The sequence below is a fragment of the Lathyrus oleraceus genome, chromosome 4 (assembly GCF_024323335.1).
Source record: "Lathyrus oleraceus cultivar Zhongwan6 chromosome 4, CAAS_Psat_ZW6_1.0, whole genome shotgun sequence".
NCBI lineage: Eukaryota > Viridiplantae > Streptophyta > Magnoliopsida > Fabales > Fabaceae > Lathyrus > Lathyrus oleraceus.
The window spans coordinates 433,094,154-433,166,242 of record NC_066582.1 but is presented as its reverse complement, the minus strand read 5'-3'; the positions used below and the strand labels follow the sequence as shown (position 1 = coordinate 433,166,242).

General features: G+C 36.7%; 2 protein-coding genes across 2 annotated transcripts; one reads left to right on the top strand and one right to left on the bottom strand.

The window, feature by feature from the left end:
* Nucleotides 1–59,337: 59,337 nt before the first annotated feature.
* LOC127135631 (BON1-associated protein 2) lies at nt 59,338–60,266 on the bottom strand. Its single transcript, XM_051062293.1, has one exon. The coding sequence runs from the start codon at nt 60,058–60,060 to the stop codon at nt 59,509–59,511; it is 552 nt and encodes a 183-aa protein (XP_050918250.1). The 5' UTR covers nt 60,061–60,266; the 3' UTR covers nt 59,338–59,508.
* Nucleotides 60,267–60,889: 623 nt separating this feature from the next.
* Nucleotides 60,890–61,728, top strand: LOC127075880 (BON1-associated protein 2). The gene has a single exon (XM_051017383.1). It carries the CDS (start codon nt 61,070–61,072, stop codon nt 61,604–61,606), a length of 537 nt encoding a protein of 178 aa, XP_050873340.1. The 5' UTR covers nt 60,890–61,069; the 3' UTR covers nt 61,607–61,728.
* The last annotated feature ends 10,361 nt before the right edge of the window (nt 61,729–72,089 follow it).

Sequence of the window (72,089 nt, the reverse complement as noted above, 5' to 3'; positions counted from 1 at the left end):
GCCTCGTAATCTTCCCTCGCTTCTTTCTTCATGGCATTAGACCTCTCGACAGTATTTTCAAGGTCCTTGATGATTCGGGATGCTCGATCCAACTCCTCGTTGCGGAAATCTAGCTCAGAATTAGCTCCTTGTAAAGCTCCACCAACCCAAACTCTTTGTCCCTCGGCTAATCGGAGCCTTTTCTTGCTATCTTCAAATTTTTCACAGACTTGCTTACCCTTATCCTCCAAGACATGGTTACGTTCCTTGGCGCGATTGAGTTCGACTCGTAGTTGAGTGTTTTCCAACTCGAGCTCTTTGTTTTGGCTGGTAAGTTTGTCCATGTCCTCTTGTAGGATAGGCTCGGGCTCAGGCATCAACGGGAATGAAGAAGGATCAAACAGAAACGACATCTTAACCACCCTAGCCCTATCTTTTACCCACACATAGTAGGGTTCCTTGGCTAGGATATTTTTCTTACCCCATTCATGGCTAATACGGACTATGCTTGTCCAAGCTTTTCTCACTCTTTTCACGTTCGAATCAAGCGGATCCACGATATTGATGACAAATGGAATGAAATCTCTTTCCTCGGGGGGACTTGTCATGGCATACCCTAGTTGTCTCTTGAGTATAGCAGGGTTGTAGTTGATGCAACCTTGTGTTCCTATCAAGGGTACGTTAGAGAACTCTCCACATCTTGCGATGACATCCTTTATATCCCATTCCCTCTTGTACCATAGGATTGAGTTGGCAGAGAGAGATGTGAACCTTTGCGGCCATGTCAGTTTGTTTTCGGCGAAGGGTCCACTTTGAGGCATGCAGGCCCTCATCCAAAGATGTAGCATAGGAGCGCAACAAAGGAAGGTGCCTCTTTTCTTCTCATGTCTTGTATGTAAGGCATGGTAGAAATCGGCAAGTAAAAAAGGCACCGGATTTTTTGTTAAAAAGACTTCAACTGCTAATTGATCCACGAACTTGTCCAGATTTGGGAAGATGGCAATTCCATGAATCAAAAGTGCCAAAGTTGCACTGCAAAAGTCGGGTCTTCCTTCTTTAATCATTTACCAAGCATGGGCTTCTAGGAACTTTTGAGTTAAACCTTTGAGGGATCCTTTAACGCCCCAATTGTCCACTAACTTGTTGGTGTTGATACCCAAGATGTGTGAGAGCTCGGTTAAACAAAATCCTTCTTCTAATTTCGGGAAGGGGTTGTATTCCTTGATTGGTCGATTGAGGAATCTCTCGAGGTCTTCCAAGGTTGGAGAGATTTGGAAGTCGGGGAAAGTGAAGCATCTTAAAGGGACGTCATAGTATTGGGACATTGTAGTGATACCACAATAGTCAACCTTCTCGGTTAGAAGATCTATGATGTTCCCAAAATTGGCTCTAAACTTGTTGTCTTTGAGAGCTACGACCTTTGAACAGAGGACCTTTAATGACCTGATGTCGGGACTCTTGAAGCGGAAAGAAGAAGTGCTTTTCTTTGTTGTAGTATCCATGATTGTGTCGTAAAATAGTCTTGTAATTCTGCGTTTGAACAAACGAAAGATTTTAAGAGCTTTGCTTATTATTTTGATGATGAATGAATGTATGAATGAATGCTTGGTTTATTATTTCCACAGGTTCTTAGGCATGGGTTCATGGTTTTGGACCATCGTGACGAAGAGGGAATGGGATATAAAGGATGTCATCGCAAGATGTGGAGAGTTCTCTAACGTACCCTTGATAGGAACACAAGGTTGTATCAACTACAACTCTGCTATACTCAAGAGACAACTAGGGTACGCCATGACAAGTCCCCCCGAGGAAATATATTTCATTCCATTTGTCATCAATACCGTGGATCCGCTTGATTCGAACGTGAAAAGAGTGAGAAAAGCTTGGACAAGCATAGTCCGTATTAGCCATGAATGGGGTAAGAAAAATATCCTAGCCAAGGAACCCTACTATGTGTGGGTAAAAGATAGGGCTAGGGTGGTTAAGATGCCGTTTCTGTTTGATCCTTCTTCATTCCCGTTGATGCCTGAGCCCGGGCCTATCCTACAAGAGGACATGGACAAAGTTACTAGCCAAATCAAAGAGCTTGAGTTGGAAAACACTCAACTACGAGTCGAACTCAATCGCGCCAAGGAACGTAACCATGTCTTGGAGGATAAGGGTAAGCAAGTCTGTGAAAAATTTGAAGATAGCAAGAAAAGGCTCCGATTAGCCGAGGGACAAAGAGTTTGGGTTGGTGGAGCTTTACAAGGAGCTAATTCTGAGCTAGATTTCCGCAACGAGGAGTTGGATCGAGCATCCCGAATCATCAAGGACCTTGAAAATACTGTCGAGAGGTCTAATGCCATGAAGAAAGAAGCGAGGGAAGATTACGAGGCCCAGATTCTCGAACTAAGGACCACTCTAAAAGAGTATAAGGATTTGCTAGCCAAGGAGCAACTAGAGAAAGAAAAGATTCATCGAAGCTTCATGCGTGAGCAGTTCAACCTTGGACGAGCTTGCGAGCAAATCAAGAACTTGAAGAGGGGAATCTATGACCAAGCCTATGTAGAATTGCAAAACAACTGCAGACATTGGGAGGAGCGTTGTTATGAATTCGAAGCTGCCATTGTTCAAAGGGACGAAATCATCCATAATCTCCAAGTCCTTTACGAAGAATGGAGGGACAAGTACACCAACATGACAGTATTAACCAACTACGCCCTTCAAGACTTTCCCGACAAGTTGAAGGAGGCAGATCTGATCATGTGCCCAGATAATACCCCCAAAGAGGTCTACCACTTCATCAAGTTCTGCAAAAGAACAATGGCCGAACTCATCACCGACATTGAGGCTCTCCGCAAGTCTCAAGGGGTCACTTTTAGGGTGGATATCTAGTTGGTTTATTTGCTTCCATTACTTGTATTTTGCAACTTTTGTGTATTGTTGTCTATTTTCCCTTCAAAGGATGAATGAAAGTTGTGATTTTTCTCTATTGTGTTTTCCTATTTCATGATTGTGAACGAGAATCGTCAAGTAGTTTTTTGCAATGAATAAACATGAATAACTAAAAAGAGCTTTGCTTTAACAAGAAAAATTCATGCATCATATGCATCTTTCAAAACACAGAAACATAAAAAACTCATCCATCCACCCTTTTTTCCTTCCAGAACCACTCTCCAAAGCTGACTTTTCGGTACGATACACGAGAACGTCGACAAGCTGTCATGGAGAAACTTCAAGAGAACCAAGTTGTCCTTCAGGAAGAAGTATCCCAAATGCGGTCCCAAATGCGGCAATTGATGGAGACTATTCAAGCAGTCGCAAGAAGCCAGGAGGTTATGGCAAAAATGCAAGAAGAAATGAATCAACGTGCTAGTACTACCAATCCTCCTACCCCTCAAACGGTCGAGAATCCGACTCCAGTTCCTCAAGCTGATCCTCCAATTAACATTAATGCATCCGGCGGTGTTCCAAACGACAATCCTCGTCCTCATGCTCCTGAGACAGACGACCAACTTGATGCATTTTTCAGCCCAAAGGACGCTTCTCAGAATGACGCCTTCGGTTCCGCAACCAACAAGGTGGAGAGGAAGGTAAAGGCTATCGAGGAAAAGCTCAAGGCAATGGGGAGCACTGACATTTTGGGCCTCGATGCGGCAGAAATGTGCTTAGTACCTGGGGTCATCATCCCGACCAAGTTCAAAGTTCCGGCAGAATCCTTCTTCTAATTTCGGGAAGGGGTTGTATTCCTTGATTGGTCGATTGAGGAGTCTCTCGAGGTCTTCCAAGGTTGGAGATATTTGGAAGTCGGGGAAAGTGAAGCATCTTAAAGGGACGTCATAGTATTGGGACATTGTAGTGATAGCACAATAGTCAACCTTCTCGGTTAGAAGATCTATGATGTTCCCAAAATTGGCTCTAAACTTGTTGTCTTTGAGAGCTACGACCTTTGAACAGAGGACCTTTAATGACCTGATGTCGGAACTCTTGAAGCGGAAAGAAGAAGTGCTTTTCTTTGTTGTAGTATCCATGATTGTGTCGGAAAATAGTCTTGTAATTCTGCGTTTGAACAAACGAAAGATTTTAAGAGCTTTGCTTATTATTTTGATGATGAATGAATGTATGAATGAATGCTTGGTTTATTATTTCCACAGGTTCTTAGGCATGGGTTCATGGTTTTGGACCATCGTGACGAAGCATGGAGTTAATAATGACGGCTTAGTAAACCAAGGTTCTCGCTTTGTGTGATCTAAGGCTTTTGGAAAATTGGGTGTAAGACACTGCCCCTAGAGTCATAGATTTCCTTGACTGTCAGCCGCTTATGTCAATTTACTTGCCAGGCGACTGCTCCATCAAAGTCATCTACTCTAAGTGAGATCTTCGTATTACGAGGAAGGCACCTCGGTGGCCTATACTACGTGACCATCGGTCTAGGCTAGCCATAGTTTTAAAGGTTCTAAAAGGGGTCTTAGGGTCATTGACTCTAGTAAAAGAAAAGATGCTTACGTCGAAAGCACGACGGTCATCAATCCCCTTAAGAGAATCTACCACTAAGTGAGGTTCTCATACGACCCTAACGAGGAAGGAACCTCGCGGATCAATACTACTCAACCTCTCCTATCTCAAGCAAACTCTCAGACTCGGGTGGAGAGTCTTTCACACAAGGGTTTTTTCTTTGCAATCATTATTGCTTCCAAAAAAAATCTTCGTCATAGAACCAAAGTTTCGGACCAATAGGCAAACAAAGAAAATATGTATAGGTTAGCAATAAAAGCAATATAGAAATAAAGGATAATAGATAAAATCTCCACATACGTAAAAGAGAAACAACCCCAAACTAGGCTAGACTTGCTTAGGGAATTTTGGAGTCCCCAGCAGAGTCGCCAGCTGTCGCTACCGGGATTTCACGATAACGAAACCGGGACTAAAGAGATGCCAAAGAGAGGCAAAGTCAGAAGAGTCGCCACCGAATTTTATTTAGTTTACCTCTATCGATGAGGAGAGGGGAAATAGTCGATAAAACCCTCAGAAAAGAGACGCGCACGAGAAGCGCTTAAAAGAGAATAAGGAATCGGTCTCGCAACTGAGATTTGGGTTCGGAAGTCAGTTACGTAAGGGGAAGGTGTTAGCACCCCTTACGTCCATGGTACTCCATGGGAACCATTTGGATTGTTTTACATACATGAGATTTATCTATTATTGTTTTATTTTCAAAAGAATGTGTGAAAAGAAGGGGGGTGTTTTTGTTCTTAGAGCGCTCGCCAAGGATTGTGGCCCTTGTGCCTACGTATCACTCATTCGGGGATGAGAAATCTGAGCTCCGTAGTTCGGAGTAGAAAATATTTGTGCGTTGGTTGATTTTACCTTTGAGAAAAGGGTTTTCGAGATGATGCCCTAAGGCACAAAAATGAGTTTGATGAGTTGTATTATTTTTACCTTGAATAAGGGTTTTATGAAAGAATGTTTGTGATTATATTGTACTAAAGTCTATGAGCGGAGGTGATTATTCTAGACAACAAGTCAAGCGTCTTGCGTCCAAAATAATCAGAGTAAGGGTAGGAATGCCCCATTCTCACTCATTCTCCACCACTTAAGGCTCGTGGCGCACGATAATAATCGTAATTATTAAGTGTTTTGAATTTGATTATGAAAATGCCACTTGAATTTGAATCAAGGGTTTGTTTTATTTTGATTATGAAATTTGGCTTATGCAACATGAATGCAAAGTAACCAACAAGAAATCAAAGAGTCTCATTGTAAGGTAGCCCAAGAGAAAGCCTTTTGTGTGCAAAAGTACCTAAGCTAAACAAAGGATAATGGTCTTACAAACATGTCCCCCTAAGGTGGTGCCATGATGCCATTCTTACAACATGAATGTAAGTTACAAATAAAATCCAACATTTACAAAGAATCACAAAGATAAGGGAAAAGCCTCCAAGCAAGGGTCCTAAAATGAAATCCTCTAAGTCCAAGTTGATTAAGAGTGGAATGAATATTTTGTCTTATCGTTTTATCATGTTTATGTTGTTTTTAATGTTTGATGATAGTAAAATAAATAACAAGTAAATAAACATGCATGATGAATTTGTACAATGATGATGATGATGAGTACTTTAATGTAAATTACAAGGTAATGACACAAAAGTAAATTACAAGAAAAAGAAACAATATCACAATAATAATGGTTAGTGAATATAAATGATATAAAACAAATATAAGTCAATAATACCAAAATCACAATAACAAAGGTTAATGGCAAACAAAATTAATGAAGTAAAATTAGTGGTTAGTAATATGTACAAAAATGAATATTTTTTAAGACTATTTTCTTAGGCCAAAAAGACTTAAAATATGACACATTAAGGGATAGCTTATCATTGATGCAAAGTATTGAAGATGATTAAAAAATCAACTAACAATAGATTTATAACAAAGAAAGTTATGCAACCTTAAGTTCATCTATTAGTATTAAAAAAAAGAAAGTGATTTGTTCTCTTTCTTTTATTTTTATTCCTCTTTTATTTAACAAGATAATAAGGTAGTAAATAAATTAGCATAATGTAAATGATATAGTTAGATAAACATAAACATAAAATACTTGAAATAAAGTGAACAATAAAATAAATTGCAAAAAAATAAAGTGCAATAACATAAATGTTAGGAGTTAGTAATTAGTAGTTAGTAACAATAAGCAAATGGATTAGCAAGTTAATGTAAAGACATGGTTTCATCTATGCATCAAATGACCCAAATATGGTTAAAATAGAGGCAATCTATCAATGCCTCAAAGTATCATGAATGATCTATTGATCAACCATAGATAGATTTGAAACATTGAAGATTTAATCAACTCTAAACAACCATGGTCAAGATCTAATAGACCTCATCAACCAAACAAACACAACAACAAGTCCATAATAAAAGAAAATGATAACACACACAAAGCAACCACAAAAAGGTGAAAAAAAAGATAGTAAGAGTAAAAAATCTTTTAAAAAAAAAAAGGTGAGTAAACCAAAGTCAATCTTTTTTTGCAAGCTTGAATCTAAACCATCTCAAAAGACCAACCAAGAACAAGCAATCATTTTTAATAAATAAAAAAAAGAAACAAAAACTTAAAAAGTTTAAGTTAAAATCATTACCCACAAAAATGTGAAAAAAGCTAGGTAGAAATGGTGTTGAGCTTGAATGTGAAATAAGGGGTTTGGGATGAAAATATTAGTGGTGAAAACTTAGTAAAAGGGTTGGGTTATGAGTGTTAGAGAGTGAGAAACTTTGAGGAAAAAAATGTGAAATAGAAAAAAGTTGGTAGTGGTGACTTTTGGGAGGGAAAGATTTTTTGGGTTTTGATTTAGGTTTGGAGAAGAGGGGTTGAATGATATTTTTTTCATAATTTTTGGGGGCTAGAAAGCATGAAAAATGAAGGGGAATAGTGCATCTATTTATAGGGAAAGTTAGTGGGAAAATGGGGGGAACCAAATACCCTTTGTGCAAAAAAGGCTATCTTTTTTTGGAGTGTGCAAGACAAATCCGGTTTCCCCCCGTTTCCTTTTTTTTTTTTTTTTTTTTTAATTTTTAAATTTTTAAATTTTTTTTAAATTTTTTTAAATTTTTTTTTTTTTAAATCATGCCTTGGTCCCATGCAATATGTATTTGGTTATGAAAGTAATATAATTATGATGAGGAGATAATGAAAGCATGCATGTGCAGTAGGGTCATGGATTAGATGAAAGTTGTATCAGAGTAGGGTGAATTTTGAGGTATGACAATTCCTTCTTTACTACTTAAGGTTCATGACATGTAGTTCTCATCCTAACTTTCAAGTCGTAAGAGGAGAATCTTCGTTGTTCTTATGTTGATGAAGACCTTATCAATCGTTCGATTTGAATTGTATTAAAGTCTATGAATAGAGGTGAATACAATGAGCGTTGGGTCATTTGTCCCATACCCAAAGATACTCAGAATTGGGATAGGAATTCTCCAGTCCCATTCCTTCTCCAATGCTTAAGGCTCGTGTCGTACAACTCGATTCATGATTGATAAGTTATTAATGTAATCCTTGCTTATTGTATGATACTTTATGAAGAGAGACTTGTCAATCGTATGATTCGAGTTGTGCTAAAGCCTATGAATAAGGGGGAATGCGATGAACACTAGGTCATTCTTCCCATACCCAAAGATATTCAGAATGGGGGTAGGAATTCTCCAGTCTCATTTCTTCTCTATTGCTTAAGGCTCGTGCCACACACTTTGAATTACGATCAACAAGTGTCGATACCTTTGTAGTGCTGGAGAAGTAGTCCACTTTGCTAGCTATGCTTGATTGAAGTTGACTTTGAAGTCTTGATCTTGCATTTGAACCTTGAGGTCTTGAGCTCTTGAGATTCAACATATCCATAATGGCTTGAGCGAATGAACTTGCCATATCAAGTGATCAAGGGTCTTTTGGTAACTTGAATAGGCTTGAGGCTTACAACACAATTACAAAGGATTTGGTTGACCAAAGTATCCTTTGGTCAACACTAATCAGTGGGATTGAAATAATAGTTGAACTATGTACAACAATAAATCCTATTGAATTAATCATCTAAATAAAATCAGACAATTCTGATTGAAAGCCCTAAACTAAAGGATTATGTATATTCATGAGAATGTCATATTAAAAGAGTCTAAAGTTATTAATCTAATTACTTGATCAAAGTATATTTGGTCAAATAATTAAATCAATCAAGGAAAATCAAGTCATAAATTAACAAAAGAATTAATTAAATATTTAATTAATTAATTACACGAACCAAAAGAAGATTTATCAATTAAACAAAAACAATTAACTAACACATTAATTTTATTTCTAGCATTTTTAACGATCACTAAAACTAATTAAAAGAGAAATTAATTCTAATATTTTCACTAAATTAATACTAATGTTTATCTTTCTAACTAGATAACTAGTGTTTGTTCTAAGTTAAGTAAACTAATGTCTAAATTTTTTAAGCTAAGGCCAATGTGTTAATTTTCTAAGCTAAAATTAATGTATTAATTACTAAACTAAAGCTAATGTATCAATTTTCTAAAAACTAAAGTATGTATATTTATGAAACCAAATAACTAATGTATATATTTATTAGACTAGATAACTAATAATTATATTTATTAAACTAGTTAATTAAGTGTTATGTTTATTAAAACTAATGTATCAGTAAGTATATCTAACCAAAACTAAAGTATATGCTTCTAAAACTAAAGTATATTATTCACTACTTTTTATCCTATACTAAAATTAATGTCTTATAAAAAGAAAAGCTAATGGAAAAAATAATGGGGCTTAAACCCGGTAAAAAAAACTTAACAGCATATGCAAAGAATTTTATATTAAAATAATGATAATCTTAACTTGAAATAATTACCAATTGAAGTATAAAACTAAAATGATTGTATTTTAAAAAAACGAAAAAGAGAAAAAATAAGAAAAAGAGAAAAACAACATAAAGCTGCATGTGTAAAACTAAAACTCATAAGACTATATTTAGAAAAAGAAATGTATAGCAGTAACATGGTGAAGACATAATAGGTAGTATTATTAGCATCATATGTATCAATATAAAAATAATAGGAATAACTGAAATAAAAAATTTGAACATGCAGTAAGAAATATGAAGTGGCAGTAATAAAATAGTAGTAACATGGAGAAAAATACCACTTTTGGACAATTTTTCGGTAATGGTTAACGGAACTGAATTTAACGAGTTCATAAATCGTTTGAATCATAATTTCACAAAGAAACCAAATATATATTACAAATTGCAAAAAAGTTACGAATTATACCGAAAAAAAGTAAAAAGTGGACAATTTTTTTTAATAAAGAATGAGTTGGTTTTGCTAAAATACGCATCGGAATAAAAAATTAGTTATATATTCACGATTAGCGCGAAAAATCGATTCAAATGGTATATTCACATGTTATTAATAGTTAAGAATTAAAAATCACTATTTTTCAAGTTCATGTATCTTATGCAAAAATAAGTGATTATCCAATAAGCAATTTCAAAACAGTAGCTTAATCTAAATCAACCAACAAATATCCAATAATTCATGGCAAGTGTGTGAAAGAGATAAATGATTACCGACGGAGCGGAGATTTACTCCGGTTAGCATTGAAAAATGTAGCGCCGAAAAGAAACTCGGAATACTTCAAGAATAAGCTCCATTAATTCAATTAACTTCCATATTTTGATAATTATTCTTGATGATGAATGAATGTAGAAGATGAATCATGAATGTAGAATATTGATGAATAAACTTGAATTGATGAATGTTGGATGATGATTGTTGATAACTCTTGATAAACTTTAGATGATGATTGTTGATGATTTGTTGAAATTAATATAGAAATTGTTGGTGGCTAAGTTCCACCATTTTAGAACTTCAATGTGAAGTTCTAAATGATGATGAAGATGAACTTTGGTGAGGGTGGGAGAGAAGATGAATATTGATAGAGAAATTGAGAGAGAATAGAAGAAAAATGATGAGAAAATAATGGTTAATTGTGAAATTTCTAAGTTAGGTTAGTGATAGTAGCTAAAGTTAAAAATATGAGAAATAACATGTTTATATAGACTTGGTAGGTGAATGATCACCCTTGGATTGTGGTTTTATCAATGGTTAGAAATTAATTTAATCCTTAGTTGTGGATCACTAATTTCACCCATAGGATTAATAGTTAAGAGTGGCTAGGATTGAGTGAAAAAAAATGGAAGTTGAGATTTGTGTTTGTTTGGAAGTTTTTTGTTAGTTTGGAAGTTATGGTAGTTAAGGGTAATTAGGTAAATTGATGGCTTGTGGAGAAATAGGTAGTTAAGGGTAGTTAAAGACCAATGGTGTTGAAGTTTAGCAAAAGTACCAAGTTAGGATGTAAGGCAAAGAGTCACTAGTAATTTAACTTGAATTTTCATGCATTTGCCTTGACTTTTCTACCACTTTTGCCTTGAATTTTGAGTGGCTTAACTCATGACTTTTAGTACTTTTGAGAAGTGATATTTTCCAATAAATGAATGAAATCTTCCTTTTATTTCAACTTTGTCATTTTCTTTGAATCCAAGCAAACCTCCGAAATAACCATGAATCTCAAATAAAGAGATAATCTCCACCACAAGTAATACGGAAAATAAACCCGAATAATTATCAAATAATATCTACCTCGAAAATCCACTTAAATTGATTAAATCTATTTTCATCGAATCTTTGACATAAATTTGTTACCATATGCAAATGTCGATGAATGCATGATCAAATGGAAAAAAAGTATGCAAATTAGCAAAATGATAAGCTAGACGAATTAAATAAAAAAAAGGAGGAAATTTTTTGGGGTATGACAATATTGACATTACTTTCTTTCTCCTCCTCTTGTCATCAATAAAAAGCTACAAAAGAGTAAAAAAATTGAAACTTTAACAAAAACAAAACAGAGGTAAATGGTAAAAAGAGGAAATGTTTCATTGATATTTTTAGATTCATCACAAAAGTTCTCAACTGGGACAAACAAAAACAACAAAATAAAGAAAAAATAAATAGGAATTACACAGACACTACAAACACTAATCATACAAGAAAAGTCATTCTAAAATTCCATGTGAAACTCAAAATCTGTGTCATTTAGCTCAGACAGATAATTATCCTTTTTTTTGTTTTCATTGGCGTTGGTTAGAGTTATTTTACTAAAAAAAAGAACACATGTTGGTTGAGTTGGAACATGTATTATGCATTGAGTAATAAAACGATGATGATGACAAAGATGATGATATATCAATAACTTAAAGAGGTGGGTATGCCTCGCATGTATCATCTTCCAACTTAAGGAGAATGTTAAGGGTGTTTGGATTGTTTGGTGATGTATTTGAAGTGTTCAATGTATTTGGTGGTGTGGGTGGTAAATGAGGAACTAAAGCTGAAGAAGTTGTCCAACTAGATAAAGACTAGATTTCTTGCTTAAATGAGGTAAGGTCAATAAGTTAGTGAACATGAAGACATGCGTTAAGAAGAGATATGAAGATTTTTAGAGAGAGTTGGAACACCCATAGAACAAATGATATTAAAAACTTAGATGCCATTTGTGTTTGAGAGAGATAAAGGTTAGGTTAAGGAATGTGAAGAGTGAAGAGTGGACTCTGGTACTACAATAATGCATACTTATAGAGAAAAAGATAGAAATGAAAGGACAAAAAATACTTTTATATTGGTAATGATGACAAAATATTTTGGAAAATATTTTAGAAAAAAAGATGTAGATGAAGGGAAATCGCGATATGAACGCAGCGTAAAAATAAAAATTTCCCTTGAGTTGATCCTTACAAATGATCATGATCAGTGATAGAAGTTGGTACTTCTTATGGCGGTTAAAACTTTTGATGAAGAATTGGATGAACGATCACAAGCATTGAACAAAGAACAACATATCTAATCAGTCCAATCGAACAAAGTGCCTTCAATCTAGGTGTTAGTTGCTACGAATGAAAACCTTTATCGAGAGAGAGAGAGATGGGCGAATAAAGAGAGAGAGAGAGAGAGAGAGAGAGAGAGGAGAGAGAGAGAGAGAGAGAGAGAGAGAGAGAGAGAGAGAGAGAGAATACGTTTGGGGTTCAAAATCGAATTTCATCATGTGTGAAAGCTTGTGCGCAAGAGTTTTATTTATAGAGCCACTTGTGTGGGCTGAAGCTAAAAATCCCACTTAAGTGCATTGTACTTTATGGTGTACCATTTTTCAATTAAGCGCATGGTACCTTACCATAAACTCTATTTCACTTATGCTCATTATACCTTATAGTGTTCTACAATTCACTTAAGTGCATCGTACCTTATAGTGTTATGTAATTCTCTTAAGTAAATAGTACCTTATAGTGTTCCTTATTTATTATATCTTTAATCAATCTATCCTTATGTGTATAAACGTATAGGTTCTCGTGATGTCGGAAATCATATTAAATCACACATTTAATATAATAAATAGTGAGTAGTATCTAGAAAGACATCATTGTTACCCAAGTCACAAAAATTTCATGTGATATGACAAAACCTTTATGTGATAATGCTTGTGTATACAATTATCCTTTTTCCCTCATGTATATATTGAGCACATGACATAGACTGTGTCACCCTTGTTCTATTCATTATTGAACCCTTAGACATTTATCGTGTTACGCATGATGGACAAATTCTATCTATCTCCCTCAGCATGATTTGTGGAGTACCCATCAGTTATCTTTATGGTCATCTAGTTATGGATAACTTTTGATCAGCAATAAAGTATTTGACTTCACATCTAGGGTCCATAGTGTTTTTAAGTCGAAGGGTGGTATACACCATTATCACCATGAGAATAACTTAGGAAACTTTTCATAACATTATATGTAATATTCTCATAGTGGGCCAATCTAGTATAAATATTACTCTTAATATTCATACATATGTGAAGACTTGATAGCTCTTTATCCATTATCCATGAGATGTGATCACCAGTTTAACAATATAATAGTCTCAATGCTTTAATTTTATTCTACTTCACAATAAAGCTTCACTATAGATACTTTAAGAATAATGTCCTTATGTTTAATGAAATCTCAAGATTAAGTCCTCACTTAATATTTCATTAAACAAACTAGTTATTCTAAGAACTTTATTATTTTGGAAAAACAAACATAGTAAAGAAATGTATTTTCATTATTAATAAATAATTCAATACAAGTTTCAAGTTCTAATAAAACTATTGACCTCTACGGCTTACACCAACAATCTCCCACTAGCACTAAAGCCAATTAGGCATATACCTAATACCCATAGATCTAGTATGGTCATCATGCTTTTATTGTGCATGAGGCTTTGTCAGTGGTCGGGGACATTGTTAAGTGTTGGTACTCTACATGTCTTCACATATTCTTTATCTATTATCTCTAGAATGAGATAATATCGTTTAAGTATGTGTTTAGATTGTTGGTGAGATCTAGGCTCCTTATCTTTGCGAACGTACAACTGTTATCACAATAGAGATCAATGGGTTCCACAATGCTAGGGATTATGCCAACTTCACTAATGAACTTCTTGATCTAAACAACTTCCTTTGCTGCATTTGAGGCAAAAATATACCCGACCTTGGTTGTAGAATCATATTGAACACACGACATAGACTGTGTCACCCTTGTCTAGTTCAATATTGGACCCTTAGACATTTATCGTGTTACGCATGATGGGCAAATTCCATCTATCTCCCTCAGCATGATTTGTGGAGTACCCATCAGTTATCTTTATGGTCATCTAGTTATGGATAACTTTTGATCAACAATAAAGTATTTGACTTCACATCTAGGGTCCTTAGTGTTTTCAAGTCGAAGGGTGGTATACACCATTATCACCATGAGAATAACTTAGGAAACTTTTCATAACATTATATGTAATATTCTCATAGCGGGCTAATCTAGTATAAATATTACTCTTAATATTAATACATATGTGAAGACTTGATAGCTCTTTATCCATTATCCATGAGATGTGATCACCGGTCTAACAATATAATAGTCTTAATGCTTTAGTTTTATTCTACTTCACAATAAAGCTTCACTACAGATACTTTAAGAATAATGTCCTTATGTTTAATGAAATCTCAAGATTAAGTCTACACTTAATATCTCATTAAACAAACTAGTTATTCTAAGAATTTATTATTTTGGAAAAACAAAAATAGTAAAGAAATGTATTTTCATTATTAATAAATAATTCAATACAAGTTTCAAGTTCTAATAAAACTATTGACCTCTACGGCTTACACCAGCAATCTTCCACTAGCACTAAAACCAATTTGGCATACACCTAATACCCATAGATCTAGTATGGTCATCATGCTTTTATTGTGCAAGAGGCTTTGTCAGTGGTCGGGGACATTGTTAAGTGTTGGTACTCTACATGTCTTCGCATATTCTTTATCTATTATCTCTAGAATGAGATGATATCGTCTAAGTATGTGTTTAGATTGTTGGTGAGATCTAGGCTCCTTATCTTTGCGAACGTACAACTGTTATCACAATAGAGATCAATGGGTTCCACAATGCTAGGGATTATGCCAACTTCACTAATGAACTTCTTGATCTAAACAACTTCCTTTGCTGCATTTGAGGCAAAAATATACCCGACCTTGGTTGTAGAATCATATTGAACACACGACATAGACTGTGTCACCCTTGTCTAGTTCAATATTGGACCCTTAGACATTTATCGTGTTACGCATGATGGGCAAATTCCATCTATCTCCCTCAGCATGATTTGTGGAGTACCCATCAGTTATCTTTATGGTCATCTAGTTATGGATAACTTTTGATCAACAATAAAGTATTTGACTTCACATCTAGGGTCCTTAGTGTTTTCAAGTCGAAGGGTGGTATACACCATTATCACCATGAGAATAACTTAGGAAACTTTTCATAACATTATATGTAATATTCTCATAGCGGGCTAATCTAGTATAAATATTACTCTTAATATTAATACATATGTGAAGACTTGATAGCTCTTTATCCATTATCCATGAGATGTGATCACCGGTCTAACAATATAATAGTCTCAATGCTTTAGTTTTATTCTACTTCACAATAAAGCTTCACTACAGATACTTTAAGAATAATGTCCTTATGTTTAATGAAATCTCAAGATTAAGTCTACACTTAATATCTCATTAAACAAACTAGTTATTCTAAGAATTTATTATTTTGGAAAAACAAAAATAGTAAAGAAATGTATTTTCATTATTAATAAATAATTCAATACAAGTTTCAAGTTCTAATAAAACTATTGACCTCTACGGCTTACACCAGCAATCTTCCACTAGCACTAAAACCAATTTGGCATACACCTAATACCCATAGATCTAGTATGGTCATCATGCTTTTATTGTGCAAGAGGCTTTGTCAGTGGTCGGGGACATTGTTAAGTGTTGGTACTCTACATGTCTTCGCATATTCTTTATCTATTATCTCTAGAATGAGATGATATCGTCTAAGTATGTGTTTAGATTATTGGTGAGATTTAGGCTCCTTAGCTTTGCGATCGTACAACTGTTATCACAATAGAGATCAATGGGTTCCACAATGCTAGGGATTATGCCAACTTCACTAGTGAACTTCTTGATCTAAACAACTTCCTTTGCTGCATTTGAGGCAGAAATATACTCGACCTTGGTTGTAGAATCAACGATTGTATCCTGCTTTGAATTTTTCCAGCTCACAGGGTCACCATTTAACCAAAACACATAATCAGATTACGATCTAATGTCATCCTTATGTGTCTGGAAGCTAGAATCGTTGTATCCAATTATAGAGAGCTCTTTCTGGCCTCCATATATAAATAATAATTCCTTATCCATTCTCAAGTACTTAAGGATATTCTAGACAACAACCTAATAAGCATCATTGGGATTAGATTGGTACTTACTCATTGCACTTAAAGTATCGAGACATCTGGTCGAGTACATAATATGACATACATGATAGATCTTATCGCAAATGCATATTGAATCTTATTCATGTGATCCCTTTCTTCCTTAGTTGAAGAGGATTGAGTTTTTGATAGATATAAGCTACGTTGCATAGTTATGAATCCTTTCTTAGAATCATGTATATTTAAGCGTCTCAACACTTTATCTATGTATGTACTCTGACTTAGTCCAAGCAGTCTTTACGATCCATCTCTATAGATCTTGATTCCTATGTATAGGTTTTTTCATCCAGGTCTTTCATAGAAACGCATTTCCATAGCCAAGTTTTCAATTGCTACAAGGTAGGGGCATCGTTTCTATTGAGTAATATGTCATCTACATATAATATCAAGAAGATGATCATAATCCCATTAACCTTCTTATAGATACAAGGTTCATCTTTGTTTTTCATGAATCCATGTTTTTTACTGTTTCATCAAAATGAAGATTTCAACTTCTAGAAGCTTGCTTCAATCCATAGATTGATCAATGTAACTTGAATATCTTTGGCTTTTTTTGGTATGTCAAATCCTTCAGGTTGTGTCATGTAAATATCCTCAAGAACATTTCCATTCAAGAAAGACGTCTTGATGTCCATCTGCTATATTTCATAATTATGATATGCATCCATAACAAGTAAAATTTGAATAAAGGTTTCGTCATAGTCTACAACATGAATTTTCTTGTAGCCCTTAGCAACCAGTCTTGCGTTATAGGCATGTACTTTACCATCCATCTCAGTTTTATTTTTGAAGACCCAATTGCATCCTATAGGATTGACTCCTACAGAAGGCTCAACCAAGGTACAAACTTGATTTGTGTACATGGAATTCATTTCAGATTTCATGGCTTCTAGCCACTTCTCAGACTCAGAACTAGTGATGGCCTCTTGGTAGGTCATAGGATCATCTTAACCCATAAGAAATACATCACCTTGATTAGTTCTGAGATATCCATATCTCAAAAGTTTGTGACGTGTCATATTTAACCTATGTTGGTCTTGTTCTACTTTAGTAGGTTTCTCTTCCACAACTGCTTGCCAATGATTTGTGATTCTTGAATTTCTTCTAGCTTTACTTTCCTCCCATTGATTCCTTTGGAAATGAAGTCCTTTTCCAGGAATGTTCTAGTTCAAGCGACAAAAAAATTGTCCTCAGAAGGATTGTAGAAGTAATACCCTCTTGTTTCTTTAGGATACCCCACAAATAAGCATTTGTCATATTCGGGCTCATGCTTAGTTAAAATTTGTCATTTCACAAAAACTTCACAACCCCAAATATTCATGTAAGACATATGTGTAAAGACAAGCTTCCAACAAGTTTTGATGAAGACAATGATTTCAAGCTCAAGTATTATTATCAAAGAAGAAGATAAAAAATTGCTTATGATCAATCAAGGTATATGAAAATTCTTATCGTATGCAATCTTAAAGTGCTCAATTTAATTGATCATGCATTTGAAAAAAATCATTCCATACTTTTTAAAAATATTTGTAAATGTTTTAATAGCATTGGTTGAAAATAAATTTTGATGCATGCATGGAGTTTTGGACTTAGAAAAAAAGTTCAAAATAACTCAGCAAGTAATCGATTGAAGCCTTCTTGCAATCGATTGAATGGTATTATGAAAAACAATCTTTAAACCCTTGCAATCGATTACACCATTATTTCAATACATTGCAACAATGCATTTTTTCAAATTTTTAGCCCTTGCAATCGATTAACAGGCTTGTGCGATCGATTGCACCTAGACAAGTTTTTAAAAATGTTGAATCATGATCACTACTTAAGTCACTCCTTTTCATGGCATCTCTTGATTATATACTTGATTATATTAATTTTATTCATTTTTTTATTACTTTGATTTATTCAATATGATTTTATTATTTGATCTTTATGATATGATTTCCTCTCCTTTAATTACATAAGTATTTAAAATAGTTTTTAAAATTTTCTTTAGGTTCAATCAATTATTCACTTGTTAGAATTGATTGAAATGCTTTTAAATGTGTTTTCCACTAGGAATAGAATTGAATCCTTATTTTGTGCAATCAATTACACCATTATTTCAATCGATTACGCCTGATACAATATTTTTTTTTATTGAGATGCAATCGATTGCACCCCTTTTTCAATTGATTGCACTTGAAGCAAAATATGCATTTTAATTGAGCTGCAATCGATTACACACTTACTTCAATCGATTACAGCTGTATGTTTTTTATTTTAAAATCATTTAATTTTGGTATCACGTGAAACTTGGTCAAACAAGTAATTAACCCTAGTATACCCCATATGATTTTTCAGAATCGGTTCCCCTTCTCTCTTTCCAAACCTACGCCCTCTCACTCCTTTTTTGACCAAAATTTAAATTCACTCTTTACTACTACCTTTTATCAACTCATATTTCCAATACCAAATGCCACCAATTCTCACATCTACCTTTTTAACTTTTATTCATCAAAATATTACAAACCTATCACTACACTTTTCTTCGTCAAAAATCAAACTTTTCTCTAAAAACTTAAACCTTCATAAAAAATTCTCTAAGTTTCTCAACATTCATTCATGGCACCAAAACTCAAGATTGGCAAGTCTTCAAAGGGAAATAAGAAGGCAACATCCCCTAATGCACCAAAATCATCATCAACCTTTTTGACTCTAGATTGAAGAAGTTGTTTACATCAAGAGAGCAACAAAAGAGATACCTTGAATGCTTTCTCTCTAAACCTATTTTTGGACCTAGCTATGTAAAGGTGGATACTTTTCCATATCCTCGTTTTCAATTTGGAGAAGTGTTAGTAAGTCAGAAAATAGATAGATTGGTTAGTATGAATGATTTCATATTTCCTGACCTAGTGAGAGCCTTCTACACTAACATGATTTATAAGAATGATGTTATTAGTTCTACTATCAAAGAAACCTACTTTGAGTTTGATTATGAACTTTTAAGAACAATTTTGAATATTCCAGCGGAAGTCTTAGAGTTTATTATGCACAAAACTCTTCCTATTCAAAAATCAATTGCAAGAATTTTCTAAATTGTCTTTTCACTACAAATTATTTACATTTAGAAAAGGACATTTAAATAATTAGGTAATGTTTACCTTTTACATTCTCATCTCCTATAACACTATAACATCATGATATATGGCATTCATTTTCCAACTTTAATTCATTAAATCACAATTACATATTACATCCACTTATTCTCTCTTTTGATTAAAATTTCAAATTCTTCTATTTTAATTTGTTTTCTCTATTTATTTATTATCACTAAAACTACTAATAATCTATTTTTTAATTTTAATAAAACTAACAATTTATTTTATCTCACAAGTCACTATCAACACATATCTACTTTATTTTAATAAATTATTGTCTTAATTTTTGAGAGACAAAATCTTAATTTTAAATATTTTTTTTTCTTTCTCCATCTAAATTATATTTTTTCTGTTGTATGATTATTTAATACAATAAAAATTATATAATTATGGTTCATTTTAAATTTTGCATGTCTATCTAAATACATTTCAGATCGTATCAAATAATTATTTTATTTCACAAATCATTATCAGTACAATGTCTATTTTATTTTAGTCAACAATTTATCTTGATTTGAAAGATAAATTTTTTATTTCAAAATATCAAAATTTCCTTTTTTTTCTTTATTCTTCTCACGAATCTTTTTTTCTTCTTTTGAAATAATTATTTAATGGAATTGAGTTTATATAATTATTTTTCATTTTACGACAAAGTAACTCATTTTAAATTTATATATATTAATAAATATATTTTATATTATATCAAATAAACTTTCTATTTCACGGGTCACTATCAGCACAATATATATTTTATTTTAATCAATAATTATCTTAATTTAAAAGATAAAATCTTTATTTTCAAATATCAAATATTCATTTCATCTTACCTATCTCTTTTTTTCTTTTTGCATTTAATACAATTAAATTTATATAATTACTGTTTATTTTAAAATTAATAGTTAATTTTAAATTTAAATACATATTCAAATATATTTTATATCATATCAAATAAACGACCCGTATACCGCACAGATATCTGACTAATTTTTTTAAATATTTATCAAGTTAATTGGACTGAAACCTTGCAAAATAAAAATAGAAAATTAATAAACATTAATAGACGTTTAATTTGTTTAACCTATCTTGATTTGAAGGATACGGAGATTGTTGTTGAATAATACACGTTTAATAGTTGTCTTACTAGAAATCCTTAATTATGGAGTTGTTTCATTGATGATCATCAACAATCTTGTTACTCATCTTCATACTGTTCTAACCACCTTTGATGTAACCATATTTTTAAATGCTTGTTATTCTTTATGTCAATGTTAGTACTACGCTTCCTACTTGAAAAACGAAATTAAAGTGCCAAAATTAAAGCAATTTGCTTGCTTAATATTGCTGACTTTATCTACCATTTTGTCTCGTCCTCTAAACCATTTGTTGAATTTGACTTTCTCTTTTTTTATATATAGAAATTCTTGAGTACTTGAGCAGGCCTCATGATTTTAGATCGGACTAATATACTTCGGATATGTTTCTTATTTTGGATCGAACAAAGTAATTAATCTCTTCTCATTTCTTAAAACTAATTTAAAAATTAATTTAATTTTTTTAAATTTTTGAAAAAAATATCATGTCTCTCATCCCTCTCTTGTTTTTGAAGTCACTTAAGTAACATGAGAGGAAATTGGGAGTTAGAAATATGTGTTTGGCTAATTCGAATTATTTAGGTAAATAAAGATTATTGCATGGTGATGGCTTCTGGCTCAATATCCTTTCGTGTAGATATGGGGTCTTGTGTAGTCTTATCCTCTACTGGGGGTTTAAAGTGTTTAGATATACCTTGACGTGGTGGAAGAAGATCTCTATTCATGATTCTGATCTCCAAAAAAATATGATTCGTTCATGGAGTGTCTTTCGAGGAAGGTGGGTAATTGTCTTTCCACCTTATTTTGAGATAACCCTTGACTTATTCATATTCCCCGAGAGTTTGTTTCTCAGGGATATTCCTAATCTCGATCTAGCGTGGTGGAAAAGTTAGCGACTTGGGTGGCTATGTTGGCGGAGTTTGGTCATGGGGTCTTAGTTAAGGAGTGATTTTTTTGGTTTGGGAACTTGAATTGGTGAGTAATCTATTGGCTACCATTTAGGATTTTCGTGGGTCAATGAGTGAAAACAATTGGTTTTTGGTGCTTGATAAGAATGGTGAATTTTTTACTCAAATACCCTACATTTTCAAAAAAAAATCCAAAATAACCCAGTTTTCAAAAAAAAAATTCAATCTACACCAGTTTCAAAAAAAAATACCTAAGGCATATGTGTCAGACTAATTGGCGCTTACCCTTAATTTTTAAGTAGGGGCGCTAATTGGATTGGCTACTGCACATGGTGCTGCCAATCCAATTGGCGCCCATGTGTAATTTGGAAGAGGAGGCGCCAATTGGTCTGGCGCCTCAGTGTAATATGCAATTTTTTTTATAAATAGATGTGTTGTCACCGCTATGGAAACATGTTTGGTGTTCGTCACCGCTATGGAAAAGTAATTTATTCGAGAGACAAGCCTCTGATGTTGATGCTCTTCTAAAACATTTGTAGTTTCGATCAACTGAAGAGGGAGTTGGTTCGTTGGTTAGATGGAAAAATACCAGAAGGGATAAAAATTAGAACTATTGAGAGACTCGATAGTATATTTGGTTGGGTGCGAGTAAAAACTGATAAGGATGCTAGGGAAATGATGTTTGGACGAGATGACATCAGTTTGATTGTTGTAATCAGTTAGAAATGTTTTGTTTTAAGTTTGCTTATGTTGCAGTGATGTTTGTTGTTAACCTTGTTGTAACAAAAAGATAATGATATATAAAAATCCAAGGTTACAAAAATTGAAAGGAGGTACTAAATTATGATGTAGATGTTGCTCCTAGATTGGGACATTTATTCTTATTGTGTCCTGGTTGACGACATATACTACATACTTTTATCAGTCATATCCATTTCTGCTCTAATACGTGTGTTGTTTGGCCGTTCTTTTTTCTTTCTTCACATCTCATCGTTGTGCCAAACTATGTCACCTTCATATGGAGGGCAGTATTCCTCCATTGGTAACACTGAGAAGCTTTTGTTATACACATTCATGACGGAAGGCCTGGAACTTTCCACAGTTGCACCAACTTCTGTTTAGTTTGACATCATATGATAAATTTGGCTTCCTCTCATTATGGTCCATTGTTTCCTGTACACTGAAATTTTGCCTATGACGGTCAAAGACTGTAACCGCGTGTGTGCTAGTTTTGATACTTTCCTCTTTCATCACTTTCATACAACATTCACTGAATATTTGACCTGACATTAACACTGCACTCCATCTTTCCACTCTGGTTGCGAAGATAGATGCCAACCTAAAATAGGTTGTTATGACCAAAGCGATTATTGGTAGATTTCTAATGCCTTTGAATACGTCATTCATGCATTCCATAAGGTTTGTTGTCATGTGGCCCCATCGACAACCTCTGTCAAATGCCCTTGTCCACTACTCTACTGGTATGTTATCCACCCATCTTCCTGCATCTTCATTACACAATCTAATTTTATCACGGTAATGTTGAAATGACGGCTGAGTTAGAGCATACCCTACATTCATCACTTTTTTTGCGAAGGTTCTTGTCTTTGATTGCATGCATAAAGTTTTGTGCGATATGTCTAATGAAATAAACATGGGTAAAACGAGGATCATGCCACCCGTTATCATGGTTACTGTAAGCACTCTCAATGGCAGCATGTCTATCTGAAATCAAACAGAGATTGGCTTGTGGAACAACATGTATTCTGAGATGTCGAAGGAAGAAACCCCAACCACCAGCGGTTTCACCTTCAACCAGAGCAAAGGCAATGGGAAAGATATTATTGTTGCCGTCTTGTGCAACAATTATAAGCAAAGTACCCTTGTATTTATCGTATAACCATGTTCCGTCAATTTGAATAATAGGTTTGTAGAATGCAAAACCTTTGATGCACGGTTCAAATGCCCAATAGTGATCGTGTTAAATTGTAGTTCGGTATGCTTCAAAACTCTTCAAAGTAATAGAGAGAGAAAATAAAAAGAACACTTAATAGATTTAGATGTTTGGAAATCTAATCACAAAATGCAAAACATTTTTCTTCTCACTTTAAACAAGTGCATGAAATACTCATAGGCGTAGATTCTCACTCAACACAACTCCGGTGATTGAATGTGATGACGGTCTTGAATAGTGTTCCAGCAATGATAGTACCCTGGCAGCTTTTCTCCTTAGGTGGTCGTCCCCGTATACATTCATGCCAGTAAGATGGAATAGACGCAATCTAGCCATTGAGCCATAGGATTCAACCATTTCCTTTGAGACAAACACCTTCTCCAAGAGTCCAAGAACTTCTGCCTTAAGAGCATCACTTCCCCAGTTTAAAATTTTCAATATGGGTCTCATTGCATTCGATTCGTGCAAAACACGAGCTCCTCTCTGAGGAAATTCTTCTATAACCAATGTGGAAAGTGTCTGTATGGCTTCATAAGTGTGCTGCTAAGTTTGGTTACAAGAGGAGGTTCATGCAACTGCTTATGAAGCCATACAGACACTTTCCACATTGGTTATAGAAGACTTTTCTCAGAGAGGAGCTCGTGTTTTGCACGAATCGAATGCAATGAGACGCATATTGAAAATTTTAAACTAGGGAAGTGATTCTCTTAAGGATAAAGTTCTTGGACTCTTGGAGAAGGTGTTTGTCTCAAAGGAAATGGTTAAATCATATGGCTCAATGGCTAGATTGCGTCTATTCCATCTTACTGGCATGAATGTATATGGGGACGACCAACTAAGGAGAAAAGCTGCCAGGGTACTGTCATTGCTGGAACGCTATTCAAGATTGTCATCACATTTAATCACCGGAGTTGTGTTGAGTGAGAATCTACGCCTATGAGTAAGAAGTTAAAACATAGGAGTGTATTTCATGTACTTGTTTAAAGTGAGAAGAAAAATGTTTTACATTTTGTGATTAGATTTCCAAACCTCTAAATCTATTAAGTGATTAGATGTGACACATGTTCCTCGTAGTTTGAATTTATCACTCTCAAATTTGATATTGTATGTTGTCAAACTATGAATCTCTGCCAGTTTACAGGGCTATCTTAGTTAGGGATTCTTTTTATTTTCTCTCTCTTACTTTGAAGAGTCTTGAAGTGTATATAAAATAATTTGACCCACCAAATATCACATTATCATAATTATATTTTTAAAATTTTGATAATAGAAAAAGTGAAGGATAAAAGGGAACAAATACACAAATTCTGAAACAAGAGTACAAGAAACCTCAAATAAAATAAAACAGATACAAACAAATTAGAAAACAAAAAGAAAATAGAGAGAAGTCACATAATTAATTCCTTTTGGATCTATAATAACCCGATGCATCTCGTAAGCATTCTATCTTCAAGTAATTGCCAAGAAACAACAATAATTTAAGTTGATCAACTTTTTCGAATAAGAGGGAGAATCCAACCAATACCGGTAGAAGTAATATCATATTACAAAATATGTCGTAATAAGGAGGTATAAGCCATTTTAAGAGAATACAAACCATTTTTGAATTTTTTACCTAAATAATCCTATTTTTTATTTTTTTTTCAAAATAATCCATTTTTCAGATTATTTCCTAAAATATCCCATTTTGAAGAGGAGACGCCAGATGAATTGGCGTATGCTCTTAAACTTAGAGAGGAGGCGCCAATTGGATTGGCTAGTGCACCTAGTGCTGCCAATCCAATTGGCGCATGTGTGTTAAATTTTAAAGGAGGCGCCAATTGGTATGACACCTGTGTGTGTTTCGTAATTTTTTTTGAAAAAACATTATACATTTTAGATAAAGTCTAAATCGTACCAATTCATATTAATATTAATATGCGTTTACACAAAAAAAGACTAATGTCGATGACCGGGATCACCTAACCGACCTCCGATCCCACATCCCCTAGCTACCCGAACTCGTGGTCCTAACCCACGTTGATGATTCAGCCCAGATGTTTGAGTATCTGAGGGCCCAGGAACATCACCACCAACTGCAGAAGATTGCCTCAGATAGTCAGACAAATCAGTATAGTCTTGTGTATGTGTCGCGTTACGCGAAAAACCGGCGGGAGAACAAGAACAACAGAGCCGCCACCGTGCGTTATTTATCCCAAAAGAGGGAAAGGAAACGCTCAGAGTAAACCTGGAAAAGACGTGGTCTCGCGACCAAAGAGAAAGGGTAAGGGAGTCGGTTACGCAAGGGGAAGGTATTAGCACCCCTCACGTCCGTCGTACTCGACGGGATCCACGCTCTAAGAAAGAAAAGGTTGCTAAAACAAACACCACACACACACACTGGCTGAAAGAGACACAGGAAAACAAACAAGACTGAAACTGACTCGGCAGGATATCGCATCCTGGGCCTACTTAGTCTATCAGGCATAGACATCAGAGTCAAAGTAGTTCGAACTGGGGAAACGACACGTGCTCGCTAGGATGTCGCATCCTATGCATACGTATCTCCTTTGGACGAAGGAGAATCAGAGCATTCGTAGCTCGGCTGACACGCACACAAAAACAGGCAAAGGCAAACGTGGAGCCCGAATGCCAATCACTGGACTTACATCAGCATCCAAACCAACACACGCACACTGGAACCCAGATGCCACTCGATGGACTTATACCGGCTTCCAAGCACACAACAAGAACAAACAGACAACAAATTGCTAAGGAGTCAGGAACTCGAGCCTAGCAATCGTCAAACAACACACAAAAAGAAAAAAGGTGCCCGGAGAGACCTCGCACGGTCTCCTGCCTACATACCTCGTCTGGAACGAGGATCAGGGCGATGTAGTTCCCCTCAGAGGGGAGAAAGACTAGCCTAACCAGATAACAGAGGGAGACACAACTAGGGAGACTACGACTCGAGCCTAGATGTTATCATGCAAATCATCCCTAAGTTAAGGTTTCTAGCTAACTTGCACAGGAAGCAAGCCTATCCTAACCCTGACTTGCACAGGAAGCAAGCCAAACTAAACCTAACTTGCACAGGAAGCAAGCTAAACTAAACCTAACTTGCACAGGAAGCAAGTCAAACAAACACACAAGCACAAGTAGCACACACTATATGCAAACAATGGGCTCAATCAAGGTTAGGTTTTAGTCGAGGGGTCATATCAACCTCAACAAACAAACCACTAGAACTGGGTAATGTTAGCTCTTAACCTTGCCATTGAGGGGCTAAGGTGAAGCAGATGAAAGGTGAGTGAAGATAGGACTTCACAGCTCTTATCCCTGGCCTGGGAGAGCTTAAGACAAGAATGTGTGGGTTCAGAAAGTGGGAACCCTTCTACACATTTAAAACTGACTCAAATGTACAATTGTACAAGATCTTGGGTTTGTATCTGCAATGCATCAACACAGTGGTGTGAGCAAAACAGATGACACACAGAATAGCAGGGGATAGGTTGCATATCCCTTGGGTTCTGCCCATTGCCTCTTCACTTAGGAGGTCTTTGACTCTATACAAGGACAAATGTAAACAGTCACAAACATTGCCTCTTAAGGAGGACTTCAGACAGTTGCCTGGCCAAGTAACAGGCCAGGTATTCCAGACTACATGAAGATTTAGAAGTATACCTCAATGCAAATTGCTTATACAAGCAAAGCAAAGCAAAATTTCACAAGGAACTGAGCAACTAAAAGCACCTGAAATAGTCAAGCAGACATTAGTATACAACTTCAAAACAAAGCAAAAGGAAACAGACATCAACAGTTAATCATAAGCAAGTGAATGTGCAAGGCACAAGGCTCAAGGCATGTGAGCCAAGCAACCTACAAAAAATAACATGTTAGTCATGATAAACAAGCAAGTTTAATCAAAAAGAATTGGTCTCATTGGCCATTTGTTGGTCAACCTGAAAACATGAACTCAAATGTGAGTAACAGGACCACTAGGGCAAGCCTAGGGTCAAAAGTGAATGAGAAAGTTAAAACAGCAAAGGGCAAGTATCCAAAATCATGTTCAAACAATCAAGAAACAAAACCAATTGGGTTCACATTCATATCAATCATCATTATCATTTCATGAACAAATTAGGTCAAAACATGGCATTTAAAAGCTCATAGAAGTCAACAGCAAGACTTGAATCAAAAGCAATCTTAAACATTTCCAAAAATCATCAAATAAATCATGATCAATCACAATCCAAATCATGGTAAGCATGTCAAATTTCATCTCATTTGGACAAGTAGAAGATAGTCAATGAAAATCAGAAAGGCAAGGCAATTTTGAACATGCTCAAAGAAGTCAACCAAACATGCATCAACTTAGAAAAATCATAAATCAGGGATAACATATGAGAAATGAATGGGATCAACACCATGGCAAAGCTTAAGATGTCTAGTAATCACATACCAAATTTCATGTCCATCTAATAAAGTATGAGCATTTCATAAAACAAATGGGAACATGTATCACAAAAAGTCAACACAAGACCAAACAGGGGACAAAAATCTCAATCAATTGGAAAATGCCATAAACAAATCCACAAAAAATCACATGTAAACTAGACATACTCAAGTGAGTTCATGCAAAAAAATCAAAGCATTTTGAGGTCAAGAAGCATGTCTATGAAAATCATCAAGTTGCACATCAATGGTGTGACACAAATTGTCACACCCTAATTCAAAAATTCATAACTCAAAAACCAGACATGATAAATTCACAAACTCTATACCAAAATCACCATGAATGTGTCTAGTTTAAGCACAAAAACTTTCAAGTCCATTGGATAAATCATCATCATTTCACAAATGTTTTGGTAAAAGGTACAAAATATTGTCACATGTCATAAACCCTAATACCAATTAAAATTCAATCATCCAAAAAATCAGGAAAAATCATGATTAAATACTAGAGATCCAGATGAACAAAAATGCAAAAATTCTCATGAATTTTGGATAATTATTGAAGGCGCTATGATTTTTGGAAGGTGAGTACAAAATTGAAATGAATATTGAAGAAATAAATGAAATAAAACATGGTTTAATGGTTAAATTGGGCACGCTGGCAATTTTGTAATAACTTGGACAACTTAACAAAACGCTGCGTACAGCTTATAGGCGTGGCAAGCAGTAAGAGGCTTCATGGCTATGTAACAGTAACATCCATGCAAAAAAAAAACAAACAACAACAGCCAATCGCGTTCAAGACAGATCAAAACATCTCCTGGGTTCAATTTTTAGGGTTTATGGCAACAGTGTTCATCATCCATCCAACCAAAATCGTGAAAATAGATTTCGCCCAGAAATTAGAAGTAAGCATACCATCCAACTCAGCAAACGACAAACATTACAAATCCAAACATCATTTTCTATGAATCAAGTTATCCAGCACGAATCGAGCAGAAACAATAATGAACAACAAAATTCATTTCAGCATAACTTCTTAATTACTCAACCATTTTTGATGATGTAAAGCTCATTGTAACCATGGCAAAGAGATCTATCATAATCATATCATGTTTTAGCAAAAAGTCATGGTCGAGTTCTTACTTGATTTTGAAGAAAATGATGAAGCAGTGATGATTTGGTGATTTTGGCTTGAAACAGATGCACACAAAGCTTCCAAATGATGGATGAGTGAAGAAGTTTAGCTCAAGAGTGCTTGGTTTTGCTTCAATCCCAATCTGCCATTGATGAGTGCTTGATGTAGCAGAGCTTGTAATGGCTTTACAGTTGAGTTTTGTTGCTTGCAAAGGCTCCACCGAGGTTGGTGGATGAAGGCAAAACAAACCAAATTCGATTTCCTCAAGGGTTCTTAGCAGTCAGTTCAAATGAATGAAAAATGAGAATTTGAGAGAGAGTGATTTTCTGTTTTGGAATGTGGGCTGCTAGGGCTTCAATGAGCAGAAAAAGAACCTTATATACTTCTGTTTAGGATTGGTTAAGCAAGGTTAATGGAAGTTTAATCATGATTTGCTAAAAATGACAACTTTGCTAATTGGCCAATTTTGCTTAGGTGGTGAGGTGCAAGAGGCTGCAGCTCGAATTGGGCCTTCCAACATGTCTTAAATATCATTTCAGAACTTATCCAATTGGCAAAATGTGTTAGAAGTGGTTAATTTGAAGATTCACTTTTTCACCTTACTTGAAATTAATTTATGCAAGTTCAAAAATGCCATTTTGATTGGTGAAGTTTTGGTGCATGAGGGTTACATTTTTGGAAAGAGGAGGTCAAATGTGACTTGTTGCAAAAAACCCCACCCAATTTGGCCAAATGGTTTGAGAGATATGGCCTTTTGAAGTTCAAGAATCTTTGAAAATGAATTGATCATATCTTGCCAACCATACATGGGAATTGAGAGTTCTTGGACTTTTTGGAAATGGGAGAACAAGATCTTCAACTTTCATGTTGGGCAAAAATTCATTTGAAGCTTGTATCATGATGTAAGTTTGAGGATCAAGACTTTCCATTTTTGGCAAATTCCAATTACAAGTCAACTTTCTATTTTTGGAAATTTCTTGTCTGGCTTCAAATTCTTCAATGATGATGTTTGCCATGATATATGAGGCCTATTTGGACATGAATAAGCTCTCTCAAACCAAATCCCATCATCAAAACCATAAAATCAATCACAGTTGACCAAGTTTGACTCTTTAGGGTTTCTGATTGACTGTGCATTGAATGATGACCTCTGAACATCCAATCTTTGACCTAAACACTTCAAATGGATCCCCAAGTCATGTGAACATGTTGGACCAACCCTAGGGCCTTGGCTCAATGAAAATTGCCCTTGTTTGCTTGATTGACTGATCTCCTGACCAGTTTGACCTAATTCCTCTGATGATCTTGCACTTGGGCCAAAAGGGACAATGCAATGCTATGCAGTGGACTATATTATGTTAATGAACTAATGATGAAAATGTATGTACAAAATGTAGGTGCAAAATTTGAGGTGCTACAGCTGCCCCTATTCAATCAGCTGGGAACCCGAGTGGATGAGAGCCACGGCTGTCAGACTTTCAGGGTACACAGGGATTGAATACCAAAGAACCGTAGAAATTTGCACTCTGCTGGGAAAATAATTAACAACACCTGTCATAATCGGCAAAGGAACAGTCTTGAAACAAGAATCCGTCTGGAACGGAAAAAGTCGGCCTGATCACCGAAATAGTAACGTCGACCTGGATACCAAAATAAATGGTAACGCAGGGATAACCATGGCCTGAACACCACACGTCCGCTGGGGATTATTATCTCTCCTTTTCATGCTTTTCTTGAACCCCGAGATTTTTCTTTTGCGCAAATGATCCCCGATCGCTGCAGTTGAACCCCAACATCTTGTTTTGCCAAAATAATGAACCCCATTCTCCAATTTGAACCCCAGTCGCCTGACGATAACTCGCGATCGCCATTGTGAACCCCGTTCTCCAGAAAATGCCGCAACATCTCCCTTTCTCCATTTGAACCCCGCTCTCCAGAAAATGCCTCAACATTTCCTTTTCTCCGTTTGAACCCCGCTCTCCAGAAAATGCCTCAACATTTCCTTTTCTCCGTTTGAACCCCGCTCTCCAATTTCTCGTGATAATTCCGCTGGCAACGTCGGAAATAACACCAACACCACTCTGAGGGCGACATATCAGAGGGTATACCTTCACAAAAGGAAGGTAACATGTGCGTCTCTTCCCCGGAAGACACCTATAACGACCTCCATAGGCCTCAGCCAAAGTCTAAGGTGACACATGAACAAAAAATAATCCTGAGGACCTCATCCCGGATATAATCTTTAACTCCAATCTCCATTTGAACCCTAGAAAATGCCTCAACATCTCCTTTTCTCCAGTTGAGCCTCGATCTCCAAAAAAATGTCTCAACATTTCCTTTTCTCCAGTTAAACCCCGTAATCGCGCTGATCGCGTAACGTCCTTTGATTCCATTTCCTTCTCCGCTTGACAGAAAAATTTCCTCCAATATCGCACTACTGGGGAACATTGTTGATCTGACGTCATGATGCTAGACTCCTCAGAGTAACATCTTCCAATCGCTGTCTCGCACGACAGAAAACTCCTCCAGTATCGCACTACTGAGGAACACCTCTGATTCAAAATCAAGATACTAAACTCCGCGGAGCAACACCTTCACTTCTGATAAAAACCACCTCTCAAACGGTAACCACGGCTTGAGCCTAGCTTATGCGTGCAATATGATGCATGATTGACTTTTCTGCGTAATGCTCAATAATTATGGAAATGCTACGCGATTTATCATGCAATATGCTATGCTTATTCTTCATGATGAATGCATAAAAAATGTCCCCCTCAAGGGACTCTCCTGGGGAACTCGAGACACTCTGCTGAGGAACTCGTTAATACTCCGATTCCACCTTGCTGGGGAATGACGTTGCTATTGGGAAAAGGTAACCCTTGCTGGGGAAAGCTTCCTTTGCACCCAATCCGCTTGGGGAATTGCTGGGGGATAGGAACCACCAACACTCAGAGGGGATACCTCGATCTTTGACTTGCGGGGGATATCAATCCCGACTCTGCTTGGAGAACCCTCACAGATACCTGACGACTTCACTGGGGAAATGCTCACAGATACTCCGCTAGGAAACAGCAACCTCCAGGCCTGGCAACTGGGGAAGCATTGATCTAAAACCTGCTGGGGATAACCATCCTGACCCTGCCAGGGGAAACGAATGCTACTCCGCTGGGGACAACCCATGCAATCCACAGGTAGAATCAACTCAGCTGGGGATGCAGATATCAGTCTGCTACGGAAACTCGTCCAATCCACTAGTAGGATGAGCACCGCTGGAGATATATTTCATTGCAACCCGCTCCACTCGGGGATAGCAACCTTCGGGCCTGCTGCTGAGGAAACATCGTTTTAAACCTGCCTGGGATAACCATCCTGACTCGACTAGGGGATCCACAGACCTTGGATCTGCCGGGGAGTTAGCCCTCACAACTCTGCTTGGAGACTTAGCTGGGAAATGAGAAAAGTTGGTACAGAACACCCATCGACTCGTCGAACCACGGTATCCGCCTCCCAATCTCGTATCAGCTTTCCACTTTTGAGAACTCCCAGACTCGTCTGGACCTTTTCTGCTCCATCATCTTGTATTCCCAACCGCTCCGCGCTCGACGAAGATCGAACTCCTGGGATTTATACAGAAATTTCAATTTTCCGACTTTGAAGAGTCTTCTTGATTAATTTCAAGGGTCCTCGGACGTCTTTCGCCGTCTCTTCACCGTTCCTCCAACTCGCCTGTCCCTGATTGGACTCTGCGGGGAGTTTCCACAGACTTTCCAGTCCTCCGACTTTGAAGAGTCTTTTTGATTATCATTCAAGGATCGTCGCACGTCTCAACGTCACTTCGTCATTCCTTCATATTCATTCGTCCCTGACCGGACTCCACGGGGATTTGTCTTGTCAAAAGCTTCCACATCACAACCTGCAAGTGAGCGAAAATATCTAACAGCACCTGCAAAAGGAGATCGTCAGATAAAACCGTGCCCCAGGCGTGTCAAGATTTCAACACTTGGGTCCCTCAACCTTCCGAATAAGGTTTCAAGCTCTCAATCTTATAAACATGCATTGGAAGGGACCTGTATGTCTCAAAATGCAAGATTCTTTATCAAAAATAATTGGATGTTTTTGCAATCAAAGCGGTAATGAAAAACAAAAACAAAATTATTTGACTGAATATGCATTTTATTGATTGAAAAAAGTGTGGCTCAAATGAGCAATACAAAGGAAGCAATTCCTGAAAAGAGGTAATTGCGCACAAAAGGAAAAATCTATCCTAATGGCAATGTGAAACCCGTGATCTCATCGAGTTCCAACTCAGTTACACCCCATATATCCTCAGACTCTCCATGCTTTCTGCCTTCTGAACAAGACGTTTCTGATTGATCCCCACCGGGTATTATCCATGATGCCTTAACCAAAACGCAAACGATCATGCTGGACGCAGTTGTTCGTTTCAATCCCTCTTTTGCCTGGACCGCCCTTTCGGGTTTTCAGTCCACCGGGATACCCTTTTTTTTCCCAAGCCGCCTTTCCAGGTTTTCGACTTGCCGGGTGTACAATTTTTCATTTTATCCCTAATTTTTGCCCGAACCTTTCTTTCTGTTTTTGGTTCGCCGGGATGCCCATTTTTGCCTGAACTGTTTTATTCTTTTCGTCCAGCGGGTCTCTTTACACGAAGTATTTTTTAACTGCGTCCGCATTCACAGGGGATGGAAAATCCTTGCCATCCATGGTCGTTAGCAACAAGGCTCCGCCAGAGAAGACCTTCTTGACCACGAATGGACCTTCATAATTCGGTGTCCATTTGCCCCTTCGATCGTTTTGAGGAGGAAGGATCCTTTTCAGCACCATATCACCTACGTGATATACCCGAGGTCGCACCTTTTTGTCAAAAGCACGCTTCATCCTTTGCTGGTATAACTGCCCATGACAGATGGCCGCCAGCCTCTTTTCCTCAATTAGGCTCAACTCCTCGTATCGGGTTCTTACCCATTCAGCCTCTTGCAATTTCACGTCCATCAGGACTCTCAAAGAGGGAATCTGAACCTCAATAGGTAATACAGCCTCCATCCCATACACCAATGAGAAAGGAGTTGCCCCAGTAGATGTACGCACCGACGTTTGATACCCGTGCAATGCAAACGGCAACATCTCATGCCAGTCTTTATAGGTTACCACCATTTTCTGCACAATCTTCTTGATATTCTTGTTGGCTGCCTCAACCGCCCCATTCATCTTCGGACGATAAGGAGAAGAATTATGATGCTCGATCTTGAATTCCCGGCACAGTTCTGCCATCATCTTATTGTTCAAATTAGAACCATTATCAGTAATGATTCTCTCGGGAACCCCATATCTGCAAATGATGTCTCTCTTGAGAAACCTGGCCACAACCTGCTTCGTCACGTTCGTATAAGAGGCTGCTTCAACCCACTTGGTGAAGTAATCAATAGCCACTAATATGAACCGATGCCCATTCGAAGCTGTAGGCTCAATCTTTCCGATCATATCAATGCCCCACATAGCAAACGGCCATGGAGACGACATTAAGCTCAAAGGATTTGGAGGCACGTGCACCTTATCAGCATAAATCTGGCATTTATGACACTTCCGCACGAAATTAAAACATTGGGCCTCCATTGTCATCCAATAATAACCTGCCCTCAGCAGCTTCCTTACCATTGCATTCCCACTGGCATGGGTACCGAACGATCCTTCATGAACCTCTTTCATTAATTGGCTTGCTTCTTTATCATCAACACATCTTAGCAAGACCCAATCAAAGTTCCTCTTATACAAAACCCCGTCCTTATTCAGGTAGAACACCATGGCCAACCTCCGCAGAGTCTTTCGGTCCTTTTTAGATGCTCCCTCGGGATACTCTTGAGTCTCCAGATAGCGCTTGATATCGTAATACCACGGCTTCTCATCATCAGGCGCTGTATCAACAGCAAACACATAAGCCGGCCTATCCAAACGTCCAACCTCAACACTGGGGAACTGATTCCACCACTGCACCTTAATCAAGGCGGCTAGAGTAGCCAAAGCATCTGCCAAAGGATTCTCCTCTCTAGGCACATGATGCATCTTCACCTTGGTGAAAAACGTCAACAATCTCCTCGTATAATCTCGGTACGGCACTAAATGAGATTGATGCGTATACCACTTCCCGTTAACCTGATTTATCACCAGAGCTGAATCTCCATATATGACAAGGTTCTTGATCCTCAAATCAATCGCCTCCTCAATTCCCAATATACAAGCTTCATATTCAGCCACGTTGTTGGTGCACTCAAATGTTAGCCGGGCAGCAAAAGGAATGTGGGATCCTTTCGGCGTAACCAAAACAGCACCAACACCGCTTCCATTCACGTTAACGGCCCCATCAAACATCAAAATCCATTCGGATTCAGGGTCAGGCCCCTCCTCCGGGATTGGTTCCTCGCAATCTTTCGATTTGAGAAACATGATGTCCTCATCAGGGAATTCAAACTTCATCGGTTGATAATCATCAATGGGTTGCTGAGCGAGGTAATCAGACAATACACTCCCCTTGATAGCCTTCTGAGAGGTATACTGTATATCATATTCAGTCAAAATCATTTGCCATCTCGCAACCCGTCCGGTCAATGCTGGCTTTTCGAAAATGTACTTGATTGGATCCATCTTGGAAATCAATAAAGTGGTATGAACCAGCATGTACTGCCTTAGTCGGCGAGCAGCCCAGACCAAAGCACAGCAAGTTTTCTCGAGCAGTGAATATCTTGTTTCACAGTCGGTAAACTTTTTGCTAAGGTAGTATATGGCATGCTCTTTTCGACCAGACTCGTCATGCTGCCCCAATACACACCCCATAGACCCCTCAAGGACCGTCAAGTACAGAATTAACGGTCTTCCCTCCACAGGAGGCATCAGAATCGGAGGCTCCTGCAAATATTCTTTTATTTTTTCAAATGCCGCTTGGCAATCATCATTCCACCTGACCGTTTGATCTTTTTTCAACAACTTGAATATCGGTTCGCACGTGGCTGTTAGATGAGATATGAACCGTGAAATGTAGTTCAATCTACCTAAGAAACCACGAACCTCCTTCTCCGTTCTCGGTTCAGGCATTTCTCTTATTGCTTTTACTTTTGCAGGATCAACCTCGATTCCTTTCTCACTTACAATAAACCCCAGCAATTTACCGGACCGCACTCCGAACGTGCACTTGTTCGGATTCAACCTCAGTCTAAACTGTCTCAGTCGGTCGAACAACTTGGCCAAATCTACCAAATGCCCCTCTTCTGTCTGGGACTTTGCTATCATGTCATCAACATAGCATTCGATTTCATGATGAATCATATCATGAAACAAAGTCACCATGGCCCTCTGATAAGTAGCACCGGCGTTCTTGAGACCGAATGGCATCACCTTGTAACAAAAGGTACCCCACGGTGTGATGAACGTTGTTTTCTCCATATCATCTGGCGACATTTTAATTTGATTATAGCCAGAAAAGCCATCCATGAAGGAAAACACCGAGAATTGAGCTGTATTATCTACCAACACATCGATGTGAGGTAGCGGAAAATCATCTTTCGGACTAGCTCTGTTCAGATCTCGGTAGTCCACACACATTCTCACCTTCCCATCCTTCTTCGGAACTGGCACGATATTTGCAACCCACGGCGGATAATTAGTGACAGCAAGGAAACCAGCATCCCACTGCTTCTGCACTTCTTCTTTGATTTTCATCGCCATGTCAGGTCGAGTTCTGCGCAATTTCTGCTTCACTGGAGGACAATCTGCTCTCAACGGTAGCTTGTGCACAACAATATCGGTATCCAACCCTGGCATATCTTGATAAGACCAGGCAAAGATGTCGACATACTCTTTCAACAGTGCTACCATTCTGCTCTTGACACTTTCCTCCAAAGCAGCCCCGATTTTCACTTCTTTTTTGACCTCGTCGGTACCCAAGTTCACAACCTCAATCTGCTCTTCATGCGGCTGAATCACCTTCTCCTCTTGTTTCAACAACCTGGCTAATTCCCCTGGCAGTTCACAATCTTCTTCGCCTTCTTCTTCAGCATGATAGATTGGATTGTCGAAGTCATACGAGGGTGTAACAGGATTGTTATCAATGAGATCCGGAGAAGAATCACATCTGCATGAATGTTGATTCATGCATTGCTTTAGAACCAGTGTGTGACAAATGGAAAAAGAAAAATGAAAACATTGCCATTTTTATTTTATTTTTATTTTTAAACTGCAAAAATAAATGAAAAACAGGGAACACCGCTTTTAATTGAAAAACATCCTTTAATTAATGATGCGAACTTGCAAATTTAAACATGAGGTGGCCCTTACAATGGACCATTACGTGTCGGGCAACGCGTATGGCTTTCATGCACATAAAATCAAAACAAGAAAAATATTACTCTTCCAGCAGAGTGACCCGGATGATCTTTTCAGCCTTCCAGTTTTGGATTCCCATCCCTGGTGCGCACGGCTTTATCCACCGGTCAATGTCGCAGTCGCTATCAGCTTCCTCACTCATCATGCAGATGTGATCCGGATCCAGCATTCCGGCGCTTGTGAATGTTACTGACGTACGGTGTCCTCTGCCTTGTCCTGAGCCTCGGCCCGGCTGGTAACCCACTCCGAAGCGATCTTTCTTTGCGGAGATATCCATCATCCTGCCCCAACCAGGAGCCTCTCCATTCTTTACCACCTCGGCGGCCTGTCTGTACGAAGCAATGGACGGTTTCTCCTCCTCTTTGGCAAACAGAGCATTCTCCACCTTAACGGTTTCGAAAGCTTGACTTGGCGTCTCCCAGATTTCGCCATCCATCTCCACATATTTGAATGAGGACAGGTGGCTGACAAAGATATCCTCCTCTTCGTAGACAGTGACGACCTGTCCCTCCCAGATGTATTTCAACTTTTGGTGTAAAGTCGAGGTCACTGCGCCAGCAGCATGGATCCATGGTCGACCCAACAGGCAACTATATGCCGGCTGGATATCCATGACGTAAAAAGTCGACTTGAACACCTCTGGGCCTATCTTCACAGGAAGCTCAACCTCTCCAAACACGGCCCGCTTCGACCCATCGAATGCTCGCACTATTAAATCAGTCGGAGTCAGAATCAGCCCATCACAATTCAACTTTGCCAGAGCCTTCTTCGGCAACACATTCAAAGAGGAGCCGGTATCAACCAGCACATGCGAAAGCACGGCTCCTTTACATTCCATCGCTATGTGTAACGCCCGATTGTGATTTCTCCCATCCACAGTCAAGTCCATGTCTGTAAAACCCAACCCATGGCTGGCATGCATGTTAGACACGACCGTCTCCAACTGGTTAATGGTAATCTCTTGAGGAACATAGGCCTTCCTCAAAATCTTCAACAAAGCCTCCCTGTGACCCTCAGAGCTTAACAGCAAGGACAAAATGGATATTTTGGAAGGAGTCTGCTGCAGATGGTCAACCAATTTGTACTCAGACTTCTTGATGATTCTCAAGAATTCCTCTGCATCATCATCAAGTTTTTCTTCCGACCCAAGCGGCGCCGGTGTCACCACTGGAGTACTATCACTCACCACTGCTTTCCCTTTTGCCCTGGCTAAAGCCTCGGCCTTTTCTTTTTTCTCTTTTTCTCCTTCTTCTCTCCTTAAGGCATCCGGAGCAAACAGTCTGCCACTGCGAGTGAAACCGCTAGGACCGGCATTATCCACCTTCGAAACGGTGGTTTCATCCGCAGTCTGATCCTCTACCCTCTCACCATTGCAGTATACCTCTCCACCATAATGCCATGGTACGGCATCCTCTTTGTCATACGGAATGGGTCCAGGTACCGTGATGGTAACTGGAGCCGCCTCCGCCAGGGTAGACAAATCTACCGGGTCAAAATAAATTGTTATGGTGGAGACCTCTTCTTTTCCCATATCAACCTTCTCAATCAAAATACTCCCATCGTCCATCAAACTCTGGACAGTCTTCCTTAAGAGTTCACACCCATCAGGGGCACCAACGCACTCAGCACATTGCTCATCACAGCCTGGATAAACCCCATTCTTCAACAACTGCCTCTTGACCTCAGCCAGAGGAGTCTTCAACTGATTAACACTTGACAACCCAACTCTGCCCTCCTCAGAGATAGCATTCACCCCCCTTTGACCATGCGCGGGCATGGGATTAGCATTCACGTTGGGAGATGGTGCAAAGTTGATAGCTTTCGAATCCACCAAGTCTTGAACTGTGTGCTTAAAAGCTTTACAGTTCTCTATATTATGTCCAGGAGCACCCGAATGGAATTCACACTTTGCATTTTCATCATAGCTGGCTGGCCTTTGATCAGGTCTCAAAGGTGCCAGAGTCCTTGTTTGTACCAACCCCAGATCCATCAGCTTTTTGAACAGGAACGAATAAGTCACAGGCGGCCTGTCAAACTGCCTATCAACTGCTCTCCCCCACACCTGATAACCAGCCCTCTGAGGCCTTTGTTGAAATGGTTGTCTTTGCTGTTGAGGTTGTTGTTGTTGTTGCTGTACAGGCTGATGCTCAGCAGGAATGGTTACCGCAGCAGTATGCTGGAAGTAACGATCCCTACTGGGTCCTCTTTGTGCGTATACTGCACTGGTATCACCCTCCTTCTTCCTCTGTCCATTCCCAAAGGGCTTCTTTGACCCAGACGACGAAGCTACACCCTGAATCTTCCCGAGCTTCAACCAGCTCTCAATTCTCTCCCCAGCCACAACTATATCTGAAAAGTTGGTCACCGGACAACCAACCATCCTCTCAGCATACGCCCCCTGCAAAGTCCCCATAAAGAGATCAGACATCTCTCTGTCAACTAATGGAGGTTGCACTCTGGCAGCCAACTCCCTCCACCTCTGAGCGTATTCTTTAAACCCTTCGTTATTCTTTTGAGACATACCCTGCAGCTGGGTACGACTCGGGGCCATATCAGCATTGAACTGATACTGCTTAAAGAATGCGTCCCCCAGATCTTGCCAATTCTTGATATCTGAGGACTTGAGCTTGGTGTACCACTCCAGTGAGCCTCCGGACAGACTGTCCTGGAAGAAGTACATCCACAGCTTTTGGTCCATGGTGTAAGCTGAGATCTTGCGGACAAAAGCCTGCAGATGAGTCTCGGGGCAGGAACTCCCATTATAGCGATCAAACGCGGGCGCTTTAAACTTTTGCGGGATCACAATCCCCTCCACTAGCCCCATGTTTGACATGTTTACCACCCCAGGAGTGGCATAGCTCTCCAGAGCTCTGATCTTTTCAGCCAGCAGCTGAATCTCTTTGTTCTGCGGCGGAGCACTGTACTGACCAAAAGGTTCATTATGCATCGAGAACTGGTCTGCTTCCCTGTCTTCCTCTCTGTCATCCTCAACCCCGAAGAATGGAGGAAACAAACTATCCTTCAAATTAGGACCCATCGGACCAGGTTGACCCCCTGTAGCAGTGCCAAAACCACCAGCATTATCATTTACCATACCCACAGTTGCTCTTTTTCCACCGTCTCTAGAACCACCCAGCCCCTGGTTGGAGACACCATCCAAGTTTACACCACTGTTAGCCGCTGAAGCCCGCTCGAGCTTCTCAACTTTGTCAGCCAAAGCTTTCTGACCAACTGCAAAACCCTGCATGATGTTGATCAGCTCAGTCATCTTGTCCTTCAGCTCGAGGATGTCAGTATTTGGGAGATCCATCAGTCGAGGAGTGTTGCGCCTCGTGAAGTATCTGTGAGGTCGGGTTGAGCGCAAAGGTACAACTCTGCGAGCACGAGCAATGATTCCTGAAACAATCAAGCACGTTAGCAACAGATACCTGCAAAACAGCGAACAGGTTAATATGCATGAATGCAACGTCTGTCCATATGAGGAAGATTCTGTCCTTTGATTCTGGTTTCATCGAGACAGATAATATTTCACCAATAACATTTTGACATTCAGATGTCTCTCAACCAGATTCTCAATCAATAATACTCCTCATATGGCTAGACGTAGGTTTGATGCAGATGAATGCAAAGTGGGAATGATGCAGATGAATGAATGCAATGCATTGCCATCCTCCAAGCCATCTAATCATCTGTTACTCTGAATCACAACCCTGATCTCTGAACCAATCACAACCATCTGAAGTATGATTAACCATAAATCCGACTCAAGGGTTCCGAAATAAACGGAACTGACAGATACACCATCATCATCATCACCAACCAATCTCTGATCAGATACCCATAACCTCTGAATCGGCCCGGGGAATCCTGAAATAAACGGATCCCCACTGATAACTCGGACAGCACTCCGGCGTCTCGGCAATAAATGACCATAAATCCGACTTATAAATATGACTCTGATCCACGGAACAAAAAATCACCATCTGAGTCACCCTCTGAACATACCTCTGTAAGAATCACCCTCCCCTCACAGGTAAATTCTAATCAGGTCATCCTAAGGCGGATAATAGTCTCGACAATCGGGCAGAGATACTCAATGGGTTTGCCCTTTCGGGTGTGCCATTGTAGCTCTCCTGAGATCGTCTAAACAAAAGATCCGGGAAATGATCGGTCACCAGAGTCAATAGCCCAAAAGAGATAATCCAACCTAAGCGGAATAACTCCACCCGGCAAGACTCTCTCAAATGAATCTCGTCCGGCTGTGGTGACATGTCTCCGCATCATGTCGTACAACATGTGAAGAGACATGAGACCACGCTAATCCTAGGTGTGTACTCAGGCCTGGGTATTGGGCCTCACTCAGAACACCCACCCCAAACAGAGGAACCACCTGCACAGAGGACGGCAACATGATAGTATGATACATGCAAATATTTATGCAAATATATACACAGTCAGAATAATAAATGCAATAAATAAAGCAAACAAACAACCTAAACTAATCCTAGAACGCTAGGAAAGACTCGCTTAGGGAAGATGGACCAGCACAGGTCTACATCCGCATTTCCCCAGCAGAGTCGCCAGCTGTCGCGTTACGCGAAAAACCGGCGGGAGAACAAGAACAACAGAGCCGCCACCGTGCGTTATTTATCCCAAAAGAGGGAAAGGAAACGCTCAGAGTAAACCTGGAAAAGACGTGGTCTCGCGACCAAAGAGAAAGGGTAAGGGAGTCGGTTACGCGAGGGGAAGGTATTAGCACCCCTCACGTCCGTCGTACTCGACGGGATCCACGCTCTAAGAAAGAAAAGGTTGCTAAAACAAACACCACACACACACACTGGCTGAAAGAGACACAGGAAAACAAACAAGACTGAAACTGACTCGGCAGGATATCGCATCCTGGGCCTACTTAGTCTATCAGGCATAGACATCAGAGTCAAAGTAGTTCGAATTGGGGAAACGACACGTGCTCGCTAGGATGTCGCATCCTATGCATACGTATCTCCTTTGGACGAAGGAGAATCAGAGCATTCGTAGCTCGGCTGACACGCACACAAAAACAGGCAAAGGCAAACGTGGAGCCCGAATGCCAATCACTGGACTTACATCAGCATCCAAACCAACACACGCACACTGGAACCCAGATGCCACTCGATGGACTTATACCGGCTTCCAAGCACACAACAAGAACAAACAGACAACAAATTGCTAAGGAGTCAGGAACTCGAGCCTAGCAATCGTCAAACAACACACAAAAAGAAAAAAGGTGCCCGGAGAGACCTCGCACGGTCTCCTGCCTACATACCTCGTCTGGAACGAGGATCAGGGCGATGTAGTTCCCCTCAGAGGGGAGAAAGACTAGCCTAACCAGATAACAGAGGGAGACACAACTAGGGAGACTACGACTCGAGCCTAGATGTTATCATGCAAATCATCCCTAAGTTAAGGTTTCTAGCTAACTTGCACAGGAAGCAAGCCTATCCTAACCCTGACTTGCACAGGAAGCAAGCCAAACTAAACCTAACTTGCACAGGAAGCAAGCTAAACTAAACCTAACTTGCACAGGAAGCAAGTCAAACAAACACACAAGCACAAGTAGCACACACTATATGCAAACAATGGGCTCAATCAAGGTTAGGTTTTAGTCGAGGGGTCATATCAACCTCAACAAACAAACCACTGGAACTGGGTAATGTTAGCTCTTAACCTTGCCATTGAGGGGCTAAGGTGAAGCAGATGAAAGGTGAGTGAAGATAGGACTTCACAGCTCTTATCCCTGGCCTGGGAGAGCTTAAGACAAGAATGTGTGGGTTCAGAAAGTGGGAACCCTTCTACACATTTAAAACTGACTCAAATGTACAATTGTACAAGATCTTGGGTTTGTATCTGCAATGCATCAACACAGTGGTGTGAGCAAAACAGATGACACACAGAATAGCAGGGGATAGGTTGCATATCCCTTGGGTTCTGCCCATTGCCTATTCACTTAGGAGGTCTTTGACTCTATACAAGGACAAATGTAAACAGTCACAAACATTGCCTCTTAAGGAGGACTTCAGACAGTTGCCTGGCCAAGTAACAGGCCAGGTATTCCAGACTACATGAAGATTTAGAAGTATACCTCAATGCAAATTGCTTATACAAGCAAAGCAAAGCAAAAGTTCACAAGGAACTGAGCAACTAAAAGCACCTGAAATAGTCAAGCAGAAATTAGTATACAACTTCAAAACAAAGCAAAAGGAAACAGACATCAACAGTTAATCATAAGCAAGTGAATGTGCAAGGCACAAGGCTCAAGGCATGTGAGCCAAGTAACCTACAAAAAATAACATGTTAGTCATGATAAACAAGCAAGTTTAATCAAAAAGAATTGGTCTCATTGGCCATTTGTTGGTCAACCTGAAAACATGAACTCAAATGTGAGTAACAGGACCACTAGGGCAAGCCTAGGGTCAAAAGTGAATGAGAAAGTTAAAACAGCAAAGGGCAAGTATCCAAAATCATGTTCAAACAATCAAGAAACAAAACCAATTGGGTTCACATTCATATCAATCATCATTATCATTTCATGAACAAATTAGGTCAAAACATGGCATTTAGAAGCTCATAGAAGTCAACAGCAAGACTTGAATCAAAAGCAATCTTAAACATTTCCAAAAATCATCAAATAAATCATGATTAATCACAATCCAAAGCATGGTAATCATGTCAAATTTCATCTCATTTGGACAAGTAGAAGATAGTCAATGAAAATCAGAAAGGCAAGGCAATTTTGAACATGCTCAAAGAAGTCAACCAAACATGCATCAACTTAGAAAAATCATAAATCAGGGATAACATATGAGAAATGAATGGGATCAACACCATGGCAAAGCTTAAGATGTCTAGTAATCACATACCAAATTTCATGTCCATCTAATAAAGTATGAGCATTTCATAAAACAAATGGGAACATGTATCACAAAAAGTCAACACAAGACCAAACAGGGGACAAAAATCTCAATCAATTGGAAAATGCCATAAACAAATCCACAAAAAATCACATGTAAACTAGACATACTCAAGTGAGTTCATGCAAAAAATCAAAGCATTTTGAGGTCAAGAAGCATGTCTATGAAAATCATCAAGTTGCACATCAATGGTGTGACACAAATTGTCACACCCTAATTCAAAAATTCATAACTCAAAAACCAGACATGATAAATTCACAAACTCTATACCAAAATCACCATGAATGTGTCTAGTTTAAGCACAAAATCTTTCAAGTCCATTGGATAAATCATCATCATTTCACAAATGTTTTGGTAAAAGGTACAAAATATTGTCACATGTCATAAACCCTAATACCAATTAAAATTCAATCATCCAAAAAATCAGGAAAAATCATGATTAAATACTAGAGATCCAGATGAACAAAAATGCAAAAATTCTCATGAATTTTGGATAATTATTGAAGGCGCTATGATTTTTGGAAGGTGAGTACAAAATTGAAATGAATATTGAAGAAATAAATGAAATAAAACATGGTTTAATGGTTAAATTGGGCACGGTGGCAATTTTGTAATAACTTGGACAACTTAACAAAACGCTGCGTACAGCTTATAGGCGTGGCAAGCAGTAAGAGGCTTCATGGCTATGTAACAGTAACATCCATGCAAAAAAAAACAAACAACAACAGCCAATCGCGTTCAAGACAGATCAAAACATCTCCTGGGTTCAATTTTTAGGGTTTATGGCAACAGTGTTCATCATCCATCCAACCAAAATCGTGAAAATAGATTTCGCCCAAAAATTAGAAGTAAGCATACCATCCAACTCAGCAAACGACAAACATTACAAATCCAAACATCATTTTCTATGAATCAAGTTATCCAGCACGAATCGAGCAGAAACAATAATGAACAACAAAATTCATTTCAGCATAACTTCTTAATTACTCAACCATTTTTGATGATGTAAAGCTCATTGTAACCATGGCAAAGAGATCTATCATAATCATATCATGTTTTAGCAAAAAGTCATGGTCGAGTTCTTACTTGATTTTGAAGAAAATGATGAAGCAGTGATGATTTGGTGATTTTGGCTTGAAACAGATGCACACAAAGCTTCCAAATGATGGATGAGTGAAGAAGTTTAGCTCAAGAGTGCTTGGTTTTGCTTCAATCCCAATCTGCCATTGATGAGTGCTTGATGTAGCAGAGCTTGTAATGGCTTTACAGTTGAGTTTTGTTGCTTGCAAAGGCTCCACCGAGGTTGGTGGATGAAGGCAAAACAAACCAAATTCGATTTCCTCAAGGGTTCTTAGCAGTCAGTTCAAATGAATGAAAAATGAGAATTTGAGAGAGAGTGATTTTCTGTTTTGGAATGTGGGCTGCTAGGGCTTCAATGAGCAGAAAAAGAACCTTATATACTTCTGTTTAGGATTGGTTAAGCAAGGTTAATGGAAGTTTAATCATGATTTGCTAAAAATGACAACTTTGCTAATTGGCCAATTTTGCTTAGGTGGTGAGGTGCAAGAGGCTGCAGCTCGAATTGGGCCTTCCAACATGTCTTAAATATCATTTCAGAACTTATCCAATTGGCAAAATGTGTTAGAAGTGGTTAATTTGAAGATTCACTTTTTCACCTTACTTGAAATTAATTTATGCAAGTTCAAAAATGCCATTTTGATTGGTGAAGTTTTGGTGCATGAGGGTTACATTTTTGGAAAGAGGAGGTCAAATGTGACTTGTTGCAAAAAACCCCACCCAATTTGGCCAAATGGTTTGAGAGATATGGCCTTTTGAAGTTCAAGAATTTTTGAAAATGAATTGATCATATCTTGCCAATCATACATGGGAATTGAGAGTTCTTGGACTTTTTGGAAATGGGAGAACAAGATCTTCAACTTTCATGTTGGGAAAAAATTCATTTGAAGCTTGTATCATGATGTAAGTTTGAGGATCAAGACTTTCCATTTTTGGCAAATTCCAATTACAAGTCAACTTTCTATTTTTGGAAATTTCTTGTCTGGCTTCAAATTCTTCAATGATGATGTTTGCCATGATATATGAGGCCTATTTGGACATGAATAAGCTCTCTCAAACCAAATCCCATCATCAAAACCATAAAATCAATCACAGTTGACCAAGTTTGACTCTTTAGGGTTTCTGATTGACTGTGCATTGAATGATGACCTCTGAACATCCAATCTTTGACCTAAACACTTCAAATGGATCCCCAAGTCATGTGAACATGTTGGACCAACCCTAGGGCCTTGGCTCAATGAAAATTGCCCTTGTTTGCTTGATTGACTGATCTCCTGACCAGTTTGACCTAATTCCTCTGATGATCTTGCACTTGGGCCAAAAGGGACAATGCAATGCTATGCAGTGGACTATATTATGTTAATGAACTAATGATGAAAATGTATGTACAAAATGTAGGTGCAAATTTGAGGTGCTACAGTATGCATCGAAGGCATAGCTGAGTTCATGACCCGTGTTAGAGTAGTTAGGTTGTATTTGAGTTATTGGAGGACGACCAGGACGATTGTAGGGAGACATTGGTGTGAATAATGCGTCGAGGAAGGGTTGAAATGATTGTTGTGGTGTTTGGTATCCATATGGTTGTTGAAGGTTTTGGTTTTGTGATGTTTGGGCTTCTTGGCTATAGTAGGAGGAGGAACGGTTGGTGTTAAATGATCGCTGAGTGTTTTGGCTAAGACGACTATGATAGGGTGATGTGTTGGGTGCATAGCGATGTTGGGTATCTTGATGATGATCTACTTGTTGGTGGTGGTATGAGGTATGCTCTTGGTATTGTGGTTAGGTGTTTGACATGTTAGGATTGTAGGTTTGTGTGTTTGTGGATCGAAAATTTTGATGGATAGAGGGTTATGAGTAACCGGTCTGACAATGTTGTTGGGGGTTAGATGTTGAACCTTCTGGTGTGTAAGTTGCCTAGCGTGGGTCGTATAGGTACATATCTTCGACGATGAAATCAAATCCAACCGACCTGTACCAAGCCATATAATTATGAGTTGGTTTTTTTTAGTTGGCATCACAATGTCAGTTAAGACATGGTCTTGGAAGTGCTTCCATTTTCGACACTCAGATCTAGCGAAGCTTTGCCATGGGTTAAAGTTTCATTGGTCGTTAACTTTGCGTAGACGCCATTCTCCGAGGTTTGCCGGGGGATCTGGGAAGTGTTGAAGCATACCGAACTGCAATTTAACACGATCATTATTGTGCATCTCCACAGTGGTGAATCTTATGATCGGTGTGCATGCAGTCCAAACAACTGCGTCTTGTTCGTTGATTTCATGGTCATGATCCAAATTTAGATATGGACGCCAAATGAACTGAAATGTGACCATATATGAGATTAAAAATTTGGTAGAAGAAATTAACAAATTTTTACGAAATAATTAGGTTAATGGCAATACATCAGTCGATCGAAGGTGATCCAAGAGATTGCGATACTGGGTAATATAGTGTCTAGGACATCTGTTATAACTCATACCATGTACCGACCATCTGCAGCATAAAAGTAAAAATATTATTTAGAGATAATAATCGGTAAAGTAAGTAAATATAGTCCATTTTAAGAACTTAATTTTATGCGTACGAGAATGTGAATGGGTTGTTGTTGACGGGCGCTAGGGACGGTAGTCTGGACCAACCTCATGCTTGGAGCAAAATAGCACATCCAGAAAATGTAGATGTGTCTTTGTGTGCATTTTTACACAAAGATCTATAAAGATAAGCCAAACAAGCGGACCTACAACTGTAACTTCCTATTCTATCTACATTGCCAGCATTTACGCCAGACGGAACCTGTGTTGCTGGAAATAGAATCTTTCACCACCTCTTTTGGGCATTTGAACCGTGCATCAAAGGTTTTGCATTCTGCAAACCTATTATTCAAATTGATGGAACATGGTTATACAACAAATACAAGGGTACTTTGCTTATGGTTGTTGCACAAGACGACAACAATAATGTCTTTCCCATTGTCTTTGCTCTAGTTGAAGGTGAAACCGCTGGTGGTTGGGGTTTCTTCCTTCAACATCTCAAAACACATGTCGCTCCACAAGCCAATCTCTGTTTGATTTCAGATAGACATGCTGCCATTGAGAGTGCTTACAGTAACCATGATAACAGGTGGCATGATCCTCGTTCTACCCATGTCTATTTCATTAGACATATCGCACAAAACTTTATGCATGCAATCAAAGACAGGAACCTTCGCAAAAAAAGTGATGAATGTAGGGTATGCTCTAACTCAGCCGTCATTTCAACATTACCGTGATAAAATTAGATTGTGTAATGCGGATGCAGGAAGATGGGTGGATAACATACCGGTAGAGCAGTGGACAAGGGCATTTGACAGAGGATGTCGATGGATCCACATGACAACAAACCTTATGGAATGCATGAACGACGAATTCAAAGGCATTAGAAATCTACCAATAATCGCTTTGGTCAAAACAACCTATTTTAGGTTGGTATCTACCTTCGCAACCAGAGGGGAAAGATGGAGTGCAACGTTAATGTCAAGTCAAATATTCAGTGAATGTTGTATGAAAGTGATGAAAGAGGAAAGTATCAAAGCTAGCACACACACAGTTATAGTCTTTGACCGTCATAGGCAAAATTTCAGTGTACATGAAACAATGGACCACAATGAGAGGAAGCCAAATTTATCATATGCTGTCAAACTAAATAGAAGTTGGTGCGACTGTGGAAAGTTCTAGGCCTTCTGTCATGAATGTGTATAACAAAAGCTTCTCAGTGCTACCAATGGAGGAATACTTCCCTCCATATGAAGGTGACATAGTTTGGCATAACGATGATATGCGAAGAAAGAAAAAAGGACGGCAAAACAGCACACGTATTAGAACATAAATGGATATGACTGATAAAATGATAAGATTATGTAGTGTATGTCGTCAACTAGGACACAATAAGAACAAATGTCCCAATCTAGGAGCAACATCTACATCATAATTTAGTACCTCCTTTCAATTTTTGTAACCTTGGATTTTTATATATCATTACCTTTTTGTTACAACAAGGTTAACAACAAACATTGCTACAACATAAGCAAACTTAAAACAAAACATTTCTAACTGATTACAACAATCAAACTGATGTCATCTCGTCCAAACATCATTTCCCTAGCATCCTTATCAGTTTTTACTCGCACCCAACCAAATATACTATCGAGTCTCTCAATACTTCTAATTTTTTCCCGTTCTGGTATTTTTCCATCTAACCAACGAACCAACTCCCTCTTCAGTTGATCGAAATTACAGATGTTCTAGAAGAGCATCAACATCAGAGGCTTGTCTCTCGAATAAATTACTTTTCCATAGCGGTGACGAACACCAAACATGTTTCCATAGCGGTGACAACACATCTATTTATAAAAAAAATTGCATATTACACTGAGGCGCCAGACCAATTGGCGCCTCCTCTTCCAAATTACACATGTGCGCCAATTGGATTAGCAGCACCATGTGCTGTAGCCAATCCAATTAGCGCCCCTTATACAAATTAAGGGTAGGCGCCAATTGGTCTGACGCATATGCCTTAGGTATTTTTTTTTTGAAACTGGTGTAGATTGATTTTTTTTTTGAAAACTGGGTTATTTTGGATTTATTTTTGAAAATGTAGGGTATTTGAGTAAAACATACACCATTCTTATCAAGCACCAAAAACCAATTGTTTTCACTCATTGACCCACGAAAATCCTAAATGGTAGCCAATAGATTACTCACCAATTCAAGTTCCCAAACCAAAAAAATCACTCATCAACTAAGATCCCATGACCAAACTCCGCCAACATAGCCACCCAAGTCGCTAACTTTTCCACCACGCTAGATCGAGATTAGGAATATCCCTGAGAAACAAAATCCCAAGGAATATGAATAAGTCAATGGTTATTTCAAAATAAGGTGGAAAGACAATTACCCACCTTCCTCGAAAGACACTCCATGAACGAATCATAATTTTTTGAAGATCAGAATCATGAATATAGACCTTCTTCCACCATATCGAGGTATATCTAAACGCTTTAAACCCCCAGTAGAGGATAAGACTACACAAGCCCCCATATCTACACGAAAGGATATTGTGCTGATAGTGACCCGTGAAATAGAAAGTTTATTTGATATAATATAAAATATATTTATTAATATATATAAATTTAAAATGAGTTACTTTGTCGTAAAATGAAAAATAATTATATAAACTCAATTCCATTAAATAATTATTTCAAAAGAAGAAGAAAAGATTCGTAAGAAGAATAAAGAAAAAAAAAAGGAAAATTTGATATTTTGAAATAAAATTTTTATCTTTCAAATCAAGATAAATTGTTGATTAAAATAAAATAGACATTGTACTGATAATGATTTGTGAAATAAAATAATTATTTGATACGATCTGAAATGTATTTAGATAGACATGCAAAATTTAAAATGATTTATTTAATTGTAAAATGAACAATAATTATATAATTTTTATTGTATTAAATAATCATACAAAAGAAAAAATATAATTTAGATGGAGAAAGAAAAAAAAATTAATATTTAAAATAAAGATTTTGTCTCTAAAAAGTTAAGACAATAATTTATTAAAATAAAGTAGATATGTGTTGATAGTGACTCGTGAGATAAAATAAATTATTAGTTTTATTAAAATTAAAAAATAGATTATTAGTAGTTTTAGTGATAATAAATAAATAGAGAAAACAAATTAAAATAGAAGAATTTGAAATTTTAATTAAAAGAGAGAATAAGTGGATGTAATATGTAATTGTGATTTAATGAATGAAAGTTGGAAAATGAGTGCCATATATCATGCTGTTATAGTGTTATAGGAGATGAGAATGTAAAAGGTAAACATTACTTAATTATTTAAATGTCCTTTTCTAAATGTAAATAATTTATTGTGAAAAAACAATTTAGAAAATTCTTGCAATTGATTTTTGAATAGGAAGAGTTTTATGCATAATAAACTCTAAGACTTCCGCTGGAATATTCAAAATTGTTCTTAAAAGTTCATAATCAAACTCAAAGTAGGTTCCTTTAGCAGTAGAACTAATAACACCATTCTTATAAATCATGTTAGTGTAGAAGGCTCTCACTAGGTCAGGAAATATGAAATCATTCATACTAACCAATCTATCTATTTTCTGACTTACTAACACTTCTCCAAATTGAAAACGAGGATATAGAAAAGTATTCACCTTTACATAGCTAGGTCCAAAAACAGGTTTAGAGAGAAAGCATTCAAGGTATCTCTTTTGTTGCTCTCTTGATGTAAACAACTTCTTCAATCTAGAGTAAAAAATGTTGATGATGATTTTAGTGCATTAGGGGATGTTGCCTTCTTATTTCCCTTTGAAGACTTGCCAATCTTGAGTTTTGGTGCCATGAATGAATGTTGAGAAACTTAGAGAATTTTTTATGAAGGTTTAAGTTTTTAGAGAAAAGTTTGATTTTTGACGAAGAAAAGTGTAGTGATAAGTTTGTAATATTTTGATGAATAAAAGTTAAAAAGGTAGATGTGAGAATTGGTGGGATTTGGTATTGGAAAGATGAGTTGGTAAAAGGTAGTAGTAAAGAGTGAATTTAAATTTTGGTCAAAAAAGGAGTGAGAGGGCACAGGTTTGGAAAGAGAGAAGGGGAACCGATTCTGAAAAATCATATGGGGTATGCTAGGGTTAACTACTTATTTGATCAAGTTTCACGTGATACCAAAATTAAATGATTTTAAAATAAAAAACATACAGCTGTAATCGATTGAAGTAAGTGTGTAATCGATTGCAGCTCAATTAAAATGCATATTTTGCTTCAAGTGCAATCAATTGAAAAAGGGGTGCAATTGATTGCATCTCAATAATAAAATAAATATTGTATCAGGCGTAATCGATTGAAATAATAGTGTAATTGATTGCACAAAATAAGGATTCAATTCTATTCCTAATGGAAAACACATTTAGAAGCATTTCAATCAATTCTAACAAGTGAATAATTGATTGAACCTGAAGAAATTTTTGAAAACTATTTTAAATACTTATGTAATTAAAGGAGAGGAAATCATATCATAAAGATCAAATAATCAAATCATATTGAATAAAATCAAAGTAATAAAAAATGAATAAAATCAACATAATCAAGTATATAATCAAGTATATAATCAAGAGATGCCATGAAAAGGAGTGACTTAAGTAGTGATCATGGTTCAACATTTTTCAAAACTTGTCCAGGTGCAATCGATTGCATAAGCCTGTTAATCCATTGCAAGGGCTAAAAATTTGAAATAATGCACTGTTGCAATCTATTGAAATAATGGTGTAATCGATTGCAAGGGTTTAAAGATTGTTTTTCATAATACCATTCAATCGATTGCAAGAAGGCTTCAATCGATTACTTGCTCAATTCTTTTGAAATTTTTTTCTAAGTCCATAACTCCATGCATGCATCAAAATTTATTTTCAACCAATACTATTAAAACATTTACAAATATTTTAACAAAGTATGGAATTAATTTTTTCAAATGCATGATCAATTAAATTGAGCACTTTAAGATTTCATATGATAAGAATTTTCATATACCTTGATTGATCATAAGAATTTTTTTATCTTCTTCTTTGATAATATTACTTGAGCTTGAAATCATTGTCTTCATCAAAACTTGTTGGAAGCTTGTCTTTACACATATGTCTTACATGAATATTTGGGGTTGTGAAGTTTATGTGAAATGACAAATGTTAACTAAGCATGAGCCCAAATATGACAAATGCTTATTTGTGGGGTATCCTAAAGAAACAAGAGGGTATTACTTCTACAAACCTTCTGAGGACAAATTTTTTGTCGCTTGAACTAGAACATTCCTGGAAAAGGACTTCATTTTCAAAGGAATTAATGGGAGGAAAGTAGATCTAGAAGAAATTCAAGAATCACAAATCATTGGCAAGCAGTTGTGGAAGAGAAACCTACTAAAGTAGAACAAGACCAACATAGGTTAAATATGACACGTCACAAACTTCTGAGATATGGATATCTCAGAACTAATCAAGGTGATGTATTTCTTATGGGTTAAGAGGATCCTATGACCTACCAAGAGGCCATCACCAGTTCTGAGCCTGAGAAGTGGCTAGAAGCCATGAAATCTAAAATGCATTCCATGTACACAAATCAAATTTGTACCTTGGTTGAGCCTTTTTTAGGAGTCAATCCTATAGGATGCAAGTGGGTCTTCAAAAATAAAACTGATATGGATGGTAAAGTACATGCCTATAACGCAAGACCGGTTGCTAAGGGCTACAAGCAAATTCATGTTGTAGACTATGATGAAACCTTTATTCAGATTTTACTTGTTATGGATGCATATCATAATTATGAAATATATCAGATGGACATCAAGACGTCTTTCTTGAATGGAAATATTCTTGAGGATATTTACATGACACAACCTGAAGGATTTGACATACCAAAGAAAGCCAAAGATATTCAAGTTACATCAATCAATCTCTATATTGAAACAAGATTCTAGAAGTTGGAATCTTCATTTTGATGAAACAGTAAAAACCATGGATTCATGAAAAACAAAGATGATACTTGTATCTATAAGAAGGTTAATGGGATCATGATCATCTTCTTGATATTATATGTAGATGACATATTACTCAATAGAAAAGATGCCCCTATCTTGTAGCAAGTGAAAACTTGGCTATGGAAATGCGTTTCTATGAAAGACCTGGATGAAAAAACCTATATATAGGAATCAAGATCTATAGAGATAGATCATAAAGACTGCTTGGACTAAGTCAGAGTACATACATAGATAAAGTGTTGAGATGCTTAAATATACATGATTCTAAGAAAGGATTCATAACTATGCAACGTAACTTATATCTATCAAAAACTCAATCCTCTTCAACTAAGAAAGAAAGGGATCACATGAATAAAATTCAATATACATCTGCGATAAGATCTATCATGTATGCCATATTATGTACTTGACCAGATGTCTTGATACTTTAAGTGCAACGAGTAAATACCAATCTGATCCCAATGATGCTTATTAGGTTGTTGTCTAGAATATCCTTAAGTACATGAGAATGGATAAGAAATGAATATTTATATATGGATGCCAGAAAGAGCTCTCTATAATTGGATACATAAATTCTAGCTTCCAGACACATAAGGATGACATTAGATCGCAATTTGATTATGTATTTTGGTTAAATGGTGACCCTGTGAGCTGGAAAAATTCAAAGCAGGATACAATCATTGATTCTACACGAAAGGAAGTTGTTTAGATCAATAAGTTCACTAGTGTAGTTGGCATAATCCCTAGCATTGTGGAACCCATTGATATCTATTGTGATAACAGTTGTACGATCGCAAAGCTAATGAGCCTAAATCTCACCAACAATCTAAACACATACTTAGACGATATCATCTCATTCTAGAGATAATAGATAAAGAATATGTGAAGACATGTAAAGTACCAACACTTAACAATGTCCCTGACCACTGACAAAGCCTCTTGCACAATAAAAGCATGATGACCATACTAGATCTATGGGTATTAGGTGTATGCCTAATTGGCTTTAGTGCTAGTGGGAGATTGCTGGTGTAAGCCGTAGAGGTCAATAGTTTTATTAGAACTTGAAACTTGTATTGAATTATTTATTAATAATGAAAATACATTTCTTTACTATGTTTATTTTTCCAAAATAATAAAGTTCTTAGAATAACTAGTTTGTTTAATGAAATATTAAGTGTGGACTTAATCTTGAGATTTCATTAAACATAAGGACATTATTCTTAAAGTATCTGTAGTGAAGCTTTATTATGAAGTAGAATAAAATTAAAGCATTGAGACTATTATATTGTTAGAGTGGTGATCACATCTCATGGATAATGGATAAAGAGCTATCAAGTCTTCACATATGTATTAATATTAAGAGTAATATTTATACTAGATTGGCCCGCTATGAGAATATTACATATAATGTTATGAAAAGTTTCATAAGTTATTCTCATGGTGATAATGGTGTATACCACCCTTCGACTTGAAAACACTATGGACTCTAGATGTGAAGTCAAATACTTTATTGCTGATCAAAAGTTATCCATAACTAGATAACCATAAAGATAATTGATGGGTACTCCACAAATCATGTTTAGGGAGATAGATGGAATTTGCCCATCATGCGTAACACGATAAATGTCTAAGGGTCCAATAATGAACAGGACAAGGGTGACACAGTCTATGCCGTGTGTTCAATATATACATGAGGGAAAAAGGATAATTGTATACACAAGCATTATCACATAAAGGTTTTTTCATATCACATGACATTTTTGTGACTTGGGTAGCAATGATGTCTTTCTAGATACTACTCACTATTTATTATATTAAATGTGTGATTTAATATGATTTCCAATGTCACGAGAACCTATACGCTTATACACATAAGGATAGATTGATTAGAGATATAATAAATAAGGAACACTATAAGGTACTATTTACTTAAGAGAATTACATAACACTATAAGGTACAATGCACTTAAGTGAATTGTAGAACACTATAAGGTACAATGAGCATAAGTGAAATAGAGTTTATGGTAAGGTACCATGCACTTAAGTGAAAAATGGTACACCATAAAGTACAATGCACTTAAGTGGGATTTTTAGCTTCAGCCCACCCAAGTGGCTCTATAAATAAAACTCTTGTGCACAAGCTTTCACACTTGATGAAATTCGATTTTGAACCCCAAACGTATTCTCTCCCCCCCTCTCTCTCTCTCTCTCTCTTTATTCGCCCATCTCTCCTTCCCCTCTCTCTCTCTCTCTCTCTCTCTCTCTCTCTCTCTCTCTCTCTCTCTCTCTCAAGGTTTTCATTCGTAGAAATTAACACCTAGATTGAAGGTACTTTGTTCGTGTGGGCTGATTAGATATGTTGTTCTTTGTTCAATGCTTGTGATCGTTCATCCAATTCTTCACCAAAAGTTTTAACCGCCATAAGAAGTACCAACTTCTATCACTAATCATGATCATTTGTAAGGATCAACTCAAAGGAAAATTTTATTTTTACGCTGCGTTCATATCGCGATTTCCCTTCATCTATATCTTCTTTTCTAAAATATTTTCCAAAATATTTTGTCATCATTACCAATATAAAAGTATTTTTTGTCCTTTCATTTCTATCTTTTTCTCTATAAGTATGCATTATTGTAGTACCAGAGTCCACTCTTCACATTCCTTAACCTAACCTTTATCTCTCTCAAACACAAATGACATCTAAGTTTTTAATATCATTTATTCTCTGGGTGTTCCAACTCTCTCTAAAAATCTTCATATCTCTTCTTAACGCATGTCTTCATGTTCAATAACTTATTGACCTTACCTCATTTAAGCAAGAAATCTAGTCTTTATCTAGTTGGACAACTTCTTCAGCTTTAGTTCCTCATTTACCACCCACACCACCAAATACATTGAACACTTCAAATACATCACCAAACAATCCAAACACCCTTAACATTCTCCTTAAGTTGGAAGATGATACATGCAAGGCATACCCACCTCTTTAAGTTATTGATATATCATCATCTTTGTCATCATCATTGTTTTATTACTCAATGTATAATACATGTTCCAACTCAACAAACATGTGTTCTTTTTTTTAGTAAAATAACTATAACCACGCCAATGAAAACAAAAAAAAGGATAATTATTTGTCTGAGCTGAATGACACAGATTTTGAGTTTCACATGGAATTTGAGAATGACTTTTCTTGTATGATTAGTGTTTGTGGTGTCTGTGTAATTCCTATTTATTTTTGCTTTATTTTGTTGTTTTTGTTTGTCCTAGTTGAGAACTTTTGTGATGAATCTAAAAATATCAATGAAACATTTCTTCTTTTTACCATTTACCTCTGTTTTGTTTTTGTTAAAGTTTCAATTTTTTACTCTTTTTTAACTTTTTGTTGATGACAAGAGGAGGAGAAAGAAAGTAATGTCAATATTGTCATACCCCAAAATTTGCCCTACTTTTTTTTATTCAATTCGTCTAGCTTATCGTTTTACTCATTTGCATACTTTGTTTCCATTTGATCATGCATTCATCGACATTTGCATATGGTAACAAATTTATGTCAAAGATTCGATGATAATAGATTTAATCAGTTTAAGTGGATTTTCGAGGTAGATATTATTTGATAATTATTCGGGTTTAGTTCCCGTATTACTTGTGGTGGGGATTATTTCTTTATTTGAGATTCATGGTTATTTCGGAGGTTTTCTTGGATTCAAAGAAAAGGGCAAAGTTGGAATAAAAGGAAGATTTCATTCATTTATTGAAAAATATCACTTCTCAAAAGTACTAAAAGTCATGGGTTAAGCCACTCAAAATTCAAGGCAAAAGTGGTAGAAAAGTCAAGGCAAATGCATGAAAATTCAAGTTCAATTACTAGTGACTCTTTGCCTTACATCCTAACTTGATACTTTTGCTAAACTTAAACACCATTGGTCTTTAACTATCTTTAACTACCTATTTCTCCACAAGCCATCAATTTACCTAATTACCCTTAACTACCATAACTTCCAAACTAACACAAAACTTCCAAACAAACACAAATCTCAACTTTCATTTTTTTTCACTCAATCCTAGCCACTCTTAACTATTAATCCTATGTTGAAATTAGTGATCCACAACTAAGGATTAAATTAATTTCTAACCATTGATAAAACCAATTACTTGGATCACAATTCAAGGGTGATCATTCACCTACCAAGTCTATATAAACATGTTATTTCTTATATTTTGGCTTTAGCTACTATCACTAACCTAACTTAGAAAATTCACAATTAACCATTATTTTCTCATCATTTTTCTTCTATTCTCTCTCAATTTCTCTCTCAATATTCATCTTCTCTCTCGCCCTGATCAAACTTCATCTTCATCATCATTTAGAACTTCACATTGAAGTTCTAAAAAGGTGGAACTTAGCCATCAACAATTTCTATATTAATTTCAACAAATCATCAACAATCATCATCTAAAGTTTATCAAGATTTATCAACAATCATCATCAAACATTCATCAATTCAAGTTTATTCATAAATATTCTACATTCATGATTCATCTTCTACATTCATTCATCATCAAGAATAATTATCAAAACTTGGAAGTTAATTGGATTAATGGAGCTTATTCTTGAAGTATTCCAGGTTTCTTTTCGGCGCTACGTTTTTCAATGCTAACCGGAGTAAATCTCCGCTCCGCCGGTAATCCTTTATCTCTTCCACACACTTGCCACGAATGATTGGATATTTGTTGGTTGATTTAGCTTAAGCTACTGTTTTGAAATTGCTTATTGGATAATCACTTATTTTTGCATAAGACACATGAACTTGAAAAATAGTGATTTTTAACTCTTAACTATTAATAACATGTGAATATACCATTTAAATCGATTTTTCGCGCTGATCGTGAATATATAACTAATTTTTCATTCCGATGCGTATTTTAGCCGAACCAACTCATTCTTTATTAAAAATTTTTGCCCACTTTTTACTTTTTTCGGTATAATTCATAATTTTTTGCAATTTGTAGTATATATTTGGCTTCTTTGTGAAATTATGATTCAAACGATTTATTAACTCGTTGAATTCAGTTCCGTTAACCATTACCAAAAAATTGTCCAAAAGTGGTATTTTTCTCCACATTACTACTGTTTTATTACTGTCGAATTATTAGTTTTTGATTTGATAAAACTTTTTGGTTTTTGTTCGCTTTCTAACATTTACTTTAGATAAATAGAAGTGCGGTGGCGACTCGAATTGTATGATTTACTTTTGATTTAGTCAATAAATTTAAATGTAACGAATACCCCACTACACTATTACAATTCGGCACACTATTTATTTCGACAACAATAGACTATATCGAAAATATTTTTTTACACAAAAAATTATACTTTCAACAAAGAACAAAAGAGAAAAGAGAATAGCCTATGAGAAACAAGACCACAAAAATTGGAATTTCAATGACAACATGACTTGAATTTTTTTCATCCGCACCTTAAACCCTACATCCTCAAATCTACTTGAACTAACCATTATTATATCCTGTTCTTTTTCTAAACACAAATTATCCTCTCGTGTCACCCTCCTCACAGAAAAGTTAATAACACCATTTTTCCTACCATCCCAATCTCTCAACCCATAACTCAAAGTTTGATCACAACTTTGGAACAAAACATTGTCATCAAGAAGATCAGAAAGTGCTACCCTAGCCACCCCAACGGGACGAATTCCTTTGTACTTTTTGCATTGTACTTCAAACGTCACTAAACTTGCATGTGGCGGAATATCTAACATGAATTTTTCATTCCATGAAAACATACCCTCATTCTCATTCGCCATTTTCGTAGTGCAAGAGTTGAGAGATTCGGCACGAACAACAACGTATGCATCCTCTGCCTGTAAATTTCCATCGACAGTTATGCTTTGTCCAGAAATAATGTTGATTTCTAATGTATGTGCTTGTTGTTTCCCTTCCATATCTATTAGAATTTTCGTTTGCTATATCTAAGAAACTATTATAAGAAATATTGGTAATGAATAAACTATTAGGAATGATTGTTTGAGATGAAAATATTGCCGTTGGAAGAGGGTTTAAGTAATAAGATTTGATAAGAAAATGTGAGGAAAAGAGAGGAAAAACTAGCAACTAAATTAATTATTTAAATATTTGTAAACGAGTTATTTATTAATTTTTTTCAAAATGAAACTGGTTGTCATTAAATTGCCAAGGATATTTTACTGTAGTATATATGTAAGCAACAGAAAACTAGTATAATAGATGTTGACCTTGACCTTGACCTTGATATTTGTTGTATTATTTTTACGTAACAAACATGGAAATGTCTTAGAAGTTTAATTTTCCTGTGGCATTAATTGGAATGCACCTAGAAATATTAACATTATGGAGATGGAATCGTTCAAAAGACTAATGTATTATTATAGTAAGTGACGTGCTTACTTTTGAAGCAAATTTCTTCTGGCTCACGTAACCATTATAATTTCGAGACAGCTACGTAGGAGAATCCGAAAGTTGTACGAAACATTTTTCTACCAGTTGACCGTATGAAAGGTGATAAACATGTGTAGAACGACTGGATATATTATTTAAACCTTAATTTTATTACTAACAATTAAATGCCGCGGCTCAACTGTTTGCAATTCCGCGTAAAACTGTCGGTATTTCAATATAATTTCATTTGATGCATCCAACAGCGAAGAGTAATACCAAGTCAAAGTCAGAAGTCAAAATCCAACAATAACACATGTTACTTTTTTTTCAAATAAAAACATTCAAATACAATGAAACAACCACCCAAATTACACTCTTTCTTTCTCTCCCTCTTTCTCACCAATTTCCATTTCAAATTCTCACCTTATTATATATTCACACAAACAACTAACAACATAACCACCTCAATTCCTTCACAACAAAACTCAAGGACGTAACAAATATATCTTCGTAAACAACAACGTTAAATTTTCTACTATGGGTTTAACCTCACGCACACTAGAAATCACAGTTATATCAGGTGAAAACATTCATGTAACCGAGGACGCATATGTTGTCGTTCGAGGTGAGTCTCTTGATTGTTACACGACAAAAACTGTGAAAGATAACAAATCGAGTTTTCTTTCATGGGATGAGATGTTTTTGTTGGACATGCCATTGCATGCAAGGTCAATCACGTTTGAAGTGCAATGCAAGAGATTCAAAAGTGTTCGGCCTATTGGAGTGGCGAGAATCGCGGTTGCGGACTTTCTCAGCGGCATCGAATCGGAAAACTGTATGCAAGTTTTGAGCTATAGATTGAGGGATTGGGAAGGGAAGAAAAATGGAGTTATTCATTTTGGTGTGAGGGTGGTTGTGCCGGAGAAAATTTCAGTTACGGTGGCGGAAAAGGAAACTGTGGTGAATGGAAAGAGTTATAGTGACCGTTTGACTGGAATGGATTTTGGTGGCAAGAACTCTAATGGTGTTGTTGTTGGTATTCCGTTTTGGTGGAACTACCCTAACATTATTTAAAGATATTTGATTTTATATACTTTTGTTAAATTAAATGAAGTGAGTTTTAATGCAAGTATATTCTTTTGTAAAATTTTCCAAATTGAGATTAATTTAAGAGGATAAAATTTGATATTTTGAAATATTTGTGCCAAAGTTGATATTGATCTTAATTCTACAATGAATAGTGAGAAAACAAAACTAAAATATTAGTATAAATAAATAAAAAAGTTATTTAATTTTTTTTGCTACAATAACTCTAGTCATAAGGTGTAATGGAGTTTGAGTAGTTAGTTTGTAATTTTTTGTGTGCAAATTTATAGTTGAATGAATTTGCTATTTTTTAGTGTAAGATTTATAATTAAAAAAGGTTTGTTTTTTTATAAGCAAGAAAATATTATTGATAAGAGAAATGTGAGCTTAGTCTTCAATATACGCTAAAACGTCTCTGTTCCATAGATATATGATGCACTGGGCCATATATTTGAATTTTAATGGATTAATCCAAAATGTGTTTTTGTTAATTAGGAAATGTCATTTCCATTTATTTAAAAGTGGTAGATTAAAGGATTTTTTTTAAAATAATTAATTTTTTAAAATTATATATCAAAATAACCATGTTTTTAATTTATTTACCAAACTAACCATGTTTGTGAGATGGTTAGAGTATGCGTCATTACAATTGGCGCATGCATGTAAAATGTAGGAGCATGCGCCACTGTAATTGGCTCATGCATGTAAAAACATGTAAAATATAGGAGCATGCGCCACTACAATTGGCGCATGCATATAAAATGTAGGAGCATGTGTCACTGCAATTGGCGCATGCATGCATGCGCCAATTGCAGTGACGCATGCTCCTACATTTTACATTCATGCGCCAATTGTAGTGACACATGCTCTTATATTTTACATGCATGCGTCAATTACAGTTGTACATGAGTACAAATTCAGCCATAACGCATTGGTTCATTTTTTAAAATAAAATGGTTATATTGGTAAATAATTTGAAATTGTGGTTATTTTTGTATTATTCTTGAAAATAAGTGGTTATTTTTAAAAAAATCAGATTAAAGAGTTCCAAATCTTTCACTCCTAGACATCCCTTATTATTTAGTGCGCAAATATGGCTCCAACGGATCCAACACATGTTTTTTGAATCAGAATTGCCTCCTCACAAAAAGTTTCTTTGAATTTTTCTTAATTCTCTCAATATGCTTTTTAGAGCTCTGAAGAAGGAGAAAAAGTAGAGTGGGAGACTGTTAATCTACCTCCTATAGAGATATTTCTTCCATTTCAATTTGAAATTTTTTCTTCATTGCAAAAATTATCGATTTCCAGGTGTCCCGACGATGAGGGTTTTCTCCTATAGGTAATCAAAGGAACATGAATGGAAATTTAGCTATGCTACATGAAAGGAACGATGAAGTTGCCTCCATGAAACCGTCATTAAGATTAATTCCAAACATCTTGCTCATAAAAAAATTGACTTTCACACCCGAGACAAGTTAGAAGCTTTTTAAAATCATCTTAAAGCTCCAACAGTTTTTCCATTAGCCTTCTCCTTATAGGATTATGTCACCCGCATATTGTAGAATGTGGTTGTGTTGGGACATATCCCTTAAATAATTCGTTTCGGATGGCGTTATTTAAAGGTGCAAGAAACACAATAAATGAGAGGTTTGAATTAAATTTATGGATTTAAAAAGTTTTGCAATGTAATATCTTAAACATTAAAGATAATGATAAAGATAAGAACACAAGTATTTTTATCTTGCTTTGTTGTTAACGAAGCTACGTCCAGTCCACCCGTCTGAGTGATTTCGCCTTCTCAATAAGGGCGTAATCTAATAATCAATATGATTATAATAAACTCAAAGGCACACAGTCTAAGACTTCTTGAGAAATTGTGAGTATACCCTAGTCTCTCAAGGAAACTTCAAAGACTAACTAACTGTCAATGACTTCTTGAGAAATCTGACTATATTTAGTCTCTCAAGAAAATTAACCAAAGGTTAAGATAACAAAGTTTGTGTTTACAAGTTGCTTCAAAAAGCAGATACACAAGTTTGACTCAAATATTACGCTTAACAAGTATATTCAAGGAAGATGTTTTAAGTGTATGAGTGTGAGAAACACTTATTTCACATATGTTCCTGGTGTATGTTTTTCTATGCAAATCGTCAGTTATTTTTCAATCTTCAAATACCTATTTATATAGGAAGAAATAGATCCGTTGGAGGGTGAAGTTGGAATATCCTCAATGTAATAGTTGTATGAATGTCACTTCATATTGCAATATAAGACTGGCACTTATATTAATTGGTTTAATTAAATTTTAATCAATTGATTTTGTTAATTAAAAAAATTAATCGACTTATGTCATAATCATTTCCTAAACCATTTCATCATCAAATCATTAAACCATTTAAAAAAACTCAATTCTCGATTCAATCGAGCCCATCTCCCACACCTTCGTAAGTCGATTGCTCTTAGCATCGCCATCAACCTCACATAGCTTACTCTCGGGCTTCCTTACAATGAGACCTATTCGGTTATTAAATAATCGAGTAAATGATCGATTCACTAAAAAAATTCATTTCATTCATAAACACAAATTCAAAACCTCGATCCAACATCAAGTATTTTTATTCAAACCAAATCAAAATACCCAATCACAATCAAATACCATTTCACTTAGAAATAAAAAGGGGGGTGGTTTTGAGTTTTCAACTCCTCTCCTCGATTATTTGAATACGATTTCTCTTACTCGGTTAGTCAAATAGTCGTCACTTCTATCCACCTAAGCACAAACAAATCGAATCATTTGATAATAAGAAACGAAAAGGGAGATGACCTTGAGTCTTCAATTTCTCTCCTCAATTGATTGAATACGAGTTCTCTTACTCGGTTAGTCAAACAATTGTCATTTTCCCACAAACTTGTGACTTAATCAAATCATTTCATAATAAACTATACGAAAAAGGAGACGGTCTTGAGCCTTCGATTCCTCTCCTCAAATGCTTGGATATAAGTTGTCTTACTTAGCCATTCGAGCACTTGTCGTTTATCCTAAAAACACATCAACCATACACAACCTTATTTTCATAATTACTCAGATGAAACAGAAAGCGATCTAGAGTTTTCTATTCCCTTTCCTGATTATTAGGATACGAGTTGTCTTACTCGACTATCCGAGTATTCGTTATCCATTCAAAACACCTTAATTTTATCAAACTCCTTTTATAGGTAAAGATGAAAAAGAAAGTGGTCTAGAGTCTTCTATTCCCTTTCCCGATCATTAGGATATGAGTTGTCTTACTCGACCTTCCGAGTAATCGTCATCCATTCAAAATACCCTAACTATTATCAACTTCTTTCATAATAAAGGATGAAAAGGGAGATAGTCTAGAGCCTTCGATTCCTCTCCTCGACTATTAGGATACGAGTTGTCTTACTCGAATATCCGAGTAATCATCATCCAACAAAAATATCTCAACACATCAAATATATATCTTTCTCGCCCCTGTGCGATCAAAACCAATCAAACAAAACGTCAAACCTATTAATCCAACTTGTCACCCTCGTGTGATCAAAATTCTTTTCAGAAAGAACACTGTTTAATCTCTTCTAACGCGCACAACAAACTAGTGCTTAAGCCTCCACCGAGAGTAGACAAGTCAACGTTTAGCCTTTAGAATGCGATCTAAAATAGTCGTTCCTTAAAAGACACCAACCAACCGTAGTTCCCCGAACTACGAATGCTCTGATTTCCTTATTACACCATAAGGATACGTAGGCAGGAGATTGTTGTATCTTCGCGAGCACACTAATAAAAAACCTCCACTTTCCCTTTCTGAGATTCCCATCCATTTCTATTTTCAATATATTTATAACCCAAAGATAACAAACAACACTCAAATCAAAAAATTGAACTAAAAGGTTCCCGTTGAGTACAATGGACGTGAGGGGTGCTAATACTTTCCCCTTGCGTAATCAACTCCCGAACCCGAATATGGTTGCGACGACCATTATTCCTTTTTCAAAGGTTTTGTCGATATTTTCCTATTCCTTTATTGGGATAAATAAAGTTCGGTGGCGACTCTGTTCGAACATAATATTTTTTCACGACCATTACGAGGAATCGTATTTTTCGAGATGTGACAGATGGAGACTCTGCTGGGGACGAGCTCCAAGCAAAAGAGAGTTAAGCCTAATTTAGTTCAGTTGATGTATTGTGTGTTAATCTTGTTATTTGTTTGTTATTTATTCTGTTATTATTATTCTGTCATAATTATTGTCTGGCGTTTTATTGGCTATGTATTATTGGGATTCTCTGATTGGTGGTACTTTGTGAGATAGGCTCTCCACCCGAGTCTGAGAAAAAACATAAGTTTAAGTTGGTGGTTGCGTAGTGGACGCCCACAAGGAGTCTTCCTTGTTGGGACGATACGAAGACCCCGCCTAAAGGAGATTCTCTTAAGATATTATTGTCCGACGAGTCTTCGTCACGACGATAGTATTTTCAAGTTGGATCGGTGACTCTAGGGACCTTTTAACCCACTCTACCCGGCGGTTATGTAGTGTTAACCTACAAAGTTTCAGACTTGTTGGGTTAATATGAAGACGGGGTTTCATTGTGTGTTAACTTACAGTAATATTTCCAACCTCGATCTATGACTCTGAGAACCTTGTTAGAACCCTAGACTCGGGAGTCGTGTAGTAGAATCCCTATGGTGCCTTCCTTGTTGGGACAATACGAAGACCTCACCTAGACGAGATCTTCTTAAGGATATTATTGTCCGACGAGTCTTCGTCACGGCAGTGACGATCTCAAGAAATATTTGTGACTCTAGGGACCTATCAACTGTAGAGCCTACCCATGGGATTATATTAATCAGAGATACCCGTCATTTACCCGTTATTCTGATCCATCCGAGAACACTTTGAACATGTGTAGAACGACTGGATATGGATATGTAACATGTAGTGTACACTTGAATCATCACGTAATCCGATGGAAGAGTATATATATATATATATATATATATATATATATATATATATATATATATATATATATATATATATATATATATATATATATATATATATATATATATATATATATATATATATATATATATATATATATATATATATATATATATATATATATATATATATATATATATATATATATATATATATATATATATATATATATATATATATTTGTGTGTGCGCACGAGTGAAGATCAACTTAGTTTAAGAGAAAGTTAATTTAACCAATAAATTTAATTTAATTCGAAGATTCTGATTTGCAATAAGTTAGAGAAATTTACTCGTGAAGTAAGTTGAGTATGGACATTCAAAGAAAATCATTATCAAATCACCGAGTTCAAACAAAAATGACACCAAAAAAATCAAGAATTAAGCAAAGAAGATCACTACCAAACCACAAATTGATGGGAGGCTAGAGAGACATCCAAAGTAGATAGAAAAGCGAGTTGGCAACCAACGCACCCTTGTAGGCCTAAGCACACAAGCAAATTATAGTCCCAATATTTAAAGAAGAAAGAGATATCTTAAAAATGAGACAAAAGCTTCTTTCAAGAAATACAAATAATTGTGTTCACCTCAGATTCTAAGAAGAGGATTTTTATAACAAAAATAATATTATTACGCGCTTTCCAGATAGTCCAAATCATCGCATGTTAAATCAATGGCATACCTATACCACTTTCTTATCCCGCCAAAGTCCTCAAAACATCAAACAAACCTAAAAACTATATAACAAATTGTTATGGAAAAATCATGATTAGTAAACAAATTATCAACCGACTAGACCTGAACAAAACACAAGGCACGCTCAATTCCATAAAGATCAGTTAAAATTCTATTCCTAATAGGATTGTTTGGTGTTTTATTTTGTTTAGGCAAATTCAATTCTCAACCATTCTTTTAAGGGTAATAACGTTTTTGTGGGAAACTCTTCTTCTGATGGATGACACTCGATTTTTAATGAGGCATTCACTTTAGTTATATAAGTTTTCGATTATTGTTAAGTCACCTTGCATGATGTCTAGGAGCAAAGGAATTGTATTGAGACCGCCTTGAAGTCCGCCTCCCGAGGCGATTACATGTTTTATCATCGGGAGGTAATCCTAGTCGCCCCTCGAGGCGATTACATGTTAGATCTTCACGAAGGAATTTTTGCCACCCCTCGAGGAGATTACATGTTGGATTTTCATGAAGGAGTCATTACCGCCTGAAACTACGCGAAATATACTCGAGCACATCGCACGCTCAAAGATACAACATAGTCGCCATCAAACTTTATTTATTCCCGAAGAAAACGGAAAATATCGATAAAACACGGGGAAAGAGAAAAAGGGTAAGGAAGACAGTTATGCAATGGGAAGATATTAGTATCTCTCACATCCGTTGTACTCGATGGGAACCATTTTGATTGTTCTATGCAAGAATAAGTGTTACTATCTAAAGATTAATCACGAAAGGGGAAAAAGGTTTTAATAATTAGGATGCTCACCAAGGATTAGGGCCCTCGTGCCTACGTATCCTCATAGTGCAATAAGGAAATCAGAGCTTCGTAGTTCGTAGAACTAAGATGGATGAAAGAAGTTGTGATAAAGGTATGGTTTGAACCAAAGGATAATGTTGTTTGAATCCATAGGGTAGGTATGTGTGAACCAACGAGGATATGTGGCATCAAGCTAAAACAAAGGGGTTTTTCCTATCGAATGGCTTACAAGGTAAGTAAATAAAGGAATAGTTTGTCGACAAGATAAACAAAAGGCTCTTGGTTCAGAGGCTGACATTGGTTATTGGCCCAAAAGTGTGTATGGAAGTCAAATAAACTGTGTATTTGGTTCAAAGAGAAAGTATATCATTGAGGATGAAACTATTTAATGTTGAATGATGAATGGTGAAAGGTGAGTGAAAGGATAAATAATAAATATGCTCGTCAAGGATTCGCATCCTTGTGCCTACGTATTCTCATCTTGCAATGAGAAAGCCAGAGTTCCGTAGTTAATTGTAGAAAATACAGATACGTTAGTTATTTTTAATGAACATTGTTAACGTTCACGTTCTACAACCAACTTGCTTGTATGCTCGAGCATGAGAGACTTAAGTGTTTGTTTGTGATAGAACGGATGTGCTTGGATTGCACTATAGTAGTTAAACATTACTTGTATGCTCACGTATGGAGGGCTAAGATTCGTTCACGGTAGAACGGAAGTAACACGTCCTTTCAAGTTTGAAGAGAAAATGATGCCCAAAGGAAAAAATGAGTTTGATGAGTTAAGTTTGATTTTATTCTGAAAAGAAAGTCTTAATTTGAACAATATTAAAGTATATGAATGTAGGTGAATACGATGAGAGACTAGGTCATTCGTCCCGTACTTAAAGATATTCAGAATGAGGATAGGAATGCTCATTCTCACCCTTTATCCATTGCTTAAGGCTCGTGGCATACAATTCTAATCGTATTATTAACTTTTTTAGTTTATTCACAAAACGGTTTTAATTTTACTGTACAAAGAAAGGAAAGGGGAAAAGAAACCCTACAAGGTTGAGAGCTTGATCTTTAGTCTGCATGTCACGTCTGTGTAGAAAGACTTGTCAATTATTCGATTTAAATTGCACTAAAGTCTATGATAGAGGTGAATACGATGAGAAACTGGGTCTTTCGTCCCGTACCCAAAGATATTCAGAATGAGGATAAGAATGTTCCTTCTCACCCCTTCTCTACTACTTAAGGCTCATGACGCACAATTTGCATCATAATTGACGAGTGTTGAAGTTGAATCTCCTCGTTGCATCTTGTGATAAAGTGTTGCTTTGAAGAAAGAGACTTGACAATCATTTGATTCAAATTGTACAAAAGTCTATGAATAGAGGTGAATACGATGAGCAACTAGGTCATTTGCCCTTACCCAAAGATATCCAGAATGCGGATAGGAATGCTTTCTCTCACCCCTTCTCTATTGCTTAAGGCTCATGGCACAAAACTTGAATCATGATTGACAAGTGTTGATACACCTTTGTTGTGCTTGATAGTAGTCCATTATGTATGCAATATGAATGCCATGTACTGGCTTGAAGTCTACTGTAGGTTGTGCAATGATCTTGAGTCTTAAGCTTCTTGAGATCCAGTGCAACTTGAACACAAGGGACTTTCCCTATCAAGTGATCAAGGATCTTTTGATCACTTGAACAGGCTTGTGGAATTAGCACAGTTCAAAGAATTTGGTTAATCAAAGTAAACTTTTATCAACTGAATTAGTCGGGGAGAAAATAGTTGGAAATCCATACACAAAGATAAGGACTAGAAAAATCCTAGGGATCAAGAACGCAAGAAAGCTAGGGCAAAAAATGCTTAAATGCAACACTTATTACTATAATAATGGTTAAAATCTACAAGAGTCCCCGGCAACAATGCCAATTTGATTTGATGTCGCACACGGGTCAAAAATGAGTTTAAAAGTGTAGTAAAATGGAAGCGACACCCGGATGTCGTATCACAAGGACTCTTGAATGTTGTAAGCAAACAAATGAAAAGAATGGGGTTTTTAAGATTCAGAACTTAAATCAAAGATAATTAAAGGTAAAAGCAAAATTGATAAATAAGTTAATCTAGTATATCGATTTCGACTTATCATCGATTCTTATAATTTCAATTCCCTAGGGGATTCGATCCTATTCGATTACAATACCCACTGACAAGTGCAATTGGTATTATATGTTGTATGTTCCTAATTTTCGAATTAAGCAAACGGATTTAAGCAGACGCGAATTAAGCAAATGTGACTTAATCAAACACGATAACGTAAAAGCTACGCTAACGTGACTATAGTCAAGGATCATACAAACAATCAAATTTAATCAACTCTATCCTATAAGAAACAATCAAATTAAGCAAACTAAATTAATAAAAAATTAAGAAAACGAGTTTATAGGAAGAATTGAAAAGAAATCGAAATAAAATTGAAATTAAAAAAACCTCAAAGTGGAATTCGAATACATCAGATCAACTCTTTGGGAATTAGATCTCTATGGTATTCATATGCCCTATTCTCTATTTCATGAATGTTGAATCCTCCAAACCTAAAACTACTAAGTTGTTTAAATAAAGCAAGGGAATTCAGGCCTAATAGCAACAAACACGAAACAATACAAAACCGGCCCAAAAACTAAGTATTTTCTTAATGCTGGAACTAAAACGAATTATTCCACCCTTCTTTACTCCGAATCATCTTCTGACTTCAACATGAAATGTTTAGCTTAACCTCTCATATTTCCAACGACTATTAGAACGCATCAATTCGATTCTTGTAGCTCAAGTTATGATCTACATAGTGATAAGGTATCAAATAACTATTTATGATGAAAATAAAGTACGAAAAAAAAGAAGCCAAAAATAAACTTAAATATTAAAATACACTAAAATAGTAAAAATAATATAATAAACTATAGATTTTCCTAAGTACAATAGTAGAAGAAAGTGCATCAAAATACACTGATCAGTGGGCCAAAGGCAATGAGACTTGAATGAAGGATTAGTGGACATATGGACAAGCATGAGTGGACCAAACAAGAATTACCAATGACTAGATGAAAAGATTATGAATGGGCAAAGTGGGACTTGTGATGCCATGAGAATGAGCTTTGGATCAAAGGATGTCATCAAGTAATAGATGAACATGCAATGACTTGAAATGGATTCAATCCAACCAATGAAACCTCGAGAACGAGTGGCCTTGAGTGGAGCTTGAACAAGTAAATGAATCATGCACAAATGAATGGTAGTGAACAAGATGAAATTAGGGTTTGATGCATACACAATTAGTGATAGCCAAAATTAGGGTTTTGCTTCACCGAGAAGGTACAAATGAAACTTCAAAATAAAATAAACACACACAAAGATCAAAATAACAACCAATTAGGGTTTAGCCTAGTTGAGCAACCTCAAGTTGCTGGGAATTCCTAGCTTCCACTAGGTCCACACAACAATGCTTTGAATCCAAGATACATGTCCTTTTATCTTGAACAATGCCTATGCAAGTGAAATGACTGACCATGAGTGAAATGCTTATACATGTCCTCAAGAAGGAATCAGTGTCGCCCCTCGAGGCGATTATGTGTTAGATCCTAACAAATGAGTCTTTGACACCTAAAGGAGATTACATGTTGGATCCTCATGAAGGAGTCTTTTCCATCTCTCTAGGCGACTACATGTTGGATTCTCACGAAGGAGTCCTTGACGCCCCTCAAGATGATTACATGATAGATCCTCATGAAGGAGTCCTTGCCTCCACCCCTTCGAGATGATTACATGTTGAATCTTTGTGGATGAATCCTTGTCGCCCCTCAAGATGATTACCTATACTAATACTCGCGTGTGAATCTTTCCATCACCTTGTGACGATTAGAAATGTTGGAACCATCGAGGTATGGGCTTTGAGCAACATGGGCATTT

Excerpts from the sequence above, each read along its gene's own strand:
- LOC127135631 (XM_051062293.1), bottom strand. The coding sequence starts at position 60,060 with ATGGAAGGGAAACAACAAGCACATACATTAGAAATCAACATTATTTCT.
- LOC127075880 (XM_051017383.1), top strand. The coding sequence starts at position 61,070 with ATGGGTTTAACCTCACGCACACTAGAAATCACAGTTATATCAGGTGAA.